The sequence below is a fragment of the Scardinius erythrophthalmus genome, assembly GCF_964197995.2.
Source record: "Scardinius erythrophthalmus genome assembly, chromosome: 17".
Classification (NCBI taxonomy): Eukaryota; Metazoa; Chordata; class Actinopteri; order Cypriniformes; family Leuciscidae; genus Scardinius; species Scardinius erythrophthalmus.
In genome coordinates, this window is record NC_138237.1 from 37,972,011 (window position 1) to 38,044,099 (window position 72,089).

The 72,089-nt window shown below is 38.7% G+C and overlaps 1 protein-coding gene across 1 annotated transcript; it reads right to left on the minus strand.

Moving 5' to 3' along the window:
- Positions 1–10,105: 10,105 nt before the first annotated feature.
- pdlim4 (PDZ and LIM domain 4) lies at positions 10,106–56,806 on the minus strand. Its single transcript, XM_081390899.1, has 7 exons — positions 56,627–56,806; positions 47,863–48,014; positions 31,639–31,720; positions 23,649–23,848; positions 19,910–20,073; positions 14,431–14,584; positions 10,106–12,191 (listed from the first exon to the last, which is right to left on the minus strand). The coding sequence occupies exons 1-7, from the start codon at positions 56,717–56,719 to the stop codon at positions 11,987–11,989; spliced, it is 1,050 nt and encodes a 349-aa protein (XP_081247025.1). The 5' UTR covers positions 56,720–56,806; the 3' UTR covers positions 10,106–11,986.
- Between the last annotated feature and the right edge of the window lie 15,283 nt (positions 56,807–72,089).

A 72,089-nucleotide genomic window follows, 5' to 3' on the forward strand; every position in this document is an offset into this window, starting at 1 on the left:
GAGCCGCCGAGTCGACGGCGCTCTAGCCTCAGTGATGGTATTTAAGACTCCCCCTGTGAGACCAACGGATATCCGTTGAGTGCCCACACATGAAGGGACCACAACTCCGGGTGTGGGTGCCAAATCGAGCCCAAGGCTTGCGAGAGGAGGTCTCTCCTCGCCGGCACTGGCCATGGAGCGATGTCTGCTAGCTGCATCAGAGCCGGAAACCACGCCTGGTTTTCCCAGAACGGTGCCACAAGCAGTATTGGGCATTTTGTTTCCCTGATCCGTTCCAGCACCTGTGGCAGGAGTGAGACGGGGGGAAACGCGTATAGCGGGTAGCGCGGCCACGTTCGGGACAGCGCGCTGCTGGTCTTTGAAAAGAACACGGGGCAGTGAGCGTTTTCGTGGGACGCGAATAGGTCCACCTCCACTCTGCCAAATCTCTCCCACAACAGCCGGACTGTTTGTGGGTGTAGAGACCACTCTCCTGGGGGAATGTTGTTCCTGGACAGTCTGTCCGGGCCCACATTCCGAAGTCCGGGCACATGCACTGCTCTCAGCGAACGTAAGTTGTGCTGAGCCCATATTAGGAGGCGTTTCGCCAGCCTGTACAGGGACGCTGATTTCAGACCGCCTTGGCGATTTATATAGGACACCACAGCCATATTGTCCGAACGGACTATGACATATTGGTCCATGATGTGGGGACAAAAACGCGTCAGCGCGTTGTTTACTGCCATCATTTCCAGGCAGTTTATGTGTTGGAGCTTTTCTCGTTCCGACCATAGGCCGAAGCACGGTCTGCCCTCGAGCAGCGCTCCCCATCCCGAGGTGGATGCGTCTGTCGACACCATCGTTACCTTCGAGGAAGTCCCCAGGCTTACACCTGACCGGTACCAGTCGTTCGCCAACCAAGGTACCAGGGCTGTGACATAGTCCTGATTGACCTTGAGGCGCAATCGACCGGTTACCCATGTTCCGCGTGGTACCCGCGCTTTCAACCAGAACTGCAGCGGGCGCATGCGGAGCAAGCCCAGCTGGAGAACTGATGATGCTGAGGCCATAAGACCCAGCATCCTTTGAAACTTCCTGAGCGGGGTTAAAGCGCCGCAGCGGAAAGACTTCGCCGCGCTCTGAACACTCAGCACGCGCTGCGGCGACAGCTGTGCTGTCATAGATAGTGAGTCCAGAACTACCCCCAGAAACGAAATCGTTTGACTGGGGATCAGTGAACTCTTCACCCAATTGACCGTGATACCAAGATTCTCGAGATGATCGAGTAAAATGGCTCTGTGCTCTATGAGCTGAGATCGTGATTGGGCTAGGATTAACCAGTCGTCCAAATAGTTCAGCACTCTCATGCCTCTGTTTCTGAGAGGGGCGAGCGCTGCGTCCATGCACTTCATAAACGTACGAGGTGCCAGGGACAAGCCGAAAGGCAGGACTGTATACTGGTATGTCTGACCCTCGAAGGCGAATCTCAAGTATCGCCTGTGGTGCGACGCTATTTGTATTTGAAAATCCGCGTCCTTCAGATCTATCGATATGAACCAGTCTTCTCGGCGAACCTGCGCGAGAATTTTGCTGGTCGAGAGCATTTTGAAACTGAGTTTCGCTAACACTCTGTTCAGCCGTCTTAGATCCAGAATGGGTCTGATACCACCGTCCTTTTTGGGGACTAGAAAGTATCTGCTGTACATCCCCTGTTCGCTTTGCGCACGGGGAACACGTTCTATCGCCCCTTTGCTTATCAGTTTTGATATTTCGGCGCGAAGTATGTGTGCTACTTTCAATGGCACCGAAGTTTCGACGCGCGCTGTAAAGCGTGGAGGGCGTCGAAAAAACTGTAGCGAGAAGCCTCTCTTTATAATGCCTAAGACCCAGTCCGAAACCCCTGGAAGCGCTGCCCATGCTTCTGCATGGTTGGCTAAGGGCCGGATACAGAGCTCGCTCTGTTTGCCGTGCGACAGAGGTGCTACGGGACTCGCAAACGTAGGCGATTCGCCTGTGGCATTTGAGGCAGGGGGCGCGCTTAATACAGCGGGCGGAACGCTCGCCCTCGACCCCGCAACAGTGTTTAGCTGAGTGAGGGAGGGCTGCGAGAGTCCCGTGGGACTCATGTGTGCAAGTATATGTGGGCTGAGAGCGGGCACATTTACTGATTTGGGCGCGCCGCCTGTGTGAGCAGCGCGCGCGCTCACAGGTCTCGCTTTTACGGAGAGCCTGTGATCTGATAGACATAGTGTTCGTGGGCACTGGGCAGTGGGCACTTTTACTATGTTGGAAGCGCAATCGACCGGAGTCGATTTTATTCGCGCAAGCCCAAAGTGTAGGGCTGTGCTTGTGTGTAACGATGGGCACGGGGGGGTGGGCATCGATACTACATTTATAGCACCATCGGCCGTGGCCGGGACACCAGAAATCACACTCATTTTGGGATATATCTGGGTAGCCGTGAAAACGGCTTTTGTGTGCAGGCAAGCGGGCAGAAGAACAGGCTTGCGCTTTGCAGATAGCACTGGAACAGCCGCGAATCTTGGGGCTGAAACAGCGAGGCGCTTGGGTGAGAGGCCGGCCGCAACGGGACTCACACACCTGCGCTTTCCTAGCGGTGCTAGGATTTCTTCGGAACCTCAGGTTTCACCACAATCCTCGGTCGCGGCCCGTGCGCAGGGCGCCGGGCGGCTGATCGAGAACGGGGCCTCGAGCTGCGCTGTTGCGGCTGCTGTGAAGATGAGGCCGAAGGCGGGGGCTGAGGCTGAGAGCTCCGCGGGGTCCGTTTTCCACGACTCGCCGCAGGTAGGAAGTGCTTGAAGGCTTGGGACGCTTTCTGGGCTTCGGTAAATCTCTCCACGAACTCGGAGAGAGAAGAACCAAAGAGGCCAGCGGAAGACAGCGGGGCGTCGAGAAACGCTGTGCGCTCGGAATCAGCCATCTCCGTGAGCGTTAGCCACAAGTGCCTTTCAGCGACAGTAGCGGAAGCCATGCACCGTCCCATTGCTTGCGCGGCAACCTTGGTAGCTCGGAGCGTAAGGTCCGAAGCACTCCTTAGATCCGCCAAACAGACAGCATCAGGTCCCATCTCATCCAACTTACGGAGGAGATCTCCCTGGAAGATCTGTAAGGTCGCCATGGTGTGTAACGCTGACGCTGCTTGCCCAGCAGAGGAGAAAATTCTCGCGAGCAGTGATGACGTCATGCGGCAGGCTTTCGAAGGCAACACCGGTTTAGTCCGCCGTCCAGCAGAGGGCGGGCAAAGATGTGTCGCTATCGCCTGTTCCACCGGCGGCAGAGAGAGGTAGCCTCGGTCTTTAGCATTATCCAGCGAGGAAAATGCAGGCGACACAGATGAGCGCGTCCGCGCAGAGTAGGGCGCGTTCCAGGCCTTCGCAACTTCTTCATGTAACTCAGGAAGAAAGGGAGCGGGCTTTGATTCCGGAGAAGAGCGCTCACCGGGGAGGAAGCTACCATCTAGCCGAGTGCGAGAGGGGGGCTCCAGTGCAGACCACTCGAGGCCGAGGCTTGCCGCGGCCAGCGCGAGTATCCGCATGAGCTCCGTCTCGATGCTGGCTCTCACCGAGGGCTTTTGGGCAGGAGGTGCGGGATCCTCAGAGACCGCCCAATCCTCGCTGTCCGAAGCCAGGAGAGAACAGGAATCCTTATCCCCCGACGCAGCCTCTGAAACGACCCCCTCAGATGAAGCGGCGGCAGACTGCGGGCGCTGAGCATCGGGGAGTGATTCGAGCGAGGCCGGTGAAGCTAGCGGGCGAACCGGCGAGCTTAGTCGGGCTGGAGCGGGTTCCGGGATCCGCTGCGAGCGCCGTTTCTTTCGGCGCGGCATCGCGGCGGTGAATGCAGGCTTCGCGAAGGATGCCAGGCGGGTCCTCAGAGCCACCATCGGCAAAAGCTCGCAGTGAGGGCAGCCGCCGTCAGCGAGCGCGAGCGCTGCATGGTCCTCACCGAGGCAGGAAACACAGATGAGGTGGTTGTCTCCCTCGGCGAGTGGGGCTCTGCACGAGCCGCAGGAAGGCATCTTGAAAAAGACGCCGCTCTTTTAGGGGTGAGTGTAACTGATACACCACACGCACACACAGAAAAACAGAGCAATAATAGAAAGGATATGATGCGTCGGAAAGCGCAGTAGGTACGGCTGTAGAAGGCGGCGTTGGCCAGCAGCTTCGAGTGCTCGTCCCGCTGAGATGCTTGCCTCGACGACGCTTGCTTCCGTGATCCAGCGATGCGTGCGCTCCGCTGAAGAGAACAAAATTGAGTGAATCAGCCTTTTCGAGCTCCTTTTATAGGGATAAGCCACGCCCGTTTCGGCGGGAAGTGGCGATGCAACATCTCATTGGCCTGATGTTGCAACATCTCATTGGCCTGATGTTGCATCAGCCTGCGCTCGATAGGCTTATGCAGTTGCCGCAGAGCAGCCAATGAGCAGACAAGCCGTCTTGCTTCAGCTGTCTGCTGCTGCCGCAACGCGTTTTACATATATGAAAATTAAGGATAATTTTTTGCTTCAGTGTTTTCGTGAAAAGAGACTTTTCCCATAGCGTTTTTAGCAAAACGCAGTACGAGAGAACTCTCGTAAGAGAACCAGGCCAACATGTTTCATTAAATAAATCAAATTTATCTATCTCGCAGTCACATGCTGTCCAATCCGTACTGAAATCTGCACCAAATTTAGTTAAATAAATTATAATAAATCTAAATACAAATTTCAAAATATTCCAAGAATTTAACATGAATTGTTAGTCAATGCAGCTACAAAAACAAAACCCTACACTGTCTCTTAGCACTCTTAGTCCCACCATTGGCAAAATATACAAGCAAAAGATTTCATTCAAAGATTTCAAACAAAAAATATATAACCAAAAATAAATATGTAAAACTTCTAACCCGCAAAACAAAAAGCAACGCCCAGTTCGACTCGGCAACCCCGGTGTCTGGTTATTCGGGCTATACATGAAAGAAATGAGCATGTTGTTCTGAGGCTCAGGGTTTCCCTCATGTTGCCTCTGATGACCTCTTTAACACACTCGTTTAGTAAGACGATGACATCATGTGAGCTGTTTTGAGAAGCCGCTGGATTCTGTGAAACCACTAATTATACGGTGGTTTGCTTAACTATGTGTTTGCCATTCTGTCACAGTCACACACAAACATAGAAAAGAAAGAAAAACGCTCTTAGGTGAATCGATGACTGTGCCTGTGTCTGTTTTAGAAGAGGTTCACACACTTTTTCACCAACGGACTTCAATGACTTTTAGACGTTTGTCGAAATTGTAATGATTATACATAAACAATAGAGATCAATTTCCAATTGGGTTCCTAGTCAAGTTTTCTATGACAGCGAGAACCCTGGATTACTAAAGGAATGCTCTAAAAAACTAGGTTAAAAACTACCCAATTTGGGCTGTTTTCAACCCAATGCTTGGACAGAACGCATGTTGGGTTAATTTTACCCAGATTTTTTTTTTTTAACTTAACCCATCATACTGGGTTGATTCAGTAGGCTACTAATACTAGCTTTTTCTTGCTTTTTTGTGCTTCATACATGAATTCTTTTCTACAGATTAATTTAAATCCTCTAAACCATTTTTTCAAATACTCGATACAACCACTGGCTTTCATGATTTCCTTTATTTTCAATCATATTTTTACACTAGCCTATAGTATATTTGATATCATTTTTAATACATATTGCCAACATTTAAGCGAGTTAAAAAAAATATTAGAAGTAAAAATTAAACAAACCTGCGTTTCATCGTAGCCGAAATATGCTGTGACTGACTGTCCATAAACAATCAGTGTACAGTTCTGAGAACACATTTTCACTTTCTAAGCATTTATATTTTGTATCTTTTTTAATATAATCATAAAATGCTATGCAAGGCATCAGGCGTTTCCATCACGCGAAAAGACGATGTTTCCACAAGATCCACTCGTTAGGAGCTTTGCATAAAATTAAACGATATACATAACAATAACGAATTTATAGATAAACTAAAATGTACACAAACCTGTAGGCTATATTACCGAAGACATGCACCAGTTTGACAGCGCTGCACTGCTCTCTCCTGAAGAGGGCGCAGAAAGCCCGCAATAAATAACTCAATCCTTGGGTTGTCACGTCTGACCCAGGATCTGGGTAACACAAAAACTACCCAAACACTGGGTTGTTACGTCTGACCCAGGATCTGGGTAACACAAAAACTACACAAACATTGGGTTGTTACGTCTGACCCAGGATCTGGGTAACACAAAAACTACTCAAACACTGGGTTGTTACATCTGACTCTGGATCTGGGTAACACAAAAACTACTCAAACACTGGGTTGTTACATCTGACTCAGGATCTGGGTAACACAAAAACTACTCAAACACTGGGTTGTTACATCTGACCCAGGATCTGGGCAACACAAAAACTACTCAAACACTGGGTTGTTACGTCTGACCCAGGATCCGGGTAACACAAAAACTACCCAAACACTGGGTTGTTACGTCTGACCCAAGATCTGGGTAACACAAAAACTACCCAAACATTGGGTTATTACGTCTGACCCAGGATCTGGGTAACACAAAACTACCCAAACACTGGGTTGTTACGTCTGACCCAGGATCTGGGTAACACAAAAACTACCCAAACACTGGGTTGTTACGTCTGACCCAAGATCTGGGTAACACAAAAACTACCCAAACATTGGGTTATTACGTCTGACCCAGGATCTGGGTAACACAAAACTACCCAAACACTTGGTTGTTACGTCTGACCCAGGATCTGGGTAACACAAAACTACCCAAACACTGGGTTGTTACGTCTGACCCAGGATCTGGGTAACACAAAAACTATCCAAACACTGGGTTGTTACATCTGACTCTGGATCTGGGTAACACAAAAACTATCCAAACACTGGGTTGTTACGCCTGACCCAGGATCTGGGTAACACAAAAACTACCCAAACACTGGGTTGTTATGTCTGACCCAGGATCTGGGCAACACAAAAACTACCCAAACACTGGGTTGTTACGTCTGACCCAGGATCCGGGTAACACAAAAACTACTCAAACACTGGGTTGTTACGTCTGACCCAGGATCCGGGTAACACAAAACTACCCAAACACTGGGTTGTTACGTCTGACCCAGGATCTGGGTAACACAAAAACTATCCAAACACTGGGTTGTTACATCTGACTCTGGATCTGGGTAACACAAAAACTATCCAAACACTGGGTTGTTACGCCTGACCCAGGATCTGGGTAACACAAAAACTACCCAAACACTGGGTTGTTATGTCTGACCCAGGATCTGGGCAACACAAAAACTACCCAAACACTGGGTTGTTACGTCTGACCCAGGATCTGGGTAACACAAAAACTACCCAAACACTGGGTTGTTATGTCTGACCCAGGATCTGGGCAACACAAAAACTACCCAAACACTGGGTTGTTACGCCTGACCCAGGATCTGGGTAACACAAAAACTACCCAAACACTGGGTTGTTATGTCTGACCCAGGATCTGGGCAACACAAAAACTACCCAAACACTGGGTTGTTACGTCTGACCCAGGATCTGGGTAACACAAAAACTACCCAAACACTGAAAAAATAACCCAAAAGGCTCAACCCAGGATTTGGGTAGAACAAAATAACCCAAGATTTTTTAGAGAGAAGGAAACACCCTTCATGCCAACATTCTGGTTTACTTTCTTGTCCTGAATAAAATACGACTGCAGTTACTTTTATATTCAGTCCCCGTACACGCCAGAACACATTATAATAAAATGTTCCAGTATATTTGCTTGTAATTCACCGTGTTCTTGACTCGTCGTTGGCCCAGGAATGAAGAGCCTGCTCCAGCTGGCCTTTAGGGGTTTTGAAGACACCTTCTGGTGGACTAATGATCGCTGATGGTTTTTATAAGACACAAAGCTGCTGGTTTATTTTTAGCTTTGTTGCAGAGGAAGATTCACAGATATCTGCTTCTATTTTTCTGCTGTTAATGGAAACCAGCGCTCTCCACATCTGCCTTCCAAACGCCTTGTCCAAACTTGGTCTTGTGAAGCGAGTGACTCAGCAGAGAGATCTGCTCCTGCACGCCTCTGTATCTTCACAATCTTTCAAACTATGACCCTGCTTGCAAGACACTGATGACTCCAGTGGATCAACCTCAATTTATGAAGCGTCTTGATCAATGCATGATAGATCATATCAGTTCAAAAGTTATTTGGCAATTATTCATTGCCAGAAACCCATCTGATATTTCCAATTTAATTATATTTTAAACCCATCAATCACTTAGTGATGAATAGGAAACATCTCAGTATGATGTACCAACACAATATTTTTAGCATGATCCAACTTGTGTTTGTGCAAAACTGATATAGACTCAGAGATATATAGCCACAATATTAACCACTGTGTATTTCAGGCAATGGCAACATCCCTCGCTGTGGTCCGAGATTGTGCGGGATAGAGGAGAAGTCAGAGAAGGAAAGGAATGTGAGGAGCAGGACCAGTTCTGGTTGTGATTAGGAGAGCGTGAGCGTGAGCCGAGCATCAGAACTGCAGTTTGACCTCGACAGCTGAAATCACAAACCCCGTCTCATTTACATGCACACTTCTCAGCTGGGGAAACTCCTACAAGAACACATGCTCATCTAAACCGTGGAAACTGAAGAGCTTTGAAGAAGCAAGCCAGATGCGGCGAAAGATTTTAATGTTGGTCACTTTTGTAGAGCGTGTCTGATGAGCAAAAGCTCACGGGCTTGTTGTGACAGAAGGAAAACAGCAAATGGTAATATGGCACCAGTATTGTACATGTGAATTTATGTAACAATCTCTCCAGCCCTGATCAAACTCCCCCGCCTGGAGCTTTCCAGAGATCCCGAAGACCTCGATGAGCTTGTTCAGGTGTGTTTGATTAAGGCTGGAAGGAAAATGGATCTACACTCATGGCAACCTCTTCAGATCTGCCAACCCTTGGTTTGTGATTCCCAACTTCCATGACTTTCTTACTTCTGTGGACCTGCTTTAGTCCAGGGATGCCCAATCCTGCTTCTGGAGGAAGAGCTCCAGTCCTAATCAAACACGACAATCAAAGGCTTTGTGATTGTAGAACAGCCTGAAATCAAAAGGAGTAGTTCACTTTAAAATGAAAATTAACACATGATTTACTCCCCCTCAAGCCATGCTAGCTGTGTATGACTTTCTTCTTTCAGACGAATACAATCAGAGTTATATGAAAAAGATATCCTGGCTCTTCCGAGCTTTATAATGGCAGTGAATTGCATCCAACAGTTTGAAGCTCATAAATGTGCATCTATGTGTCATAAACGAACTCCACAGGCTCCGGCGGGTTAATGAAGGCCTTCTGAAGCAAAACCATGAGTTTGTGTAAGAAAAATATTCATATTTAACACATTACAAAGTAAAATTCCAGCTTCCGGCCAAACGAACATACTCAGTCTCGTAAATATCAGGTAGCGTAAATATCAGCAGTTTGTCGCATTACTCGCATAAGTTGCGCTTTACACTTAAGTCGAATCTTATATAGCTAATCTATATAGCTAATTTTGCCCTTCATGACAACTGTGAGAGGGGTGAGGGGTCCATTTAAATGATATTAAGACAAAGTTCTGCCGCATTTTACAGTCTAAAAAAGAGAGGAGCTGTAATCTGTAAAATGTAATAGGACCCCTTGAAATTGTTGCTTTTTGGCAAATTGCATAGAAATCAATTGGGCCTGATTTGACCAATAAACAATAAATATAATCAAAAACTGTACAGTCTTTCTAAGACACATCAGTGTCAAAACTTTGCATGCACATCCTAAATGAGAAATTGTCTCAAAACTTCAAAAGTACTGATCCAAAACGGACCTCAACATAGTGGTTTCAGTTTTGGTCTGTTCCTTACACGTTATCATATGGCTTCAGGAGATCTGCAGTCATATGGACCACCTTTATAATACTTTCATGCTGCTTTTTGGAAGCTCAAATGCATCTGTGTAGCATGAGCATTATTCCTGTGTTTTCCACGGAAGAAAGAACGTCAAAAGGGTTTGGAATGAGAATTGAGTTCTTGGTGGAAAAAACAAACAATTTCTTTTCTGTTTTTGCTGTTATTATGTTTAAAGATGATCTGTTAGCATTCAAATTATTTACAGAAGACTCTTAATACAACAAAAAACCCACACACGTGCATATCATTCATTAGAAACTAGAAAAACAAACATTTCTCTATTTTTTTTTTCTTTCTTTCTTTTTTTTTTTTTTTTTACAGAATTTACAAAAGCGTCAGCAGATAAAGAAAAGACAAAAAAATAAAAGCATATCTACTTTACTATTCTGGTTTTGTTTTCTACGAAGAAGCCATCCAACACAATCAAACAAACAAAAAATCTAGTTTAAATCACATATACGCAAATATGCAAACGCAGTCACAAATGCTTGGCCAACACACTTCAGCTCTGCTTTTGTATGAAATGTGTTTACATAACAAACATCAGTACTCGAGTCACCTAGAAATGTCTATTACGCCACATGTTACGCCACATGTTTCCGGTGGCTAGCTTTAAACACACAAAACATGATGACTTTACTAAACAGGCGAAAGAAGATATTACATAAGGGGTGTGATGATTCAAGATCTGTTTTCAAAAACGGTTGCGTCACTTTGATGGTAGTTGATGTGAATTAGAAAACCATCCAACCAAGCTTTTTTCTGAGAACGCCATGCGAAGTTGCAATAGAAATTGTGTTTTGATACTTTTAGGAAAGCAATTACATGTCAAATCGTATTCACATACTTGCATATTAGGTCCTTGCACACCGAGTCCAAAATTGCCGTTAAAAATGAATACGACCTCACGTCGTGTCAATCACGTTCACACACTGCCTCGGTTACATTTTCTGTGTTTTTTGCATCCCTAGCGAGCATTTTGAGAGGTGTTTTGACAATTCAGAGCCACCGTACAAGCAAACGCCAAAATCCAGAACTGTTCAGGATCAATTGGTTCACGGTAATTGGTGGTTCTTCTTTTTAATATGTATATAAGCATCAAACTGAGCCACTGACATCCTGAGGTAAACTTTGAACTCTCCTTCCTCTCTACGCAATCTCAGGATTGGATGATGGACCCAATATTATTTTTCTCTTTTTCAATTTCAATTCAAATCACATTTATTTGTATAGCGCCTTTCACAATACACATCGTTTCAAAGCAGCTTTACAGAAAATGCATGAGTCCACACTACAATTTAGAGTAATCTGTTATCAGAGGAAACTTTATGTATTTCAGATTTTGTATTTTAAAGAACAGAATCATCCTCCCTGCTTGAAACTCCGAATTTTTTCACAACGGATTAATTAATACGTATCAAACTCAGTGTGCAAAGTTTCTGTGCGTGACGAATTTTTAGGATGACGAATGTGCAAAAATCGGACTCAGTGTGCAAGGGCCTTAAATCTGCTCAAAGGCGATCAAAATGATATTTTTCCATTCCTCCAGACTCATTTTCCTCAGATAAAGCTGGATGTGGTGGTGATGGAAGCTTGCTCATCGAGAAAAACACACACAGCTTGCCTTCTTAGCCAAAGAATAAACATACCGTCCCAAACTCTCTGAATAAATGAATACCATTTCCATTTTCCACATGGCTTGAGACATTCTTCGTGGCCTTTTTGAGCACCTCAAGTTCACCGCAGCGTTCAGAGAAATAAACCGCTGGTGTGCCACTGGAATCTAGGTGAACAGATGTTCGTCTGGGCCGTTCGGTTATCTTACACTTCAAACTTTCTTCTTAAAGCAAACCCAGAATTGCTCTGTCAGAGTGTTAGAAAGGCTGCGGGGAAAAGAGGATCTCAGTACGAGGTTAGCAAACTACAGAACGTGAGTCCAGGATAAAGTCGAGCAGGGACTGAAAAAAGAGAGTTTGTTATTCTCATTTCCACTTTGCCAAGCTGAATCCTCAACGAAACCTGTGTGTGTGTGTGGGCTTAGACCAGCTCCACTTTGGAGTTGGGATAGACGGCCACCACGTCATAGCCCTCGGGAGGCTGAACACGAGCCTTGGCGTGAGTCTCACAATACAGACTCTCATCGATGAAGAAATACCCTCTCTGCTTGAGGTTCAGCCCGCAGTCATCGCACATGAAGCAGTCGGGGTGATACAGCTTGTCTCTGGCCTTCACAATCGTTCCCCTGTGTTAAAACAGTTCGAAAACGTTATAAGACACTTGTTAAATGACGTTTATTGTTACTTTTATTGTCACTTAATCTGGTAATTGGGTCAATGGTCCAGGAGAAAGAAAAGGACAAATCTTTATACAAAAAAAAACAACTATTTGTATTTATGTTGGTTTTGAACAATATTTTATGCCATTTTCAACAAAAGGTTACATTTAAAGTCCCCCTGTAGTCAATTTTATCCCTTAAAACTCATCTTTGATGACCAAAACGACATATTTTTAAAAAAATTCAACTATGACAAATGATAAAGAATTACGAATGAAGTAATAATCACAACATTAATGTGTCTGAGATGTGCAAAACTGTCTTTTTTTACTCTCAACATGCATTGCTAATTACTCAAGCGTTACCTAGTCACTCCTTAGGAACTACTAGTGATCTGGACCATTATTTTAAAGTGAAAAACGATCCAACAAATTTTGTAAAAACGATCCTAATACTAAACTTTTAAAAGAGAAAAGGCTTTTATGATAAAAATGGTGGTCAACAATTGCTAAAGTAGGATTAGCAGGTAATGTTTAGTCAGTAAACGAGCAAACAATAAATCCCTTTCATAAATGGGCTGATTTTTTTTTTTGAAATGCCATGACCCAACCATGATATTTAAAAGAAAGCACAAATGTCTCTTATGCAGACCTGACGGCTGATTGGACAATCTCTTATCACTAATTCTTCTTATAATAAAATCTCTATGAACAAGGACATATTTGAAGGCTATAATATCTATAAACAGCATTCACAATGGGCGCATTGTTTCCTTCTTCAGTGGAACTGTTCTTATCATATGACATCACTGTTTACTCATTTTCCTGTGGGAAAGTGCCAACAGCAGAAGAGTGACTTACAGTATTATCATGATCAGGAACACCTGTGCCACATGCTCCGGCAGGTCTGGCTTCATTGAACAATCACGAACTCAATGAGTGTTGAAATCATTCACGACTTACAGGCTTATGTTTAAAGATGATAAAAGAAACATATACTGGCTTCTAAAGTCTATTCAATACTATCTAGTGTCTTGATGTTCATTTAGGGGCTTTCCTCAGCAAATATTGCTGTATATTTAAAGGGGTCCTTAATTATGATTTGACTTTTCTAGCTTTAGTTAGTGTGTAATGTTGCTGTTTGAGCATAAACAACAACTGCAAAATTATGACGCTCAAAGCTCAAAGCAAAGGGAGATATTTGCTTTTACAGAAATCACTTTTTAAGGACTACAACAAACGGACTACAACGAGCTTCTTCCCGGGTTGGTGACATCACTAACCCTAAAGTTCAGTAGCCCCACCCACTGATTTGAGCACGGCGAGTAGTAGGTAAATAACAGACGTGATGCTAACACTGGATGGAGCAACTAAGCGATAAAGATGCCTTTGAAGAGTGCAACATGTTGTGCAGCGCCACTGGATTTGCAGAGAGACTGACATTAAAAAACAATCCTGTGCTTTCTTCTATACTGGATCCGACAGGAACGGCGCAACACACTTATGCAAGTAAAAAAGGTTTTACTGTGTCACTATTGCTTTGCTACAGATCGTTTGTCTAACCGAAATCACCACTGACCAGCTCTGATATGTCATGATTCATGTAGGCCAACAGTCAGATGTTTTTGTCTGTTTTTTGTCAGTAAATCAAACAACCCGGCCCAGATCCGTGTGGAATCCACTTGCACCGGATGTGGGCCGGATCTGGGCCGACACTATGTTGCTGTCTGGGTCAGTGACTGAATTCTGGGCTCTCGCCAAAACTCCCGTTATAATCAACGAATCTCTTATTTCCATTGTGTTTGCACAGTTAGTTATGATGAGAGCATTTGTTAGTGTGCAGAAATCGAGTTACAATGACGAGATCCCTTTCATGAATATGATGCTATAATCAACACTTTTCACGATTTGTAAACCTTGAGAACTCTAATTGTAAAAACGTGCTAAAAGTTCCACATTTACTGCTTATTTAATATGCAAAGCTGTCAGCCAATCACAGCAGTGGGCGTTTACACTGAAGCCTCACAGAGACACGCCCCTTAAAACAGAGCGTTTAAACCAAAGGGCTAAAATCAGGGTAGGAAAAATGCCTTTTATTTCTAAATTTTGACAATTTTTGCTGTAAAAATCATCCTAACATAATAAATGCACCCCAGTAAACATTATAAAAGTTCATGCCGCCGTAAGCAGCGACACATGGCACTCACACAATGCCGTTCCCGCAGCGTGTGCACTGAGGCAGCTTCTGTAGGCCGGCCATGGGCGCCAGAGGAGCCGTGATGGGGCTGCCCAGCTTCGGCACGGGGGACTTCACCGGGGAACGCAAGCCTCGCACCCCGTGCCTGTCCACCGGCGAGACCCCTGGAGAGAAAACAAACTGCAGTCAAGGGCACAGAATATGATACCGTGATCAACTATTGAACTGAGATGAGATCTTACCCATACACAAAAGAAATATATTTGAAATATATTTTCAGAATATATTTCAGAATATATGCAAATATTTGAAATTGGCCCAATAAATATATTTCACACTTAACATCATATATTTTTGTTATATTTCAGAATATATTTCAAAATGATAAATATAAGTGAACAACAATGCAAATATATTTTAATGTATTCGGAAAATATGCCACATGTATTTTTGACACTTTAAAATATATTTCAATATATATTTTTTTCTGTATGGGTAGAATGGAAAGCAAGTGTTCTTCTTTTGAAAGAGACCTTTCAGAATGGAGCATTCGTGTTATTTACAAGAACCAAGCTTTGCAACAAAAGCCCCAGATTGAAGCGCATGAAGTAACCAAAGTTTTTCGCGTGACCTTTCAACGTGATTACGTAATGTGTGGCGCATCACAGCTTGGTGTAAGACCATAATTTGTGGTTAAAAGTATATAAATGTTTATTTTGTTATAAAATGTCCGCTGGTTTGTCTGGTTAAGACTCTTATTCCTCGGCTGGATCGTGTCGAGACTTTGAAGCTGCACTGAAACTCACATCTGGACCTTCGACCCGTTGGACCCCATTGAAGACACTATATGGAGGAACATCCTGGAGTGTTTTCCTCAAAAACCTTCATTGCTTTTTCACTGAAGAAAGAAAGACATGAACATCTTGGATGACGTGGGGGAGAGTAAATCATCAGGAAATGTTCATTCTGAAGTGAGCTACTCCTTTAACACGGATGAAAACGAGGCTGTGATGGATAGACTTGCAGTCTTTACAATGGCACACACCGTATAAAGGTCCTAGATCACGCAATTTTTACAACATACAACTTTTCAAACCGTTTTATGGAGTTTTTGTCAAAAAACTGAACAATTGGTATGTTGTCAAACAACAGTACAATCCATTGAATGCACTGAACTTCAATCCCTCACAGCCGGGCTGTCGAACTCAGGCTATGTTCAGACTGATTTTATCCAGATTCATATTTGAAAGTCTAGACAGCAAAAAAAAAAAAAAAAAAAAATTGATTGAAACCACATTAAGAGTTGGTTTCTGTTCTGAAATGCAATTCCAATCAGATTTTGATAGATGCATCTCAATTTGTCGGATTTCAAATTGTCTTTTGCATCACTCTTAAAGCAACACACAATGATAACGTCAAAACCAGAGGCAGAAATGCCAGAAGTATTCATACGATATTCAAGCGGTTTGTCCCAAGATCCTCCGTCACTGAGTTTTTCATGTGCGATGTAAGAGTGGGTAGGCCTACGTCCGCACCAAAGCAACCCATGCAGAAAGGTTGGTTATGTATGGACACGCACATTGTATTTGTTCACTTGCAATGAATAGTGCGGACAGTCTGCCAGAAAAGATCTGATTTGAGAAAACATCTGATCGGCCTGCAGTCTGAACAGTTCCTGAGGGCCTTCCAACAGAGTTTACCTCCAACCCTAATGAAACACACCTGAACCAACTAATCAAAGGTCTCCAGGATCACCGGAAACATAGCTGCATTTCTGGACACGCTTATTGGCTCATTAGGTGTGTGTGTGTGTGTGTGTGTGTGTGTGTGTGACGTGTGTGTGTGTGTGTGCTACTTCGGATGTGCGTCTTGCGTCATCAACCCACGACTCGACCGGTTACCGGCTAAAAATAACTATTTGTTCAAGAATCGAGCATAACTATATTCAACGTGTTTATAATTAAAGGGGTCATGAACTGGCTTTTTTCATTTTTTTATATTGTTGTTTGAGGTCAACTTATGATGTTCCCTTGGTTTTTGCATTCGAAAACATCAAAATGAATAAGTAATAGGCTATTTTCTCCCCTGGTTTTGAGCCTAGCTCCTGAAACGCTCAGTTTTTATGAGCGTGCCGCATTGAAGACTTGGAAGTAAACGCCCACTGCTATGAGTTTTGCATATTATAATGAGTTTCATGTAATGCGCGAATCGGTGGGCGGGGCTAAACCGGCAGTGTTGAAGTAGGCGTTGATCTTCTTCTGCGGAGGCGGGGTTTGATACCCTGTGACGTCACAGATCCCCACTTTGAAAAACCTGTCGTTCGCTGAGCCTGGTGTCAATAACAGCTTTTATTGGACTAACAAGGAAGTTTTCAGTTCTGAAACTTACAGGATATTCTTATAGTATGATGACCTCTTATATGTCAAATGCTCAAGGAAAATTTAATTTCTCAGTTCATCACCCCTTTAAACATTGTTTTTGATTGATCAATTGATCAATGATTGAAGAGTTTATGCTGAAATCATTGATGTTTTACAAGAGAAATCACAGACAATTTTGTGATTCGGTTTACGACATTTCTCATTCATTTTTATGGTATCCACAAAGCATGACTGAATGTTGTATAATTCAATGACGTCAATGATGTGATGTGATTATCAAGGCACACATTATCCAGTTTAACCGCTGAATGGTGACATCTCAGGGTACTTAACATTTCAAAACTTTGAAACAATTTGTACTGTATCTTAATTTCAAAAGTCCAGGATAAGTCGTAGTGTTATGCACATTTTACTACCAAGTTGCTTGCAATGCTCAAAATAAAATCTGTAACACAAAAAAAGCCTTCCTGCAGCTCAAACAGAAGAGCACATAGCGCTTGCAACGCCGGTGTCATGGGCTCCATTCCCAGGGAAAGCAAGAACTGATAAAAGGTATACTTTGAATGCTATTTAAAGTTGCTTTGGGATATGCCGGGACAAAATGCATGTCTTCCGGGGAAGAAAAATGAACACACAGAATGGGGGATTAGATACATGATCATGAAATCCACTTTCCCACAGTGTTTATTCCCCTGGCTGTGACTTTCTATTAATTCTGAAGACCTTGATGATCTTGTTCAGGTGTGTTTGACCAGGGTTAGAGCATTGATCTCGAGAAGCAGACTTGACCACTCCTGGCCTAAATAATGTTTCATAATTTTTTTAATTTTGGCTTCCTATTACTGGACTCCCAAAGTTAACTGTTGTTCTTCTTTTCTCCAAAACTTGGTCTTTCCACCTGCATTAAATTATGCTGTTCCACTAATTCACTCACAAACCTATTCATCAGAGTTAAATTCATTCTTTGACTCTTTCCCTGCCACTGACAGAGTTTTCCGTCATTTATGAGACAACGCTTTATTTAGGGCGTGTTTTCACTGTTATGCGGTAGGGGGCGCTATTACTCATCTTCTGAAAGAGTACTGAATCTCCTGATCAAAACACAAGCGAAAAAGCAGAAGAAACAAGCGATCTCATTTGTAAGCAGATGCACATGTAAAATAACGTGATCATCAACATTAACCAGCATATAAATCAAAACGGCGTAATGTTACTGAATGAAATGTTGACCCAGGACGAGCTTTAGGACTGTGAAGCTTTGAGGTGTTGATGGACTCGATCCACTTCATCTGTGTTTTGATGACGTTCTGAATCCCATCCAGACGTAGTCTTTGACAAAATTTAATTTTTTTCCAATTTAATCTTTTTACTCAAAATTTTGCTTTTTTTAAATAAAACTTACATTCAAGTGTTCATAAAAAAGAATGCATTAAGCTAGTTGTTGTTTAAAAGCAGAGGGTCTGTTCTTTTGATGTATTGCATCCTCAGATATTCATACAACAAAATATTCTTGGGGCCATGAAACCTTTGTGAAAATGAAGAAAAAAAAAAATGCTGATGCTGGCTGGAATTGTTTTTCCAAAAATGCTGGCATGGAAAGAGTTAAAAATTCTCATTTTGTGTCAAAGAGCAGCAGAGTACACACTGTATTGACAGAATTGTAAGTTTTAAACTGCTATGAACAGCTACTTCTGACTTTCCAAGAGGCCTTGTTTAGCCCAAAACAAACCAATCTCTCAGAATAAGCGCTTAGCAGCTGTGCCTGGAACAAGAGATGGCCAGAATTAATGTCCTTCACACTTCAATCCCAGGTCAGACACTATTCTCCATGCAGACGTAGCTGAAAATTCCGTGTGTGTGTGTGTGTGTGTGTTAGCTTCAGGGCATGGTTGGGACAGAGCCATATGGCCAAGTGTGGAGCACAGCTGCCAAGGCCTCCTCCTATCTTCTCCGTTTCAGGCTGAACGAGGAAACATCCGGATAAAAAAATATGCGTAACTGTCTAAATGGTGCCCGCCTCAGTCATCTGACTGTTGTTGTGCCAAAGTGAGATCATTAACTCTGCGTTATTCCCAAGAACTGCTGGGACAGGTTACTACTCCAAACCTGTCAACGAATACCACTAATTACACACTTAAACACTTGATCCCTGATCCCTGTGGCTCCATGGGATCTAATTCAGTGTGCGAGAGATGGCGAAGGCGTAAGTACAGCATGGTCTAGAAGCTTCTCCATGGGATCTGGCTTAGACATTTCTGGGCTTATATGACACAAAGCACAACATTTATGGGAGCTTTTAGCCTCCAAGAGACAAGAGAGCAATCTGGCCCCAAAAAAATCCAGAATCCAAGGAATTCAATAGCCAGACAATTTTCAAAATAGTGTAGCATTTCTAGTGACAAGTAAATAGCAATGTATTGTAATAAAACTGCATCATTCTTATGTTATTGTTTCCAGTGAACATACTGAGGCGATAATCATTGTATTATCGGTTTGATCACACACAAAATTACAATATAGGACATTATCGATAATTAACAATTCCAACAGTGGTTTTCCAAAGTTACAGCCACAAAGTTCACTGGACACAATTTTGACATCGATACCATGGGGGAAAACTGTCATATAGATGTTTTTAATATTATCTCATAATTTGGCATCAGGAATATTAGGCTGCTTTCACTTTAAGACAGAATGCACAGATCCAATACACTGTTACACGTGTTTTCTTTCTCATCTGTTTACGTTCAATTAAAACATAACTGACTGCGTTTACGTGAATACTTGCCATTTTGACATTATTTTGTGTGTATTTGACTGTTTAAGGGACATTTTTTTAGTACTCAGAGGCGGCTTTATGTGCCGCTCTTTGGGTTTGAGCTCAAAATCTGCGGGAATGAGTAAAATCATGCGCAATACGTTTTTTTGACAACACGACATTGCACTTATTATCTCAGATGCCTTTTTAAAAACTACAATTAAAAAATGCATATATTATATATACAATTCAACCTGCCAAAGTGGCGAGTAGGAGTAACTGGGTTACACGCCACTGCTGAAATACACCCTGATTCTGAGAGAGAAGTAAATACTGTATGTAAAACTGACCCCCATCCTCAGCTTCCAGGATTCCCTGCAGGTATTTAAAGGAGCCAGATTGTTTGGGAGCGGACACAGGTTCCTCGTGGTCCTGAAGCATCCTGTAGACGTCTGACTGTGGGTCGAAACCATTGCGGTTGCCTGATGAATTCACTGGTGGTTCAGGGCTGAAGCTGAAAGGAAAACACATCCAGATCTCAAACATAAACATCTGCTATTGCCATGTGTTTTCATACTGAACTCAGAGACGGGCATAAATACATGGAAATGTATTTAAAATACAAATACAAAATACTGTGTGGAAAAATGTATTTAAATACAAATACAGTATTTTGTATTTTGAAAATACACAAAATACATGTGAAATTGGCCATCCAGTGCAGGGATAGGTCACAGTGAATGAAGAAACTACACAGGCCTACTGACTTTACATTCATCTCTCTCTCTTTCTTTCTTTCTTTCTTTCTTTCTTTCTTTCTTTCTTTCTTTCTTTCTTTCTTTCTTTCTTTCTTTCTTTCTTTCTTTCTTTCTTTCTTTCTTTCTTTCTTTCTTTCTGGCAATTACAAATAAACTTATGCAAAATAGAAGCCATTTATATACTTATTTCTGGTTACAATGTAGTCTATTACTTGTGGTGAACACTATTAAAAAATTCATACTGTATGTAAAACTGTGGGAACCTTTTCTGCTATCTAGCAAAGAATATGGATGGGCGATATGACCAAAATCTCAATTTTACTTCACAGTAACAATATCATGGTTTCACAAATCAGTTTTGATTCCACAGCATAAACTGATTTTCAAACTCTTTTGAGTTTTTTTTTTTTTTTTTTTTTTTTGGTAGTCCAATGCTTTTTAAGTAATTTTATGTTTATTTTATGTAAAGTTTATTTGTTTCTATAAGTTTATTAAAATTAGAAAGTGTATCTAAAATTTTAAATTAGAATTAATTTAGATTCATTTGACACTATTTACCCATTTTTTATTATTATTTTTTATGTACAATAAAAGTAAAAGCTGAAGATGTTTGTGGTGTATCATTCATCAGTGTTTGTTTTTCCACTCCAACGTTCCAGTAATTCCTGGCCACTAAAAGCTGCACGGATAAATTTGCTTACCCCACAAATAGGCCTATCTATGTAAACCATTTAGAAAAAGTTCCATCAATTCACACTTTATATCATCGTATTTTAAATACATGTATCTGAAAAACTGCTTATCCCTGACTGAACTAAACACTTTCTCAAGTTATTTATAAAAGCTTCAGTACATCTCTAAAGGAATGGAAGCCAAAGAAATTGGCTTAAAATTCAAATACAACACATTTGTTACAAATATTCAGATACACACATACACTACCAGTCAAAAGTTTGGGCACAGTAAAGCTGAATCTTGTAATAAACGTGCAGTTGTTAATGTTGGAAATCATTTATTACTTAGAATTCTTTTATCACAGTTTAACAGCAAATGTGTGCAATAATTATATATATATGTCGTTGCTGTCTTTGCAATATCTCCAAAAATGTTGCAAATGTATTGTCCTTTTCAGACACCTGGTAGAGTTCTGTGAAAGTGATACTGTTCCCCAAGCGGCTTTCTGTGCGCGCGCTCCGAGAAGGAGTGAAACACGGATAAGTAAAGTGAACTTTGAGCTTCGGGTTTGCACCTTAAGGGTTAAAAACTGTATTTCAAGTATTCATTCAAGTATTTGCCTAAAAACCCTTGGTTGTGTTAAGTGAAGATAAACAGTTGGGAAATAAGTGTATCAGTATATTGGATACGTGCATTCAGCTCTTAAAGTGACAGCAGCCTAATATTCCTGATGCCGTCTGTGTTATAAATGTTAATCAAACAAGAAAAGACAAAGAGAAAATAACTCACTGCTCTTTAGTAGGTTTAATCTATATTTAATATAGATACAGTGAAAACTATGCAGTGTTGTTTTACATTTGATTACTTTCTGTTGATAAAGATTGCTCTGTTTTTTAATTTGTATAATTTATTTCACAGGAATGTTATATTTCTTAAGCTTTAAGCTGTTCCTAATCACCTCTAAATGAGTGAATGGAATATGTTGCACATGTTGCTTGCCAATAAATGAAGAGTTGTCAATTCATGATACTTTCTCATCTCTTATTTTATTCATACTTAAATACAGTGTTGTTAAGAATAGTGTGCCTATTATTTATTTCAGTATCGGTGACAGATATCGGCCAATACTCCTTACAGTGATCGCAATCGTGATCGGCCCCAAAAATCCCCATTAATAATAATAAAGAATGAGTAGACGTTTCCAAACAAGTTTGACTGTTGTTATGAGTTCAGATCTTTGAAGGAACTGATTCCCCCCAAGTACACAGAAGATACTTTGATGGTTTTCCTTGTTGGAAGTTTCCATGAGAGTGATCAGTGTTATGACAACTCCAGGAATCCAGGAATTCATAAACAGCGGATTTGTCATATTCAGAGTAAACACGCAACCAAACGGTTCTCGATCATCCTTATCTCACATCCAAATACACTAGTGCTTCAGAAAAATTCAAGGATGTTTTGCAAATATCAGTGTGGCAGATGTTCCCTGAAAACTGTTCACTTTTTCCAGTCCTGTGCTTCGCTGAACTCATGAACTCATTTTTACATAACAATATGCCTGAAGAGCTGTAGCATATTTCAGTCTGAAATGTTTATTGTTGTGTGCAAGTGCTCTGAGTGAAGACAGGACCTGCACTGTAGATGTCCAACATGGGAAAGATCCCCAAGATCACTTCCTTGATAAATCACTATGTTTCTCACAGCCTTGTGAGGATCATAAATATGTGTTTCTGGCACCACTGCAAGACCGGTGTGGTTTGTGTTGGCTAGAGTTTAGCTGTGTACAGTTAACATGAATTTAGAACTGACCCTATTTACCTTGCGTTCCTGGTCTAACTGTTTTTCCAAAGAAAAATGCATTGGGCCCAATCATACACCCAGTGCAATGCAGCGCCAGGCGCGACACAAGTGTGTTTTGCTAGTTTCAGCCCGACGCAGTTTTCATTTTCACGTTGTTTAAATAGCAAATGCATTTGTGCCCATCTGTTCACCCATGGGCTGCTGGTCTGAAAACAAGGTGTGTGTTCTGGCGCATTGTTGGAGCGTTGCTATTTTGAGGAACTGAAATAGACTGAGCCACTGACCAACTGAAACCTGGTCTAAAGTTTTTTTATTATTTAAAGAGCGCGTTAGTGATGTGAGCCTATAGGCGAGTCCAACACGTGTACACTCTGCTTATTACACACACTCTGCTTATTACACACACAGGGATGCGAAGCAGCACACAAACATGCCAAATATTACAAATAAAAGATAAAACGTAGATGGTCTTCTTGCACTCTTTAACCTCGCGCACGAGCAGATCCGTTTCCTCGCTAGAGAAGTCCGCTTGCAAACTCCTCCATGTAAATAGCGAATCCGCCATGACGCGAGCACAACTGGCTTTTAAAGGCAATGGGAGATGAGACTCTGGTTTTTTTTTTTTGCACGTTACGCCCAAAACACACCCATTACTCAATAAGAGAATAGGGACAACACTTTTAGATCATGCGCCGGGAGCACCGACCATTTTCCTCATCGTTAAACTAGCAAAAGGGGGTTCGGACACGGCCTAAGTGCACTTGCGCCGTGCGCTTTAGACCATGAGCTTAGATCCTTAAAATAGGGCCCATTATGCTATTCCTGTGCATGTGTGAAAAACTGTAAAATGTCCCACCTGTGAGGAGAGCCCAGGCTGAGGCCTGACATCTGCTTGGGAAGAGCTCCATTGCCGTTGTTGTGTGAATACAGTCCGGCTGGATTGTTGTACGTAGGTCTTGAGTTGCCGTTATTGTAGGACACACCGCCTGTGATGGGACTCTTGGGTGAGGGACTCTTCGGAGTGGGACTATAGCCGCTGCTGATTGGTCGAAAGGTCTGTAAAAAAAGAAGAAAAACATTTTTTTGTTGATTGTAAGCTAGGGGTGTAACGATACCCTCATATCATGATTCGATACATATCGGGATACGATATTATTACAATACTCCAAGACATATGATATACGGTTAACAAAAAATTAACTGTTGATTAAACAGTTAGGCCTATCACATTGTGTGTGTAAATGAATAGTCTTGGACTTGGTGCTGAAACCCAAAGCACAGGACAATAGAGACACCAGAATAACAATATTCATGATTCTGAAGCTGAAAATACTGAATTATTGTAGACGAATATTCTCTGTCACTGACTAGATATATTTATAATAATGTAGGACACTTTTTACTGGTAACATCAGACATTTGGCATTATCAGGACACACACATATTCCCCCATTGCATTATTATACATCATATTCAACATTATATATAGCAGTTTAATGTACTGACTCTAAAACTCTGTAAACACACAGTAAATTTTGTTTTGGGTGAATTATACACAATACATTTTGTGTCACACACTATCCACGATACATATTGTTGCATTTTTGTATTGCGATATACAGTGTTCCCACTCTAAACCAAATGTCAAATTCCCTGACTTTTCCCTGACTTTCACTGACTAAAAAGATGAATTTCCATGACCTATAATGAACGGCAAAACAGGCTGCTGTTTTGCGGAGCACTGAGCTGTTCTGTTTTGTAGAAAGCCTTTCTTTAAAGTGAATTTCGTTTTCTATAAATTGTATCTTAATTTTAATATATTTTTCATCAACCAATTGCCTGTATTTAATAAATGAGAAGCAAATATATAGCAGACAATCAAATCAAAGTCCGTATTATTATTTTTGCATAGGTGCGATAAAAAAATCATTATAGAAAAATTACATTTTGATAAATGGAAACTAAAATTTAAAGCAACAAACTAAATTCCCTGATATTCCATGACTTGGACAAAAAAATATATAAAATTCCCTGACTTTCAATGTCTGGAATAGACCTTTTCAAATTCCATGACATTCCAGAAATTCCATGACCCGTGGGAACCCTGGATATATTGTGGCACGATATATTGTTACACCCTTATTGTAATACCATCCAAATCTCTTCACAAAAAAAATATTCGGAGCAAATTATTCACTGTTTCAACTAAGAGCTAATATATTCTGAATGGTGATGACTGTATGATTGGAACAATACTTGACAGGTTTACAGATCTGACAAGCACTCAATAAACAGCTTACTCAGAAAATATGCAAATATTTACTGTTGCAGACAAATTCCCATCATACATATTTGCCTCTGGTCAGCGCAGCTTTTGATCATAAGTTAACAGCCATTTTATGACATCCGCAGTCATTTAAGGCAACTTATTTGTGTTATCCTTTTTTATTGTTGTTTTGTTAAACGGTTTGTCTAATGTATCGTATTTGGGTTAGGGTTAGGGTAACTGGTAAGGGTTAGTCTAATTCTGAGAAAAGAAGAAACTTAATTTAATATTAATGGCTGCCAAATTTAAAACTCTGCATGTCAGAAATTACTCGCAATAAATCTACATTAAGTTCAAACAAAAGTTCATTAAACAACAAATTACGGTGAAAATTCTGAAGGAATGGTAGCAAATTAGTCAAAACTTTGCAAATGTGCTGTTCAATCTATTATTATACACAACAACTGATCACAAAAAATTAGTGAAAGTGAATGCCCCCGTGTTTTATAATAAGCAATGCCAGGCAAATGTCAACAACTTTTCCATTTAAATATTAGGACACCATTTTGGATGTAGTTTTGATATCATAGTCAAAATTTGCAATAATTAAGTCTCTTCTGCTCACCAAGGCTGCATTCATCCAATCAAAAATACAGTAAAAACTGTAATATTGTGAAATATTATTACAATTTAAAATAACTTTTCTATTTGATTATATTTTAAAATGTAATTTATTCCTGAGATCAAAGCTGAATTTTCAGCTCCATTACTCTTCAGTGTCACATGATCCTTCAGAAACCATTCTAATATGATGATTTGCTGTTTAAGAAACATTTATTCTCGGAAGTTGATACCACAATGTGTGGCTTATCTTTCTTCCAAGAAAAAATAACAGCATATTGGTTTGGAACGACCCGAGGCAGAATAAATAATGGCAGTATTTTCATAGATAGCGGAGGAATACATGTTCACATCAGCGCTCTGTACTTCAGTCCCACAGCAGGAGGCAGGAGGATTCGCCTGCAAATCATGAGGGCTCTGTTTTCTGTTGTTTTTAGCCTTATGACCATGAAAAATATCTCATATCAATCTTTATTACAGTTCAAAATGGGCAGCAAGACAAGCGTTTTATTGCATTTCTCATCTTTGAGTGGACAGAAGCCGGCTGTTCTCCTAGTTTTCTCATTTAAAACAACGTGCAAGATAATGGGTTTGAAAGGTTCATATCATTTATCTCTTTTTTTCTCTTGAGCTCTACACATAATGTTAAAAACAGAATTCTTTGCACTAGTATCTTTGTAAATGCCCTCATTGAAAATGAAATTATATACAGACCATGAACTGTAGTTTCTGTAATATATACAGGGAAAACTGTAACTGTATACTATATACGTGGGGAAAAATCTATCCTTACATTTCATGCAATTTTACAGTAAAAAACAGTTAAATGTACCATTTTTAGAAATAAAAAAGAACAAATCATCTTATAATTTGCAGTGAAAAGCAGACATTCCCCAGAATAGCTTGTGTGACACTTCACAGTTAATTTTAATAAATCTGTTTCTTCTTAGCTTTTTTATCAGTAATGCACATTATGTACATCGTATGTTGTTAAATTGTGTTTTTGCATTATTTTATTGTCATGTGTGTTACCATGATGGTGTTTTGTGCTATTTTGTGGATCTTCTATATATTATTTACCTCCGCTTTGATTTAACCACTAGCTGATTACTACTGAAACTAATAGAAACATTAGTTATGGTTATCTAAAGCATATAATAATGATAATATTTAGAAATAACGTCTGTTCTGACCTTTGCTGGAAAGGAAACGTAGATGCATGCTCCTTTAGTTCACATGTCTGCCACAAATGGGTGTAACTGCAATAAAAATGGCAGATTTACTAGTCTACACATCTGGTGTATAGCTTATAAAAGTGCCAGTTTTGTAGTCTAACATCGAAAACCATTCATTTGTACCTCTCTACCTTTTTTAACATAAATTTTCACTACATAAGCTTAGATTTTTGTTATTTAATAAATCTGGATAAGGCTAATGTCTCATTAAATTGAATTATTTACCCTATTCTGCAGTACAGAGAATCTAGAGGATCACTGAAACAGCAGCCGTGGTTGAAACAGACGCTCTTTTACACGCTACGTTTATCATACTTCTCATACCAGGGGAAATATTACAGGACACCCTTATCAGCCGACTATACAACACAGTTTGAAAACAGTTTGGCTCTTAAGAAGTTCTGAATGGGTGAGAATGCTCACGAAACCTATTAGCAGGCATGAAAAGAATTACAAATGAGAGATATGAATATGAAAAAAAAACATGTATTATTAAAGAAATAAGAATGTGTATTTTGCTATTAAGCACATTTTAGCTGATTTTTTTATCCATTTAATTCACTTAATGCAAATTATTGTAATGCAAAAAAAGATCAATTGTTAAAATTGTAACGTATTTATTAGGGATGCACGATATTTCTGCAACCATATCGGTATCAGCCAAAATATGAGAATTTTCAAATCATTATCGGCCCGATAAAAAAATTTGGCCGATATATTAAAGCCGATAAATAATGTATTATTTCCTCCGGCTGAGACACTTCAGATGCGCACTGTTCAACATGATGGCTTTGAATTGCTTGAAATTTGATTGGAATCACTTTTAAAAAAGGAAAATACGGTTGCGTCATATCGGCTACATAAACTTGAGAACATCATAATTGTGTGCTTGGGACATTGATTTTAATGGTGAGACTTTTGTTTTTGCAATCAGACTCTTAAAATATATATCAAAATTTGGATTTAGATTTATCAGCCAATATATCGGTTATCGGCTTTCAAATATAAAGAATTATCGGTTATCGGTATCGGCCAAAGTTTTCATATCGGTGCATCCCTATTATTTATACATACATCATGGTAGTGCTTGTTATTTATACTGCATTTAATTAATGCTTACTTAATGCAACAGATGCCAGTGAAAAGCAAACGTGAAAATGGAACGTGGGTGACACAATTAAACCCTTCAGACCTTGTGTCCATTTATATGGATATCACATGTTTTTTGTGTGTGTAAACCAATACAATCAATTTTAAGTTTTAATAATATGAGAAATGCCTGGTCACTCATTGGCCCCTGATCACCCAAAGATATGACCCCTAACTTTTATTAATATGAGTTTATGTCTTCATAAGTATCATGTAGGTAAAAAATCAGGTCCGAAGGGGTTCAACACAAAACACAACCAATAAGAACAGTTTTCTCATTGCATTCCAAAAGTAAACGTTGCTGGTTAAAGCTAGTTTCCCATAATCGCCAGTGAGGGCCCAAAATAAACACAAAAAGACCAGGGAGATATTTATGAGGAGTGTTTGTGTCTGCTCATAAATCCTGACAATCATCAGATTTCACTGACCTGTTTTACAGTGATATCCCAGCATGCCCTTTGGTTCTGGGTGATTGCCCACAGAGCCAGAACATTCAGAACCAACCAAACAAGGCGGTTTGCTACTGCTAGCAATGAACTGTGTAAATCAAAGCTGACCTCAAACCTACTTTTATTAATTAAGGCTTGCTTTGGGAAAAATGACCTGTGATTTATGAAGGTTGATATCGACCTGAGCACTGCAAGGGAAGTTGAAGGGAGGACCTGATGGAAACCATATGGCCACTGTTGACAGACTTAAACAACCCACTCCCAGCATCAGCCCCGTAACATCACTCTCCGAACACGTCATATAGAGATATTCATTCAAAAATAACACAATTTAGGATTTATTCATGCAAGACTTAAAAATGCACCAAACAATGTGAGATTTTTTAGATATTTGGTAACATAAAACACAACAAACTCTAGCTTCTTAGATTCAGGAAGACTTCAGTACTGATGAGATATACATACAGTTCTGGTAAAAAGTTTGGAATAAATACATTCTTGAAATAAGTCTTGTATGTTCACCAAGCTTGAATTATTCTAACAATTTAAAAGAACTTTTAAAAAGAACAGTTTCCATAACAATATTAAATATTACGTTTTCAACATTGATAATAATAAGAACCATTATTGATAATTGAGCACCAGTGATAATTGATAATAATTAGGGATGCACCGATATGAATATTTTGGGCCGATGCCGATAACCAATAATTCTTTATATTTGAAAGCCGATTACTGATATATTGGCCAATAAATTAGATTTTTATATAATTTTTGAGAGGCTGATTACAAAAACAAAAGTATTTCCATTAAAAGCCATGTCTCACGCACACTATATAATGTTCTCATGATAATTTTATGTAGCCGATATCCTTTTTAAAGTGATTCCAATCATATTTCAAGCCATTCAAAACCATCATGTTGAACAGTGCGCATCTGAAGTGTCACAGCTGGAAGAAATAATCCATTATTTATCAGCTTTAATATATCGTCCGATAACATAACAAATTTACATATATCGGTCGATACCGATATGGTGGTTGATATATTGTACATCCCTAATAATAATTGAGCATTTGAGCAAATCAGAATATTAGAATGATTTCTGAAGGATCATGTGACACTGAAGACTGGAGTAACAATGATGCAATAACTGGTAACCTAAATAAATAAATAAATAAATAAATAAATGACTATGACTATAAAAGAGGGCCTAAAAAGCCTAGTGGATCATATGTGACCAACTTTAAGGAATGGGCAATTTTGTTCCATTCATAAAAGAAATGCTGTCTCATATTACAACTGGTGACAAGACTTCCGAGCAATGAAACAATACCTCAGTTATGCTCCGACCTACACAGTCTGGGATAAAATACAGCCTCTGAAAAATTCTTTGGCTCGACCACATGCTTGGCTGTGTCTCCTTCCATTGGAAATGACGTGACTTGTTCTATCGCTATTCTTACAGATTTTCAACATTCATACTTTCCAGTGGCCATGGCAAAAGCCACAATGACTTACATCTCAGCATGAGGCACACATCTGCTCTGGAAATCACTGAAACACTTTATAGACGTTATGACATACAGTCACCAAATGTGAATGTGACTTTACTGAAGATTTGTGCAATGCCCATCTGATTCCAGTGTCAGGGCCAAGAACGATTTGAAACCATCTGTCTCATTTGCCACAAAATGGCTGACACGGGCTATTTTTCATTACACGAGTGAATACAAAGAAAACATTAGCGTCATGTTGAAAATGTATTTTAGGATGGAAGAATTCAAAGGCAATATTGTGGATTATTACATTTAATTTCCATAGAGCACCAGCCAAAAAGTCATCTTTCTGATGTGAAAATATCATGCCTTCACTGTCTATGTAATACACTGTTATAATGTGACATTACCCGTTTTAAAAATTAATGGTGATAATAATATTCTCCTCTTCTGATATAATATTTAAGGAGTGACATTATCCATTTTTGACACACTGCAGCAGAGGTTGGTCTTTATTAGTTCCCTTTTGAGGGACCTCTATGCTGCAACGTGGTGTTAAGGCTATCGAAACGCTTCTAGAAGAACCAGTGTCTGAAGCATGTGTGCAAACGCACCAATTCTATTGGCTGAGGTAGTCATGTGACGTGTACCAGCATGACTATAAAAGAGCACCTATGTTAAACTTCATCAGCTACTTCGACTTCAAGAAGTACTATATAGTGTAAACTTGTGAGTCTTACTGACGATATTAACATATCTTAAGGGTCAAATAAACATGTCCACCTTTCATTTCAAAAGTAAAACTATAATAGGTGAACTAAAATTAGTTAATGCATTAAAGTCCCTGTGGTGAAAATCATGCTTTTAAATGTTGTTTATGTGTCTATGTGGTGTTTTTAATATGTTTTAAGACACCATTAAGTCGACACCATTGCTGAGTATTTCCTCCTTAAAACTGCAGTGAACCAAAGACAGTCTCAAAAACACGCTTTGAAATCGCTGGTGTTTCTGACGTCACAAACTACCTTGTAACCAATCAGATCAACGTGTGATCGTCAACCAGTGGATCTCTGAGCTGAGTGAGTGAGTGGAGGCGGGGCTCATTTACATATTCATAGAACTGCGAATACTAAATGAGGCAAGGGTGTCGAGTTACAGTCAAGATATTTTAAGGCATGAAGAAAAAAATTCAAGAAAAAAACATTTAAATATGTCATTTTGGTGATCAAAGATTAGTTTTAAGGGATCAAATTATTGACTACAGGGGGACTTTAACTAAAATTAACAAACAAGAAATTCATTGTTTCAGTATTTATTCATCTTTGTCATAGTTCGTTCAATCAGAAGGGAAAAAATAAATATATTTGACTTCAACTAGTCCTCAAATTTTGCAAAGGCTTTTGTAATATAATTTTTTGTTTTGCATTTAAAGACAATTACGCATTGTGTAGTTGTTTATATTTCTATGAAGCAAACAGTTGTTGCTAGGCAATGAAACAGATCACAACATGCTCACAGCATTTTGTGAATTTCTCTGGATAAGTTTCTGCTTAATCCCTTCAATTAAAATGTAAATGAAGCTGTCTGGAATAGTATCCTATGGGAAAATCAAATATGAGGGTTATACCTGTGACTCAGACTCCAGTATTCCGGTGTATGGACTTGTCTTGGTTTCTTCTATTCCAGTTGGAGACCAAACCTTTCCAGATCTAAAGAACAAAACCAAAGGTTAGGTGAATGAAGGCAAATATCGACATACATCAGTGAAAACAGTCGCTTCTCTTTATCAATAACTGATAACAATATTGACTGACATCAATGATCTATTCACACTCGTAGTTGGCATTTAGAATGTGTTTTCATCCAAGTCCTGTCACTTTACAATATTCAAGTAGAAGTGCACCCAAGCATGCATTTCATCCCACTCAGATGATTTTCTTCAGTTGTTTTGATGTGGTATGAAATCTATACTTCGCCAGTCAAAATGTCTTCAACAACTGGATAACAAAGTCCAGATGTTCTTTAATAAAGTTGAACCGAAAGCAAAATCCATTTTGCCCAAGTAATGGCCTGGTTTCACAGACAGGGCTTAGATTAAGCCAGGATTAGGCCTTAGTTCAATTATGGCATTTAAGTAGCTTTTATAAATGTGCCTTAGAAAAAACAACATTGCTGGTGTGCATCTTCAGACAAAACAATGGCACTGATGTATTTTAAGATGTATGTATGCTTTCAGTTAAAACAGCTCAGACATGTATTTTAGTCTGGGACTAGCTCAAACCTTGTCTGTGAAACTGGGGGATACTGTATGTTTTATAAAGCCTTTTAGAGAATAAATGTATATGCAAATGACAAAAAAATCTACATTTATAAGCTAACAGGAGAGAGTTCCTGAGGTAGGTGATGGATCTCACAAAAACTTTCCAGATATGTCCATGTCATGATATTTCATCTCAAAATTAAAAGAAAATTTGTAAAGTACCATTTTAACTGTGAGCCATGGTAGTATTGGTTGTATTGCTTTCATTTGTTCTGATTCTAATTAACCAATATATATATATATAAACACTATGTCCAGTTGGGAAGATTGTCATTTGAACGAGAATGAGATTTTTTACTCATAGTAAAGAGAATATGAGGGTTACAGTAAATGTGCTTACTAATAAAATAATTGAATAAAATATTGTCACAATGCAAGAAAACAACAACAACAACAACTACAACATAATGGTCAAGTTAAATTGTAAAACTAAAGATATTGAGCTTCTTTTGACCAAAAGGCAGAACAAAGACATTGGTTTTCCTTTGCCCCCACTCCACTTCCACCTACATGCACACAGCTATACACAGATCTGAGCAACAAAGAGAGCTCTGTGGGCCCTCCCATAGTGGAAACCTCATCACGGGAGCATGAATGCAACCCCTTCTGAGTTGGCTTGGATGTGGCAAAGTGAGGCAATGACTTAGAAATGAATGTCAGAGTGACTTAGGACCATCTGGATGTGACTGATTAAAGAATGTTTTCCATATACCCACTCGAATGAAGAGACCCTTTCAGCGGACAGGAGGCTTGTAAATGGCTGTAGTGGGAACATGTAGTTATTGTTGCATGTAGGGCTGCGTAGTATAATAGACATGTGTGGGAACAGGAGAGCTTTTTGTCACATTTGGGTGGGAGTAGTTTAAATTAGTGTCACCTGAGCTACCGTTTGCACACCAATCTTCTGCAATCTTTCATTTAATTTCAATATGGATGGCATCCGAAAAAAAAAGAACATTATAAAATGAATTAATTCATTAACCATTTTAATATTAGTGTCAGATAAGAGTAAGATACTTAGATTTCTTTGCTAATTTATGCATGTTTATTATAAACAGCCGCTGCTATGAACTCGGATAGTTTACTTAAATAAGGTTTTTATAATAAATTACAATTATATCAAAAAATAATAAATTAAAAGACATATACGTGATGCACGCAAGCACAGCAGAAGACCTTCTGTAACACCCGAATCGATACATGAAGTCACAGATGTCGAGCGATAAGAATTGTAACTCAAACATCATTTAGAAAACTAGTCCCCATACAAATAGGGCTTAAGATTAGTTTGGAGTCTATTTTAACAACTTGCACTGGCACAGATCATTTACTTGTGATTAATACCTTTAGGTTTGTGTCCATCGATTTCCAAATAAAAAGATGAAATAATAAAATGAGATATAAAATATTTTTCATTTGTAAAAGTATTTATTTCACTGGGGAGGGAAAAGCTAAGTAAAACATTTTTTTTTTTTGTTTTTTTTTTTTAATTCTAGCAAAAATAGCAATATTATTATATATACCATAATTGTGCTATAGAATTACTTTCCGTGATTGGGTCATAGCAGCCACAGTGTTTAAACTCAGCGAAGACTAATGTGTCACATTAAGTTTAAGGCCTTCTACATTTGGAAACATTACAAACGTCACATAAGAAGACACAGACAAATAAACAGTCATACTCTTACTCCATCAACAACGTGAAGTATTGTGTGTTGGGAATGAGAGGAAAATGAGCGAGGCAGATGTAGTGGGCAGTGATGACGCACAATGTACCGTTTTGTTTCCAGTCTTTCTCCATTATAATCCGTCAAGCAATTTTGAAGTCAGAATGTGGCACATAATTATGCATTGTGAGTCTGTTCAAAATCTGGCTTTTATCAGTACGACTATGAGACACAAACACTTAAATGACCTCCTCATGGGGACACGTGGGCTTTTTCTCAGCGTGATCTCATGAGTATCTGTGTGTGAGACTTTTTATGTATGAATTAAGTGTGGTTATACCACACGTGCTTCTACTTGTGCTTTCATAAAAAAATAAAACGTAAATGTAAATTATATACATATGAACAACATTATAGATATAGACAGACATGTATATGAATCCTCATTTATAAATATTGAATTCATGGAATTAATCGGTTGATTCTATTGTATTTATTGATCACTGAGATGTTTTCAATCACATCGTTTTAATGCAGAAGACTCATTCACTTAAAACGATAACATGTCAGTCTGTTCTTTCAACCTGTTTCAAAATATAATCATTGAACTATTACTTAAGTACAATTTATTTTGCTTGCCGTGGGATACAAAACAAGTGCTGTGTGTCTAAATAAATTAGAGGTAAGAATGGGTTTAGTGGCTCAAAAATATATCTATTATATTGAAACTAAAAGTATGTGTCTTACATAAAATGTTTTCCCCTCTGGTTGGGATTTCTTCAATGAGTAACTGAGTTTCAATATAGTGAAAGATTTACTTTGGCTTTGCTACATTTGTTGCATTTCCAATTTTATTTTAGAAAGGTGACTAATACCCAGATGTTTCCAGAAAACACAGCAATGAACTGCTCAAATAGAGTTTCAAAATGTGTCATGTCAAATTCCATAACACTCTTACGGTAAGATCAGTGAGTATTTGGTACTTACGCTCGCTTGTATTGTGTATGTACTTGTATCTGAAGTTGTTGGGCCTCATTCATTAAAACAGGAGTAGAATTTCTGTAAAAATGTTTCTTACGCAAATTATTGCATGATAAATAGTTAGCCGTGTGTTTTACAAAGATGCTCATTCTGCCCTGATGCATGTAATAATTGCGTTTATTTATTTATTGGATAGAAAAATGTTTCCTTTTATCTCCGTTTAATGCATCACGGTCAACTATAAGTAAGCCATTTATAGGCTGACCTCCTGTCTGCATGATGCCATCTTTGCGTGAAGCACTGGAGACAAACTCTGGGACACAGGATTAGGTGTTCATGTTGACAAAACCAAACCAATCCAATCAGGCTTTGTTGGTAACATGACACTGATCATCAGCTTTCTCTGTCAACTCAGGTTTTGATCCTGAGCTCATGAATAACTATGGAGCGAGTGCACACGAAAGTGTGAACAGCCAATCGCATGCGTGAAATATAGTGAAACACACTCCAGTCCAGAAGAGGGCGCGCGGTAATGCAACACTGTTTGCTAACCGTCACAACAGGTAAAAGAGTAAAAAAAACTAGGCTGCGTTCCACTCCACTTTTACGCCCTGTTCCAAATGGCGCACTTCATGAGGACTTTCGGTCTCGTGGGCTTAAATTGGGCGTGCTCGCTGAGTCTACGAGTCCGTAGGCCGTCCCATTCAGCATTTTACCGCTCTGAAGTGTGCTCAGCAGCGCCCCCTTTGTACCCTTGAAGCGGTCTTCCACATGGATGCGGGCGCCACACACTTTAACTACCCAGGAATCCTTGCGAAAGGCCAATCAGACAACGGATGGGAGGAGATTTCACTCACTGATAATTGTTGACATGGCTGAGAAGAAAATATTAGGTTTTTTATGTCCTAGATGTACATATTACCAGTTGTTACCTACAGTTTATACAAACATTATGGTCATCGACCAGTGGTTGATGTCTCAAACATAATAATAGCGCGTTGAATAATACGATCGCATTATGATTCATTAAATAAATAGAACCGAATGTCAGGGCTTTACTGAGTCATATGTAAACATAGTATGAAAATTGAAACCTGTAAATTCATCTGAAACTCATGCACATTTTCATTATGTGTTAAAATTTTAATTAGTTCAAATGGAACATTATGTATTATTATGTACAACTGTATACATCATTTAAATTAGCATGATGTATCTATTGTCTAATGCCCAGGTGGCATGCATAATATTAAAATACAGAACTGTAAAATTAGGCTGTGTAGTTGACATGGAGATGAGACGTCGGAGCGCAAAAATTTGATTTCTCCTGTCCAACAACAACCAGACCGTTATTTCCGGCGTAACGATCGAGTCTGTCCCAAAAATACCTCTCAATGCGCCCTCGTGGACTCACGCCAAGGGCCCTACAGGTCTGCACTACATGACGTCACCAAAGTGTGGACTCTGAGGAAGTCCACAAGTCCGGAGAGTGCCATTTGGGACAGGGCCTTGCGAACTTCCCTAAGCACTTCCCCTCGGGGGAATCCCTGCCGCCATTTTGAAGTGCGTTCTGCTTCGTGAAGTGGATGAGGGAAGTTTATATGGACAGACCCTCGTTCCCTCGAGATTTTGACCGAGGGAGCGAGTCTACTTCATATGTACACTTCAGGCACCTATACACTCACCTAAAGGATTATTAGGAACACCATACTAATACTGTGTTTGACCCCCTTTCGCCTTCAGAACTGCCTTAATTCTAAGTGGCATTGATTCAACAAGGTGCTGAAAGCATTCTTTAGAAATGTTGGCCCATATTGATAGGATAGCATCTTGCAGTTGATGGAGATTTGTGGGATGCACATCCAGGGCACGAAGCTCCCGTTCCACCACATCCCAAAGATGCTCTATTGGGTTGAGATCTGGTGACTGTGGGGGCCATTTTAGTACAGTGAACTCATTGTCATGTTCAAGAAACCAATTTGAAATGATTCGAGCTTTGTGACATGGTGCATTATCCTGCTGGAAGTAGCCATCAGAGGATGGGTACATGGTGGTCATAAAGGGATGGACATGGTCAGAAACAATGCTCAGGTAGGCCGTGGCATTTAAACGATGCCCAATTGGCACTAAGGGGCCTAAAGTGTGCCAAGAAAACATCCCCCACACCATTACACCACCACCACCAGCCTCCACAGTGGTAACAAGGCATGATGGATCCATGTTCTCATTCTGTTTACGCCAAATTCTGACTCTACCATCTGAATGTCTCAACAGAAATCGAGACTCATCAGACCAGGCAACATTTTTCCAGTCTTCAACTGTCCAATTTTGGTGAGCTTGTGCAAATTGTAGCCTCTTTGTAGTGGTGATGAGTGGTACCCAGTGGGGTCTTCTGCTGTTGTAGCCCATCTGCCTCAAGGTTGTGCGTGTTGTGGCTTCACAAATGCTTTGCTGCATACCTCGGTTGTAACGAGTGGTTATTTCAGTCAAAGTTGCTCTTCTATCAGCTTGAATCAGTCGGCCCATTCTCCTCTGACCTCTAGCATCAACAAGGCATTTTCGCCCACAGGACTGCCGCATACTGGATGTTTTTCCCTTTTCACACCATTCTTTGTAAACCCTAGAAATGGTTGTGTGTGAAAATCCCAGTAACTGAGCAGATTGTGAAATACTCAGACCGGCCCGTCTGGCACCAACAACCATGCCACGCTCAAAATTGCTTAAATCACCTTTCTTTTCCATTCTGACATTCAGTTTGGAAGAGTTCAGTTCAGGAGATTGTCTTGACCAGGACCACACCCCTAAATGCATTGAAGCAACTGCCATGTGATTGGTTGATTAGATAATTGCATTAATGAGAAATTGAACAGGTGTTCCTAATAATCCTTTAGGTGAGTGTATGTCCCACAATGCAGTACGATTGTGACGTCACCACAAATCTCGTCTAATCACCACCACAACAAACAACTCTATGATATATTAATTATACATTTTTTTATTTTATTTTTTAAAGAAATTAAATAATAAATCATCTCCATAGCTGATTCCAAGTGATCAAGGGCTTAGGACGTTCCAGTTCAGCCCACCGCAGTTTCCGCCAGTAGTGGGCACTCGTGCAACAAAAACAATGACGTACATCCGAGTGAACGAGACGGAGGGAAGTTAGCGAGTGAAGGGCATGACAATTTTGGACTGGAACGCAGCCCAAGAGTTCAGATTCAGCACACAAGAGCTTGCTAGTAGCTTGTTGTTATGTGTAAGCGGGGACAAAGAGAGGCGTGAATCCAGCTGCAGCAGTATTTATTGAAAATGAAAACAAAGATAATCCAACTAGAGGGTCAAAACCAGGAGCAGGAACATGAAACATAATAAAAGAGCAGGAATGCAACAGCTTCACACAACGTGCAAAGACAACAACCAACGAACTAAGACTGAAACACTTGTACACTTATACGCTGAGTTTCGATTCATTTTTGTGACAAGCTCCACAAACTTTACAAACTTTTTTGTATTGTAAAAAGCGCTATATAAATAAGCTGACTTGACTTGACTTTACAGAAGGGAAACCGGGACAGGTTTGTTTTCTTTATTTTACAAAAGCACAATGTTTTGTTCTCGTTGAGTCATAAATAAAAATAGACTTGAGATGTAGATGCCACTTTTTCTCCTTCTTGCTCAAAATTCAGTCAAATTTATTCTTCCCCAGAATAAAGCGTGCTACAGAGCAGGTTAGCCATGGAGAGTGAGTTATACCGCATTTATGGTGCCTAAAACCCGGGGTTGGCACAAACTAACCAGCTAAACCGGCTTCATGGTACAGACCCCAGCCATGTTTAATCAGGAATGGAAAAGTATGATATAAGTATGCTTTAGTATGATATATAACGCACCAAAACAGACAATAACCAACAAGCTCAAGAAGCAAACACAGGGCTATATATACACACAAGACTCCAAACACAAAGTAACCATTATCAGTAGCCATGGTAACAAACAAGGATTAATCAAAAACCAAGGAAACCAATGAGACAGGAGCTAAAGCCCTATTCGGACGGGACTAGTTTAACATGGAGAGGAGGGGTAAAGTAATAATTACCAGAGCTTCTCTGTGATTTTAGTCCCGTCCGCATGTGCATCTCAGTGATCAATACGGACAATGGCAGTAAAGATTACGGCGACTTTTACCGTCAGTAAAAAGGTCCGGAAAAATTCCCTCAGGTGATACTGATCCCGTGGGAATAGACCAGCTGTAAATATGAACGTAAATATTTTGTCATTTCCTGTTTAAAAGTAGTTTTCCGCGGTTTTTCAAGTATGGAGACGCTTAAAAAAGCATTCAGTCACATTCTAGTCGCTGGGACGGGTCTGTGGCAAAACTCAAGTGTTTCACACACACCATTCAGATCAGAGAGCCATATAGATTAAGGGCCCACAACTTAAACGATTTCAAGTATTTAGTTGTTTATTTGTACATAATTTGAGCTTCCAGCTCATAAAACCCCGAAAACAGGATTTAAAAAAATTAGAATATTACATGAAATCACACAGTAATTACACAGTGATACCATGGTCTTTGAAGCAGGTTTTGGTTCTTTTGGCAGTGTGGGCAGGTGCAAATCCTGCTGGAAAATGAAGTCAGCATCTCCATAAAGCTTGTCTGCTGAAGGAAGCATGAAGTGCTCTGAACATGTCCTGCGTTGAGGACAGCACAGCGGACCAACACCAGCCGATGACATGGCTCCCCAAACCAACACAGACTGTGGAAACTTCACACTGGACTTCAAGCATCTCGGACTGTGTGCCTCTCCATTCTTCCTCCAGACTCTGGGACCTTGGTTTCCAAATGAGATGCAAAATTTGCTCTCATCAGAAAAGAGGACTTTGGTCCACTGTGCTTTATTAAATCCAGAGTCAACGCAGCCGTCTACCAGGACATGTTCAGAGCACTTCATGCTTCCTTCATTTTCCAGCAGGATTTGCACCTGCCCACACTGCCAAAAGAACCAAAACCTGGTTCAATGACCATGGTATCACTGTGTAATTACTGTGTGATTTCATGTAATATTCACATTTTTTTAAATCCTGTTTTCGTGGGTTTTATGAGCTGGAAGCCCAAATTATGTACAAATAAACAACTAAATACTTGAAATCGTTTAAGTTGTGGGCCCTGAATCTATAATCTATGGAAGTTTAACGTTTTGAATTATGGAAAAAATAAACTTTTCCATGATATTCTAATTTTTTGGAAAGGGTCTGTAGGTTATTTGCGCATGTGATATCAGGAAGCAGTGTAATACACACAGGAAAACAGGAGTGACGGCGATGCACAAATCGAGTTACTCTCCCACTTCTGCTAGTTTTATTGAGATCTCTTATCCCGTGGGAATTGGCCATTAACTATTACAGATGTCCTGTGGTAAAATCACATTACTCCATCTACCCTTGTAAAGTTAATCCCGTCCGAAAAGGGCTTAAAACCCAGAAACAACCTGAAAAACAGAACAGAAACCTTTAAGCTGCTTGAAGAAAGAAGATTTTCTCCCCTTCGCATAACATCCCAACATATTAACTCAACCAACAGCGTGACTTTGCTCAGGTTGCCCTGTTTATTGAACCAATAGCAGACAACATGCTTGAAAACTGACACTTTTTAACTACTAGATTTTTATCCCACGCAAAAAAAACCCACAGGTATGACGAGTGCTCAGCTAACCTCTCTTCAATTACATCATCACCAATCCCTTCAAAATTCCCTTTTCAACTGTCAAGAAATGGCAAACGTAGTTTTCCCCTCCCTTTGTTTCTTCCTCTAAGCTTTCAAATCCACACACAATTCCTCATTCATGCGTCATTGTCCACTAAGCACTTAGCCCTGCCCCGTTTTCTCCCTCCTTTAATACCTCTTTTTTATTCTCTCTGCTCCCCTGCACTTTCCTGACCCAGGTCTTATGACTCAACTTGCTTGGCCCAGCACGCTCTTTCCGACAGCTTCATGACTTGTGGAAACAAATCTTTGTCATCCGCACTCTCCGCCTTTTCCAGACTGCAACTTTCCTCAAAGAGAAAGGAGGAGGCTAGGGAGATACGGAGAGATTCCCAGCAGCTGTTCTCTGCCTTCACAGTGGCTAGAGGATATGCCTGGGTGGATTTCTATGACATGTTTCATTAGACCTCTTTGTCCAGTGCTGACTCAGAAGTCAACCGGGGACACATCCGGTATGTTCAGGAACCAGACATGGCATCACTGAATGTAGAAGCCAGAAATACAAGGATATTCCAATGCTACATTTTTCCAAACGTCAGGTTAACTATAGCCCCAATATAGTCCGGCTATGAGTGACCCACTTCTAGCCAGAATAACCTTGAATTTGGTTACATGCATTTTTTGCCCAAATAACTTGCGAGATGTTTGATATTCCATCATGTAAGCAAAGTAAATAGTGACTACAAGGTGTTTGTTTTCATTTCTTCACTCATTTCATTTCTTTGTTATCTAATTGATGACTAGTCTATTCTTGGGCGATGGTTTAGACGTCTATTACATTTTCACTGACAACCCAAATGTTGCCTTGTTTTAGCCTAGACGTCTAGGCTGTGTTTGGACGGCTATTAAACGCCTTTTAAATGTAAAATTGCTTGCTGGGATACCAATGCTACATTTTTCTAAATTACATAATCATTTGTTAACAAACAAGTATTCATTACTTCAATAAGCTCATAGTTTCTGCCTTAAATAAGTGTACCCTTTAAGCCCACTTTCAACTCTGAAGTCAAATTAAGAAAAGAGAAAATAATATTTTATGCTGCTCATTATTTTAACCAATCAAGTGATTTGTTACTTACCTGGCATTTTTTATTGCATACCAATCACATTTGGCGGTGTTGAATTATGAGTTAGCCTCACCCATGCGCATGCTGTCTCAGGGGACTCACACAAACACCCCCCAAAACTCTGGTGTTTCGGGACCCTTCAGAAATCAACACATTTCTGCAATTTTCAGCCATTTCTTTGGTAACTACATTGATATTATGTCAAATAAGAGCTAAATGTATTGTTCTTGGTGTATGAACAAATAGTACTTTATCATTTTATATCATTTTCCTTTGAAAGATTAGTTTTATTAGCTTGCGTTCAAAGCCAATCTCTAGGTCAAACCATTAGCCTTACAGAAAGGCTAGACTGCCAAAGAATTTTCAATAATTTTACATTAATTTACAAATAAATACATCATAAATTGTTTTGAAGAGAAGATTATTTTCATGAATTAACTTTTTTTTTAAGATGGGCTTAAATGGTACAGCGCCACAAAACGCATGCAAACTATAGCCAACACAAGCTAACCTTGAATGAAAAAAACTGGGCACAATGAAAATTACTATGATACTTAGTCCACAGAATATTTCATCTCCATGCATGTATTTGTAAACATATCTTACATTTTTAAAGGAAAACATTGTAATTTTTCACCATTACTCACTGTGGAACCATTTAAGCCCACCTTATGTGTTTCAATGAGGAATGCCTCTAATTGTAACTTTGATACATTTTCTGAAAGTGTTTAATGATAACATTTCTTTGTGTGCTTTTACCTTACTAACCTATTAACCTTACCTTACTTACTACCTTAATTTACAACTATATTTAGATACGCCTACAAATTACACACATTCATTCAAATGAGATAGAGCCCGTTTTGTCCTAAAGTCCTTTATGTATAACCGGGCATAATTCGGGAGCAAAGCCGAGTTAAGGCTTGAGATTCCAGGCATGGAGAGGTCCCAGAGGGACCGTATATTCCCCACAGTCCTGAGCTCCTGGGACCGCCCGGCTCCGAGATACCGCCACTTCCTGTCCAGCTTTTGACCGAGCAAAACTCAGAACAAAAGCTGAGTTGGGGCTCCGGACTCCAAGCATGGAGGGGTCACCCAGTGGGCTTTCACCTTTGACCAGGCATCAATTAGGGAGCCAAGCCGACTTAAGGCTCCAGACTCCCGGTGCGGGGGGCCCGGTACATGGGTGATATGGGTGTAACGGTACATGTATCACGGTATGGGCGTCACTGTTCATACAGTCTGTCAGTCACAGGCGATATACACTCCAGTCCAGAAGGGGGCGTGTGGTAATGCAATGCTGTTTGCTAACCACAACAACAGGAAAAAGAGCAGAAGAAGAAAAAAAAGAGACGATCTACGCATCAGCCCAAAACAAGAGTTCAGATGCACACAAGAGCTTGTTAGCAGCATATGCTAAGTTTAGATGAATTTTTGTGACAAGCTCCACAAACTTCACGGAAGGGAAACCGGGATGGCAAGAAAGCAGCATCCTGTTAGTTTTCTTCATTTTACAGATTTTGTGTGGTGGAAGTCTCACTACAGTCTTTTACAGTCCTAATTCCGGCTTTCCCTTTTTTTTATGTCGAATACAGACTACTGCCACCTGCTGGTATAGACGGTTATTTTCTCAGAACATTTGTGCTAGTTGGCCGTTGGCTGTAGTTTTTGTTCAAGCACAACTTTTTGGCCCAGACGCAGGCGAAATGGCTTGGTGTGTCACAGCCTTCATGAAGGTAGGACAAATGGCATGTCCCTAGCCACCAATAGGCTTTAGTCTACATTACAGCCATGAACTTTGATCTGCTTGCAATTGCTTTGGATGCATTTGTAATCTAAAGCAGTGATTCCCAACCCTGGTCCTGGAGGACTCCCAGAACTAGTTTTAGATGCCTTCCTAATCAAAAACACCCAATTCAACTCATCAGCTAATAAAGACTCCAAGACCTCAGATAGGTGTGGGTGAACGTGACTTCACCAAGTACAACATGTTCCTGGATCAAAAATGTAGGCTTACGGCCAGGGTGAGGTGCTTCTAAATCAGTGCTATTCACATATCATTCCCCTCTGATATTAGGGGACTGATGGGTGGGGTTAGGTTTAGGGGTGGGGCTAGGTTTAGGACAAAATATTTGGACATGAATGTTGTTCCAGGATCAACAAAATATGTCTTCCTTGTTGACAAATTCACGTTGACCAGATAAGAGAGGCATAAAAATGTGCCATGTTGGGGACCAGGGTTGGGAACCACTGCTCTAAAGAAAGCAAGTTTTTGCAATTAATATTTTTGGTCCATTTTCCTGAAGAGAAAGACTGAAATTCAGAAAGAAATGTCATAATAATAACCCATGACCAATGGGGTTATGGGGGCAAATCAACCTGGTGGTGTCTTTTTGGGCCAGATGTTCGAAAATATGATGTTTAAAATGTTTAAAGTCTCCCTGTGGTGAAAATCAAGCTTTTAATGTTGTTTATATGTCTATGAAGTGTTTTTAATATGCTTTAAGACTAACCATGTGTCAAACCATGAGACAAACCAAGTCGACACCATTGCTGAGTATTTTCTCCTTAAAACTGCAGTGAACCAAAGACAGTCTTAAAAACGTGGTTTAAAATCGCTGGTGTTTAGCTGGTGTAAATAACAATAAATGAACAAAAAAATAATAATGTCTGCACACTGAAATTACAGCTCGAAAAATGTGTTTCTAAACAGTGCAGCGTTTCGACCAGTCAGGTCTTCATCAGGCACAATTTTTGCTGTCATTTCTGTGTGCAGAGCAGACATTATTTTAATTTGCTTTGCAAGTAATGTTTCTATCACATGTTGTTGAATCTAAACTGACGATTTTTTAGTTATTAAAGTAGCAAAGAAGCAGCACTTTTTTTGGTTAAACCAATTAATATTCATAATTTGTCATGCATTTTTTTCAGTTCATCATCTCTAATCTCTAATCTGAAACAGGAGCTAATAACATATACATTGCTTTATTTTTTAAATGCTAAATAAACAAGATAAACAGTGTGAACAAGAAACTCAGTGGTTGGGTTTTTAGTCATTTGTTTTCACATCTCTACGGTCTCAAGGAGAATATGATTCAGTGTGATCCTGGGTGTCGTGTCCCATGTAATTGCATTTCCATCCGAGCACACGGAAAACAGAAGCTGCAGCCTGTGATCCGCTCGAGCACATCATGCACACTGGAACGAAGCGGTACTTATCAGGCCAGCAAGAGCGCAGACAAATACAAATGAGTCATTGGCATATGCTAAAGGTCACATACCAATAGATACAGGGGGCCATACTTTTGCATTTACAACGGTGTCACATGACCTTCACAGAGCTATCTATGCAAGCCATGAAAAAAGACTAATGTTGACAAAACGTGGAATTCTGTTTTCTCTCTAAGACTGTTTAGAGTTCAATTTCCAAATGGAAACCTAGATCAATAATAATTAGTGGTGTTTGGCAAGGCAAGCATACAACTGCTCATGCTAGTGGTTAAGGAACTGAATAAATACCCAACTAGAGCGATGAAATATAATGTTTTTTGCGACGCTGATGTGAATGATCCTGCATCGATGCATACAAATAATAAGACATTAGCAAACACCTAGCAATCCTAGTGTTGAGCTGGAAGGTTTTGCACAGGCAAACAACTAGCCTAGTTGTCTAGTAAATCTAGTTAAAGTTACTCTAGTAATGAAAATTTGCTGGTGTAAAAAACAAGTTTTGAAATGTAATCGGAGGAAAACGTTCCCAGTCCAATGCTCAGTATAAACAACCCAGAGTATCCTTAAATAAATTTACTACTCCTATGTGAATGTACCACTTAATGTCGAAAGATGATAAATGAGCAGGTCTTCCAAGAGGTCAGGGCTTTTCCAAATAACACGCGCTGCTTGCTCAGAGAACACACACCAAATATGGCAAGATGTAGCATATGATGCCTCTCGGTGAATCTCACACTCTCACACTAAAATTTTGTGTGTGTGAAAAGGATAGTCTTCTATCAGATTGTCATTTCGATGGTATAGCCTGGGATGGTGACAGCTTAACGTTTGGGGGGAAATTATGCTCAAAGTTTTCTATGCTTGAGCACAGTTTGTTTCTGTTCTGTCAACACAGAATTGACTAAAAATAAAGTCTCTTTCAAGAAAAGTCTGTTCCATCCGAGACCAAGTCCAATCTACTTAAATAGGGGAATCCTGAAATTTCAAAAACTTGCTGAACTCACAATTAAATTAGAAACAAAATCTGACATGAACTGAATTATAAATGTAGTTACTTGTTCTCGAATAGCGTTAAAATAGATTAATTATCAGGCTTCAATGCGCATGTGCAGTCCTAAGCGCACGTCTCAAAACACTGACTGTTTCTATAGACCGTATGTTGCACCTTTTTAGCGCTGCGCTTTTGTTGTTTCTTCTGATTTATATATTTTATTGATTTATGAATGAACTAGGGATGCACAATATATCGGCCACCATATTGGTATCGGTTGATATATGTTAGTTTTTACTGTTATCGTTATCGGCCCAATAAGAAAATGTGGCTGATATATTAAAGCCGATAAATAATGGATTATTTCCTTCAGCTGAGACACTTCAGATGCGCACTGTTCAACATGATGGCTTTGAATTTTCTGAAATATGATTGGAATCACTTCAAGGAGGAAAATACAGTTCAGCGCAAAATCTGTCATATCGGCTACATAAAATAATAATGAGAACATCGTTATAATTGTGTGTTTGGGACATGGATTTAATGGTGAGATGTTTGTTTTTGTAATCAGGCTCTCAAAATTATATACTAAATATATGGATTTAGATTTATCAGCCAATATATCGGTTATCGGCTTTCAAATATAAAGAGTTATCGGTTATCGGCCAAAGTTTGCATTTCGGTGCATCCCTAGAATGAATCGCTCGGTTTTTTAAAGGGGGGGGTGAAATGCTCATTTTCACTCAATCTCCTGCTAATCTTGAGTACCTATAGAGTAGTATTGCATCCTTCATATCTCCAAAAAGTCTTTAGTTTTATTATATTTATTAAAGAAAGATAGACTGTACCGAGTCTTTCTGGAAAAAACGAGCGGCTGGAGGCGGGCCGTGTGGGCGGAGCTAAAGCTGTGCTAACGCGCTGAGCTAGTAACAAAACACAGACAATAGAAGCCGTTTTACTCACCAAACTTATCATTGTGACTGCTCGATCCTTAAGCATATAGACGATCTGCAAATCCGTCGATCTGGGCTTTGTTTATAAAACAATCATCGTCGAAATGCAGGGAACAAACAGTCTACACAACTCCGTTTATGCTCTGGAAAAACAAACTCCATCCACTGGTGCCTTAACGCCGGGTTCTTTGGGAATCTGTGCAGGGTTGTCTTGCCCTGGCAACCAAAAACACACTTCTTTGGTGACATTGGCTTCCCAAAAGCCGGGCAGGGCGCTTTGATGGCGAACTGCTTTCGCTCTCTTGCTCTGGTCTACAAGTGCGCGCGCGCCCGCGATCTTACCGGAGAAGTGCCCTTAGGACCCATATAAGGAAATTCCGTTACATCTGACGTCACACATACCCATACTCGAAAAAAACTTTCCGAAACTTGTGACAAACCGGAAGGACAATTTTTGGCACAGAAATACTCCTTCAAACGTACAATTTAATTTTTGAAACTTTGTCCATGTTTAGCATGGGAATCCAACTCTTTAACAGTGTAAAAAACTCAGTATGCATGAAATAGCATTTCACCCCCCCTTTAAATCTTCTCGGTCTACTGACATTTGTTCTGACATCCGATTCAAACATTACAATGCTCATGATAACTTTCGTTAACTTTACATTAAGTAAATCCACTTCAAAAGCTAATTACTCCTGGACAGCACTGCCATAGAAATATACAGAGCGACCGCAAAAACGGAAGTTAAAAGACAATATTCTAAAGATGGCGGCGCCCTCGTTTCTCTGGTGCATAAGGTCTATATCTTCGTGAAAACAAGCAGCACCTGGATGTGAGGATAGTAAGGCAGATATACAGGTTTATAAGGCAGTACCTGCTGATGGCCAACACAAGCTGATCTGTGCAGGCCTTAATGCGGTTCTGAGCCTCCATGTGTGTCATGGTCTCTGTGCTTTCTCCATTGATGGTTAAGATGGTGTCTCCAGGGCACAAGTCGCTCAGCGCTGCTTTACTCGCAGGTGTTATCTAACAAAAGACAAACAGAAGAAAGGTTAAGGAAGTACCACACCCAGGACAAACACTGCAGTGCCTGCAGCCAAGGGTACCATTACTGACTCACTGGAAACCATCAATAAAACAAAGCCTACAACTACACCAATGACAGATGATCAATTACTCAGCTGACTAGTGTGAGATGTGCTGACTATTCAATGTGAGGCATCCATGCTTATGAGGCAATTCCATAGTTACTGTAAGACCTTGTCTGTCAACATTCAGTTGCATAATGCTTAGCATAAATCTCACAAAGAAATGTCTGATTCATTTCACCCCAAAATTTAAAAGGAAAAAATAAATTATATTTTGCTTAAAGAAACATTTCCCCCTAAATTCTCATTGAACACTGTCTTTGTTACGAATATGAAGAAGAGTTCAAAAAGGTTTCAATGAACAAAGGGTCTTTTAATGACAACAAACTCAGGTAATCCACGAAGATGAAGGCAAAGTAACAGCATGTCTACACACTACAACCGACAACTGAAGGGTGAAACAGAGCAGGGGCCATTTACACGACAGCGTTTTCAACTGAAAACATAAAACTTTGTAATGCGTTTTGGCCGTTCATTTAGGCTATGTTTACACTGAAACGATCTGAAGAGAAAACGCAAAAGTGGCGTTGCGTTATCACTTTTTATTCTGCGTTTAGACGAGCGTTATGGGGGGAAAAACTGTGTGCATATCGTGATGCAAAAGTGTGTGAAATTCGATGTAGTATGCACTCCAGGCGGCTAGGTGGCAATGTGAAGCACTGCCACACAACAACACCAAGTTCGCGCGCCTGCGTACAACCTTCCTTCTACTACAGACTTTTGCGTTTATACCCTTTAGACGGGAACGCGACAGTGGAGCGTTTTTAAGATTTCCACTCTGGAGGGTGGTTTCACTTTTTTGCGTTTTTAAGCCCCAAAAACGCTGTCGCCGTCTAAACGAAAGGCACATCTGATCAAATGTTTTACGTTTTCACCCACAAGCGTTCTCGAGTAAACAGGGCCTTACACGACAACAGTGTTTTGGGGGCCTGAAAACGCTAATGTTTGAAAACGGGTTTCAAAATGCAAGTTTTTGAAAATGGTCTTCGTGTAAACAACAAAAATGTGCATCTGTGAAAGCACAACGGGAAAAACTACTCGGTTTTAAGCATATCGTTGTCGTGTAAACCTACCCTGAAATACACAGTGATTATGAGATGATAACAAACAGGTGTAATGATTAGGCTACATGAGTGTCAATGGCAACTGATGACAGTCTGGCGGGAAACTAAGGGTACGTTTATACGACAGCGATATGCTTAAAGTTTTTCCTTTGAGTTTTCCGCGTACAGATGCCACCATTATCATCGCAAAAACGAATAAAAAAAGCTGTATTCTGCTGCCATGCCAGTAGATGGCGATGAAACACTTTAGACTGAACACATAATACACATGTGCATGACGTCATTGTCTTCACAGATTCACGTTTTTGTTGTTTAAACAGAGACTGTTTTCAAAAACTTTCACTTTGCACCAAAACGGCGTTGTCGTGTAAATGAACGGCCTAAACGCATACAAAGTTTTACAGTTTTAGTTGAAAGCGGTGTCATGTAAATAGCCCCAATACAAACAAACACATCTGAGACTGAACATAACAAACCAAAAGTCCATGAAAACAGAAACTAACTGAACATAACTGTAACAGTCTTATTACTGTAATGCAAGAAAAAAACTAATTCTCATCACTACAACTTAGTACAGAACAGAACAACCTGTGTTTTTTTATTTTTATTAAAATCAGCATTAATAAAATTTAATCAAACCATGATCTTGGTGAAATATTAGGTGAATAGCGCTTACAGGGTTAATGCTCTATTGAGTTTAAAAATAACTTACCACTATAGGATATAATATGCGAAATATAGCAAATGTATTGCGATGTCTATATTGTAATGGCTTGTGATAACTGAATGATTTTAATGCAATAACTCAGTGTCTACACCAGACAAGAGCGGCACAACGCGATGTGACAAAACACAATAGAACCAAAGATGTTATCCACACTGGAAATAGAAAATCCCTCACTGATCCTGACTGAATCATTTCTGTAGCTTTAATAAGAGTTAATGTATTTTTAATTAATCGAGTGAAGACTAAACAGTGTTTGATTTTTACATATGATTATTAATAATTACTTAAGTGCTACTTATAAATAAACCTAATGTAGGCCTACCTAAAAAACTTAAAGCCTGTATATTTCATTTGTATCTTTGTTTTATTGTATTTGTCCTATTGTTCGCAATTTAAAAATTCTTATTTTTAATAACAAACAGAAAGAACAATAGCAAAAAGATTCATCCACCCTTAGTTTGAGGTGTTTTCCTGGATGTTCCTGATGTTAAGTTTCCAGGTTGATATAATTACAGTACATATTACTTCAGGGGTTTACACTGACGTTGAAATGACACTTACTTTTTATGTAATGGTACAGTAAAACACTGCTGTTCACTTTCAGAAGAGGTTAGGATGCTTTCTACTCACAGAAAGAACATGAAACATGTAGGCCCTATGTTGGTTATATCATTTCCAGTGTTTATATATTTACACACTGAAGCATTATCATATCACATTCTTTAACGAGTTGTTGCGTATAGCATGTTTACCACCTACACTAAACCCTACCCTAAACATAACCGATAGTGTTAACAAAAGCAAACATGAGATAAAAAGATATTTGCTAAAGCAACCATGCCATTTGAACTCGATTCTAGAAGTCTGTGAGCTATGCTGTTGGTGTTTTACTACCTCTAGAGTTGAGGTATAGGTACATTTGTGTAGTTTTTGTGTAGTTTTTTTCTTTTTGTGCTTGAATGGACACATCGACTCGTCCATCTCGGCAAGTGTCCCCGTAACACAGTTGCTTACGTTTTAAGTGAACGTAAAAAGTTGAGAAAGAAAATGGATGCGTATCATTATATTGGATCCGTGCATTAGGTCTTAAAGTGACAGCAGCCTAATATACCCACGGCTGTCTGTGTCATCAATGCTTATCAAACAACAAAATACACTGAGAAAATCACTTTAGTATCTTTAACAAAGATTAATTATATTTCATTTATACAGTAAAGACTATGCAGTGCTATTTTAAATCTGATTATTCAATTTCTGTATGTGAATACTGTTAGACTAGCCTGGAAAACATAAAGCACTGTTTATTTAATTTGCGTCTTTGTTCTATTGTATTTATCTATGCTTGTAATTAGTTTTTTTATTTTCTATGCAGATTCACTCCCCTACAAAATCACCTCAATCAATCTAGAGCTTAAATTAATTACAAATAGGCCAAGTATTTTGATTTTAAAATTAGGTGATTTTCAATGAATCTGGTAAAATTGTTTTCAAATCACAATATTGCAGAAAAAAAATATTGCAATGTCAGTTTTTTCCAATATCGTGCAGCCCTAGTAGAGTCACGCTTTTCCAATGAGTCTAGCCTTTACAGTAACGAAAGAGATTCTTCTACTAACAATGAGGAACAAAATAGTAGACTCATTAAAAGAATATCATCATTTCTTTTTCTTTTTTTTGATTTTATGGCGAAATATTGATCTGGTCGTGGATTTAATGACAAGCAGTTTTCATGAGAAGCAAGATTTTTTTAATGTACTGAACAGTAATTTGTTCAATTACAGTAAACAATGGCTGAATTCCTTCAAAAAAGCATGTTCTCTACACATGACATCAATAACATTTATCATATAATATCATATCTCATTCTCTGACACAGCCAGTACTCTCTGGCTTTGAGATCTAAGAAACTGAAATGCAAATAGCCAATAACCATTTTATGTTAGGGTCAATATTGTAAATCTACTAACACTGTTCATCTCTTAAAAAAAAAAAAAGTGTTTCACAATAAAACTTCCTGAGAGATCTTAGAAATCAAGTGGATTGATAAATGGATGGATGTAGAAATCAGACATCAAAACATTTTAATACAGTAGTAAACTCTTTTGTAGAGATTTTAATGCTTCTGCATAGTAAAAGTAATTACATTTAAGCACTATATCCACCACTACATACCATAGTTAACTATATAGATACAATTAACTTGAAGTAATCATAGACGTCTAAAAACACCAGTTTAGATGTTAAGACAGGAAATTGCCTGAAATTGTCGGTAAGTACAGAACACTTGTCTTAAGAATAGGGAGCAAGGGCTGTTGTTATTACAGTGGGATGTAGCCCACATCCAAGTCATTACCTAAATGACTCATTCACTTGCCTATAATAAGCCAAGCACATATGTACAACCCTAAATATTTAGCAAAAAGAAGCTCTTGACCTACTAATAAGGCTAATCCGTCCCATTTAACAGGCCTCATTGCATGTATGAAGTTATAGTAGTAATACTAAGACACATGTCGCTTTATCTTGAAACATCTTGGTTTAACCTGCTGAGCCACAAAGAACAAGTTATGTAATGTGACCCCACTGTTTTGGCCAAAAAGAAAAAAAGAAAAGCAAAGGCTAAAAACATTGTACATAGCCTACATTATCAAAACTTGTACATGTAGAGAGAATGATGAGGAGAAAGGATCACTATAGTCTAAATATGAGCTTTATATGCATTACAACTGTTGATGATTACAATGGGAATTCAATCAAACCCCACATACACTAGGAAGCTGCTGATTCATAATGGTTTACTGTGTTTTGGAAAACATTGGACATAAAGAGTAAAAAAAAATGTTGCTTTCAATGTGAACCAGCCTTCAATATACAACTGCTTAACTTTTGGCACTTCTGTTTACTATACCTTTGGAATAAAAATACAAAAAAGTAGAGGAAAATCAATGATTACTCTCAAAGTATACAGAAGTTGTTCAGGATCACTTCACATTACAGTGGACATCAAGTACCAACAAACTAAGTAACAAAATTGCTTCCCACGCAACATTGAATCGATGGGTTCATGCTCTCATTGTGGCCGGCACCAACTCTGTTTATCCTTGCTGCAACTCAACCCGTGTTTATTGTAAACTGGGACATATTTTGGTTTAACTTGTGTAGTTTTGGTAATTGTTTTTCAAGAATGGGGGAACAACATGTCCATAGTGATCTCTACCAATTTGCATTGAAATAGCATAGAGTTTGATTGATTTTTTGCATTGTTGTTTTCCCCTCCTACTCTCTGTGACCCTGTCAGAACAGAGCAACCCATTTTTTCCAATTACAGCCAAGAACCCACCATTCGAGACCACCCATTGAAAGTAGACACTCAAGTTTAGCAGTGTAGCTTGGCACCATGCCCATGACGCTGTGAACTTTGATGAATCCTGTGCCTCAGAATCTCCTAGTGGCTACTTAATCTCTTTTTGAATAATGTCACATGGCTTCCTGGAATGTGTGTGTGTGTGTGTTATAAATGTGGAGCTGAGCAAAAGTGGACAATGAGTTTCAGCCTGCCAGCATTACTGCATGCCCTTACAGAGCGAAAACAAGAGGAAGGCCCTGGATGCGATAAATTAGCCCTGTGAAATCCCAGAGGGAGCCAGTCAGACATTGAAGATTAGCAGAGTAAATGTGTTTATAAGACGGCGTACGTTCGTCTATCTGGTTCAGCTTCTTTAAAGTTTACCGTAGGAATGAAAAAGAGATTCCCATTTTCTCAGTAATTTTGTCGCGAGGACATTGCACTGTTCTGAGTTCCTGTAAATGGATAGCCACATTTGTCAGTTAGGACAAGTGCTAACAATTTGTTGTGTATTGCACTTGGCAATGATTCAATGAACTTTTACCTCAGCACTTTCACATTCACCAGGAAAACCCCAAATGTTCAACAGAAACACAGAAGCAAAAGCATTTTACAACAAACCAATGGTCCAAGGTTGTGGATATCCCAAGTAACTGCATACTTTCATCTCCATATTACTAATTTATCTCCCATATTGTCTGAATGTCCACATTCATTTGACTAAAACTGCATCTTGGATTGTGTTTAAACTAGGGGTGTAAAAATATATTGTGTCATAATATATCGCAATACAAAAATGCAACAATATGCATCATGGATAGTGACAATATTGTGGATAGTTCACTTAACATAAAAATTACTGTGTGAGAAAAAAATCAAGTTTTCAATGTTTTAGTGTCATTTATAACTACTATATAATGTTGAGTATAATAATGCAATGGGGTAATATGTGTGTGTCCTCCTGATAATGCCAAATGTCTGATGTTACCAGTAAAAAGTGTCCTGCATTATTTTAAATATATCTAGACAGTTACAGAGAATATTCGTCTACAATAATTCAGTATTTTCAGCTTCAGAATCATGAATATTGTTATTCTGGTGTCTCTATTGTCCTGTGCTTTGGGTTTCAGCACCAAATCCAAGACTATTCATTTACACTCACAATGTAATACCAACTTTTTTTTCCATTTGGAGGTTTTCCATTGGCAATAGGCAACTAAACATCTGCAACCTTAACAGACACTTTCCCTAACAAAACCTGAGGTTTAATCTCAGCATTTACTGGGAACTGGATCCACAGAGCCAGATGGAAGCCTTCATAGGACGTAAATGCAAGATATCCGAAGCCAAGCCTTCCAGCGGTAGCTTCGCTTCACCAGATCCATCCTCAGTCCTGTGGTGCTGATGAGCCTCTCAACAGCTTTCAGCATCAAGCTGCTATCTTTACACGGTGCAGATGTTTCTTCAGCACCAAAACGCAAGGTTATTTTCTCGACTCAAACGCTGGGTTGAGCCTGTAGGGTGGGGGGGTGGGGGGGGTGGGGGGGTGGGGGGTGGGTGTTACCCAGCGGTCGAGAGACCATTGCATCCTCTTCAGGAGAGAACGGTTCTCAGGTGTTGCCGAATAGGTGCATTTCTTCTGTGAAATGCAGGTTTGTTTTACGTTTTATGTCATGTGTAAAATAGTTACTGTGCAAAGCAACATAAAGGGTAAGTCACATGTCGCTTGATGGAAACACCTGACTCCTTTGTCAAATCTAAATACTATAAGGATGTTAAAAAATGTTCTCAGAACTGTGAACTGTTTGTTTATGGGCAGGTTATGGAGTCAGTCATTAGCAAATATTTGTTCTTGTTTTTAAGCATGAGCTCGATTCATTTTGATCAGTTTTACATAAAACAAGTGTGCAGTGTGATCAGAAGATACAGTAATATTATAGTGGATTTTTGTTATTGTAAAATGAATTAAAAAGTAATGGATATCGAAATCTTTTTAAGGTTGTATTTTCAAACTCTGAAGTGTTGCTCGTGTTTCTCCCTAGACATATTGATGTATTGTTTTCTCCTTTTAATTTATTCAGTAAATTGTCTTTATTTGGTCTTAAAAAGGTCTTGAAAAAGTCTTACATTTCCAAAGGATTTTTCAAAAGGAGGATTTAAGTTAATCTGTAAGTAGGCCTACCAATTCAATTATTAAGTAAAATAAGATAGCATTGTTGTAAAAAAATGAATTAATAAAATCAAGTCATTATTCTTGGTTAAATAAACAACCCAATTGTCTGGGTATAAGATTAGCCCAACATGTGTTCTGTCCTATATTTACCCAGCTGTTGGGCTAAAAACAACCCATATTTTTATTTTATTTTTAACCCAGTGTTTTGTTTTTGTATAGGCTATTGTAAGGGAATAGATAGTACTTTCAAAACTGAGTTTTTAGCCGTTCCAATAAACAACCAGAAAACTGTACCGGCATCACCTTCATTCATCCACTGGACAGTGGAAGGTTGGTTGGACTAGACTAAACATCCATGACCACAGATAAAGCCCTGACTGGCTGTAAATATTAATCGGTGACAACCAGCTGCCATTTTTCTAAATGTAAGTGTAAGGCAGTCGAATAAGATTTCTTCTGACATAGGCATTTACTGGCCACAAATGTGCAGTAAATGACAGGGTTTGTCGAGCATGATTCAGCTTTTCATTCATTTGAGAAGCATCGAAGTCAATGCCCAAAGGAAAGTGATATTAACACAGAAGATTACTTTAATATCTCAAATGTTTCTCTTAGACATTAGTTAGATTACATGGAGACTATCCTCAAGTCTCCAGCATATTAAAAATAATAATCATTTTAATAAAAAAAATAATAAAAAAAGCCAAGATACCAAAGTCTACAAAGTGAGAGGTCTCAATATGAGCTCAAACATTTATCCTTTAAAATTGTTCAAAGGCCAACTTAATTTTTACAGCTATATGCTCAAATAAGTGTCAACTATTGTCTCATTTTTTCCTGTTAACGTTATTTCTCCAAAGAAATTTTAGGAGATAACGTTGATATTTAAACGGGACAGAAACAAGAACTCTATTAAGTTTAACTTAATGAGAATAATGGCTTAAGTGAAATTGAAATATCTTCGTTACAGAGTGGGAGATAAACTACTGTATAAGCGAGGCGAACCGACGCGACAAACAAGAAAAACTAAGTTCATCGAGTTCATTTAGAGAAGTAAAGCCACATTTAGAGAAGTAAACCCAAATGTCCACGTTACAACAATGAAATAGCACGCCGGTTGTAAAGGGGTCGCGCATCGACACAGTCCATCATTAAAAGAGAAGAATGAGAAAAGACGTACTCTGGAGATGGTGAGCGGTGTGCTGAAGTCCCGTCCACCCACCAGACGAAAACCCCACGGCGAGGGACCGGCGAGAGTCACAGTGTGAGACATATTTGATTCAGACAGTATCCAGTATCCACAGCAGGAAAACTGCAGTCCTCATTCACTCTTTAATAAACCAGTGCTTGACTGAGGAGTGAGGAGGAGCAACTGAACTCTCACACAGGGGCTCCGGGGAGGAAGGGCCAGCGTCGCCATGACAACCATACACAAACTCAACGCTCCCACAACTTTGCTGATCGCAGAGCCGTTAAATGTGAATATGTTTTCAACGGCTCTGGCTGATTGTAGCCAAGTTTTATCTACATAAATGTCGATTTATTAAAGTTTCTTTATGTTTTGCGGCAAATTTACGGCAAAACTCTCTAAATTACGGGCAGTATATGGATTAACACCCAGTGTAATGTATTTTGTTATAATTTGCTTTTCATATTTTTGTACTTTTTATTTATATTTATTTTATTTGTATACGATATGCTGCTTGGTCTTATTGTTAATGTGTTTAACAATGATAATATGTTAATGCCTGTTTGTTATTTGAAATGATTTAATAATAAAATAAAATAAAACATTCCCACAACTTTCCCTAATGTTCTTTAAAAGTTATTCACTGACCTCAAGGAAGTACTGTTTAGGCCTATAAGACAAGTGGAAATGTCAGCAGTGTTCATATGAATGAATCATGGCATATTCATGACTAAATGGGGGGAAAAAGAAAAAAGAAAAGAAATGTCTCAATATGTCTCACAATAAAGCAACCAACGCCTATGGGTAATCCTCGCCTTGATGGTTTGAACATTTAAAACACCAGTAAAAGGGTAAAGTCCCCAATGATAATCAAGTTTTTAATGTTGTTTAAATATGTCTATGTGGTGTTTTTAATATGCTTTAAGACAAACAATGTGCAAATTCATGATTCAAAGCTAAGTATTTTCTCCTTAAAACTGCAGTGAACTAAAAACACGGTTTGAAATCGCTGGTGTTTCTGACGTCATAAACTACCTTGTAACCAATCAGATCAACGTCTGATCGTCAATGAGTGGGTTTCTGAGCTGAGTGAGTGAGTGGAGGCGGGGCTTATTTGTATATTCATAGAACCGCGAGGCAAGGGTGTCGAGTTCCATTCAAGCTATTTTAAAGCATGAATAAATTTATTTCCAAGGGAAAAAAAACGTTTAAAAATGTCATTTTGGTGATCAAAGATGAGTTTTAAGGGATAAAATGATCGACTACAGGGAGACTTTAAATTCACCACTGTTTGTTTCTCAGTAATCAATTTTCTTTGACATCAGCTCTTTAGAACATTGTTTTTCCAAACAACAGTCCAAGAATTCTAAATTAATCATTTGCTTCACAGTATGAGAATCAGCGGGATGGTAATATAGATTTCCTAACCAATTCCTGAAGTCAGTGAACATATTGGAAACAGTTAGACTCATGTTGTTAGCATAACCATGTAATATTAGTAGCAGATGTATTTACTGGTGACGCAATGTCCAACTTCAGGGTACAGTATGTGCGTTAACACGTTTAGGGAGCCGTATGGAATAAGAAAACATCAAATGAGGGGCAATTCAAAGGCTTTTTCATGAATAACACAAATTTGTGTTTGACAGATGTTCCTGTTTAATACTTAATAGTGTGGTGTGTCAAAAAAGAGTTGATGTTGATGTCACATATGCATAGCAAGTGAATAATACGCTCCGACATACAGCCTTAGGCATTTCATTTGTTGATTCTTTGCTTCCTCATTTCCACATCATGTTTACTGAATTTTAAACTTCCATTGACATCAGTGGACTGAATCCGGGCTCTATTTTGACAGCTTTGCGTTATTGTCACCCTGTATTCAATTATAGCCTTCAGCATGAAAGACAGTGGTATAAGTACAAAGTGCCTTCTGTCATGGCAAACTATGTGAAAAGAAATACACTTAAGTAGCCTACATCATAACAGGGTTAGAATTGTTCCGTTATTCCAAATATTATGATGATCCACAAATAAATATAATGAGATCCACAAATATATGTTAGGAGTTCCACAAAAATGACTTAAATTCACAAATAAATAAAATAAAATGTGCAAATAAAAAAATAATTATTCACAAATATCTTTTATGTCACAAACACAACTCTGCCTGGCATTCACTTGTGAATCGCTTCCTGTACATTCGTGGACGGCTGCACGCATTTGTGGATCGTTTCTTGTGCATTTGTGGATTTTTAAACATTTCGAGCCTCGAGACGTGCACACGAATCCACAGATAAGTGGACTTCATCCACCATCTACTCAAGCCAATCAGGAAAAAAGTCAGAATTGCAAGATGTAAACTCAGAGTTGCGCGGAAAAAAGTCAGAATTTCAAGATATATACTCAGAATTGCGCGGAAAAAAGTCAGAATTGCAAAATATAAACTCAGAGTTGCACGGAATAAAGTCAGAATTGCGAGATGTAAACTCAGAGTTGCGCGGAAAAAAGTCAAATTGCGAGATGTTAACTCAGAATTGTGAGGAAAAAAAGTCAGAATTGCAAGATATAAAATCAGAATTGCGAGGAAAAAAGTCAGAATTGCAAGATATAAACTCAGAATTGCGTGGAAAAAAGTCAGAATTGCAAGATATAAACTCAGAATTGCAAGGAAAAAAGTCAGAATTGCAAGATGTAAACTCAGAGTTGCGAGGAAAAAAGTCAGAATTGCGCAATGTAAACTCAGAATTGTGAGGAAAAAGTCAGAATTGCAAGATATAAACTCAGAGTTGCGAGGAAAAAAGTCAGAATTGCAAGATATAAACTCAGTTGCAAGGAAAAAAGTCAGAATTGCGCGATGTAAACTCAGAATTGTGAGGAAAAAAGTCAGAATTGCAAGATATAAACTCAGAGTTGCGAGGAAAAAAGTCAGAATTGCAAGATATAAACTCAGAGTTGCGAGGAAAAAAGTCAGAATTGCAAAATATAAACTCAGAGTTGCGCGGAAAAAAGTCAAATTGCGAAATGTTAACTCAGAATTGTGAGGAAAAAAAGTCAGAATTGCAAGATATAAACTCAGAGTTGCGAGGAAAAAAGTCAGAATTGCAAGATATAAACTGAGTTGCGAGGAAAAAAGTCAGAATTGCAAGATATAAAATCAGAATTGCGAGGAAAAAAGTCAGAATTGCAAGATATAAACTCAGAATTGCGTGGAAAAAAGTCAGAATTGCAAGATATAAACTCAGAATTGCAAGGAAAAAAGTCAGAATTGCAAGATATAAACTCAGAGTTGCGAGGAAAAAAGTCAGAATTGCAAGATATAAACTCAGAGTTGCAAGGAAAAAAGTCAGAATTGCGCGATGTAAACTCAGAATTGTGAGGAAAAAAGTCAGAATTGCAAGATGTAAACTCAGAGTTGTGAGGAAAAAAGTCAGAATTGCGCGATGTAAACTCAGAATTGTGAGGAAAAAAGTCAGAATTGCGCGATGTAAACTCAGAGTTGTGAGGAAAAAAGTCAGAATTGCAAGATATAAACTCAGAATTGCGTGGAAAAAAGTGAGAATTGCAAGATGTAAACTCAGAGTTGTGAGGAAAAAAGTCAGAATTGCAAGATATAAACTCAGAGTTGCGTGGAAAAAAGTCAGAATTGCAAGATATAAACTCAGAGTTGTGAGGAAAAAAGTCAGAATTGCAAGATATAAACTCAGAATTGCGTGGAAAAAAGTGAGAATTGCAAGATATAAACTCAGAATTGTGAGGAAAAAAGTCAGAATTGCAAGATATAAACTCAGAGTTACGAGGAAAAAAGTCAGAATTGCGCGATGTAAACTCAGAATTGTGAGGAAAAAAGTCAGAATTGCAAGATATAAAGTCAGAATTGCAAGGAAAAAAGTCAGAATTGCAAGATATAAACTCAGAGTTACGAGGAAAAAAGTCAGAATTGCGTGATGTAAACTCAGAATTGTGAGGAAAAAAGTCCGAATTGCAAGATGTAAACTCAGAATTGTGAGGAAAAAAGTCAGAATTGCAAGATGTAAACTCAGAATTGTGAGGAAAAAAGTCAGAATTGCAAGATATAAACTCAGAGTTACAAGGAAAAAAGTCAGAATTGCAAGATATAAACTCAGAATTGCGAGGAAAAAAGTCAGAATTGTGCGATGTAAACTCAGAGTTACAAGGAAAAAAGTCAGAATTGCAAGATATAAACTCAGAGTTACGAGGAAAAAAGTCAGAATTGCGCGATGTAAACTCAGAGTTACAAGGAAAAAAGTCAGAATTGCAAGATATAAACTCAGAGTTACGAGGAAAAAAGTCAGAATTGTGCGATGTAAACTCATAATTGTGAGGAAAAAACTCATAATTGCGCGATGTAAACTTAGAATTGTGAGGAAAAAAGTCAGAATTGCAAGATATAAACTCAGAGTTGCGTGGAAAAAAGTCAGAATTGCAAGATATAAACTCAGAGTTGCGTGGAAAAAAGTCAGAATTGCAAGATATAAACTCAGAGTTGCGAGGAAAAAAGTCAGAATTGCGCGATGTAAACTCAGAGTTGCGTGGAAAAAAGTCAGAATTGCAAGATATAAACTCAGAATTGCGTGGAAAAAAGTGAGAATTGCAAGATATAAACTCAGAATTACAAGGAAAAAAGTCCGAATTGCAAGATATAAACTCAGAGTTACGAGGAAAAAAGTCAGAATTGCGCGATGTAAACTCAGAATTGTGAGGAAAAAAGTCAGAATTGCAAGATATAAACTCAGAGTTGCGAGGAAAAAAGTCAGAATTGCGAGATGTAAACTCAGAGTTGCAAGGAAAAAAGTCAGAATTGCAAGATATAAACTCAGAGTTGCGAGGAAAAAAGTCAGAATTGCGAGATGTAAACTCGCAATTGTGAGATAAAAAGTCACAATCATCTTTTAAAATGTTTTATTCCGGAAACAAGCTTCCATAGAATACAGTTCCTTTGAGGGGTGCAAAATAAATATGTTCCTGCCATGACTGTCAAGCTAAACGTGATTGGTTGAAGAGAGAACATACGATTGGTCAGCGCAAATGTGGCCGTTATCTGATTGGCTTGAGTAGAGCGGGAGAAGTTTGCCAGATGGTAAATGGCGAGAGGTCTTAGACATGGTGAACTCCTGAGAACCTCAGATGAACCTCCTGATGTCTTGTGCCATCAGTGGCCACCAGAATCCATTTTGTGTGTCTGCTGAAAAAACCCCATTGGGTTTATACAATAGTCCCGGCTTTATAAACAAAGTGGATTGGGCCGATCCACGTATCTGCTCGATACGTGAGTAACATTGCAACAAGCTGTTGAATATTGTTGTTGAATCACAGCGGATTCATCCATACTTGCTCAAGCTGTCTGATGCGCCAGCCTGTGTTGCATAGCAGATGTGTTGTTTTGGGGGCGGAGCAATGAAGGGAGGGGTGTGGTCATTTGAGTGTCATCAAATTTCAACAGTGTTTCAGAAATCGCTTACAACACCTTTTAAAAAAAACCTAGTCATGAAATTGTACCCTTAAGTGTACACTTATTTCAGTAATATTATATTATTTGCAAGTAAAAATTTTAACGAGTGAATATTTTGTACAATTAAAGGAGAACTCCGGTCAATTTTAACATTGAGCTCATTTTTTTGTACATTTGGAGTGCTGTCAATACAGAGAACAACGACAAAAATCGGTGTTGCCTACACCGAGTTATTCTATTTTTAAAATTTGCGCAAATACCTGTGTTTACATCCTGTTTTCGGTTGAAGTCCAAAGTAGTCGATTGCCGAGTTCACGCGCATAGGTTTAGTTACCTATGATCACGCGCGTGAACTCGGCAATCGATTACTATGGACTTCAGCCGAAAACAGGATGTAAACACAGGTATTTGCGCTGGCTTAAATAACATCATTTTTATACATATCTTTCACATCTACTGCAGTCAGATTCACTCGTGTTCACTCTGAAGGAATCACTCGCATTTTCTGTGCACTTGTAATGACACATCAAGGATGTTAAGAGGCAAAAAGCAGGTTTAGTACTTGCCCCATTGAAGTCAACAGGGTGCAAATTTTAAAAATAGAATAACTCGGTGTAGGCAACACCGATTTTTGTCGTTGTTCTCTGTATTGACAGCACTCCAAATGTACAAAAAAATGAGCTCAATGTTAAAATTGACCGGAGTTCTCCTTTAAGTGCACTTCTTTTTCACAAGGGAATGCCAAGGTAGCTTGTTAAAACATGTTACTCTATCTCATAAACTGGTATTAATCTAGTTACTTACACACAAAACATTACTATGTTTTATTAGAACTCCACGTAAAGCCTTTCTAAAATAAATACAGCACAACAATGCATGCTTGACTGTGTGTTGGTAATCTGCTTTAACCCTTATTAAAAGTACCTGCACTTCTTGAGTTCTGCTGTGTTTTGCCTGTTTGTGACTTGACAGAAGACTAGACCGCTGATATGGTTTGATTATATCAAAAAATTTGACATGCCAAAGTCCAAGTAAGGCTCACACATGGGAGCTGATGGTCTGTGAGATGATGGCATGTACGTTTCTTTTGAATCATAGACAAATGCATACAAACATATGGGAAACAGAGAATCTGGCATAGGAAAAGAGGGTATCAGATCAAAGGTTGGAGATTAAGAACAATCGTAAAATGCTTACAAAGCCTTACTCTTTTGTCAGGTCACCTGACAGAACGAGGTCTCTATTTATTAACACAGAATCTGCTCTGAACACTTCAGAAGACTCTCCACTAAAAAAATGCTGGTTTGTTTTAACCCAAATTTAGGTCAAATATGGACGAGCCCAACCGTTGAGTTAAGAAATGTGATTAAAAAATGTAACCCAACGGCTGGGTTTGTTTGTCCATATTTGACCCAAATTTGGGTTGAAACAACCCAGCATTTGAATTCCTGATTGAGTTTCTTCAGCAACCAATGAGAGCATTCCCTCACCTTTGAGATTCTCTTGTGTCCATTTATGACAGCAATAAAAGAAAAATCATAAATACAAAGAAATTGTGTAGCTTCTTACCAAACATATCTGAAATTATACACTCAAAAAAAAATGCTGGGTTAAAAACAACCCAATTTGGGTTATTTGGCAACCCAGTGCTGGGTCAAAATTGGACAAACCCAGCATTGGGTTGTTTTTACCCAGCTGGTTGGGTTAAATGTTGACTCAACATGCTGAGTTGTTTTCATTAAACTCAACTATTGATTAAAAATCACTATATTGCTGGCTTAAAATAAACCCAGAATACGTCGAAAATTAAAATCGCACACATAATTACTATAGTAACAACACAGGGCAACACTAATAAACAAAAGCTGAACATTTATTAATAAGCAACAACACCCAGGAATGCACAAAAATATAGGCAAGAGTTAAAACAACATTTACATGTGTATGAATAAAAAAGTGCAGTAAAGAATGACAACTCAACAATTATACAACTTGTACAGTTAAATGAAATTGCTTTTTAAAAGTTAAATATTTAATAACTTACGTTTGAAACCAAATTTGTAACCAGATTTACCCAGCCACTAACCCAACGGCTGGATAACAAAAAAATTCACAACTATGGAAAAAATAACCCAACAAAATGACCCAACAGGCTCAACCTAGCATTTGGGTATAAACAACCCAGTGTTTTTTTTTTTTTTAGAGTGTAGGCTTGAGAAAATCTGTATTAGTTATTACTACAAAAATCATGTCATGATCATTATTATTCCACTCCCAAACTTGGACATTTAACTGGAGTCATTCAGCCATTACGGGCTTATAACTGGTCTAAGGGCAAAGTCCAGTCAACACAAGGCCAAGCTTGTTAATCGCTTAGTGAATTTCTAACATCAGCCTGTTTTCCATCAAGTGTGAGAACACTAGCAACAAAATGAACACAAAACACTCTTTTATATAGTCTTTTCACATAAATAAACAATGCTGTGCTTAGTTCATGCTTAGCCTATGCGAGGCAATATGATGAAAGACACAGAAAAGCATTCAGGGAATAAACAAAGCAAAAACTTGCCAAACTGAACAGAAGATATAAATGTTTGAATTTAATTGAATCAAACATGTGTTTTCTCATGTCACGGTTCTCTGGAATACTTCTTATATTATGGCACTGTATCAGTCGTGATCACGATGGCTAACTGTACATATATAATTTCTGACATATCACACTAATGCTAACAACTAACTGTTTCACGTTGATGGCTTGCTGAGTCAGTGTGTAGTAAGCAGGATTCATAAACTGCACCCTGATCGCCCTCTCGGGATTTGATTTGTGGTGCTATTGTGTCACTGCGTCAACAGATAAGAGTCATAAAATATACAAGAAAGGAATCTAAGATTTGTGTACTGTTGTACACACACTATAAAGCGATCCATCGTCCTCACCAAGGCCATTGTGTGGCCCGTGTCAAGAGTTGTGTTTGTTTTCTGGCATTTGTGTTGTGTCCACTGGCCCGTTCTTCGGCTTGTTTGGCCAGGATTAGCTTGAGGCATCTTGTTAGAGCAATCCCCAATGCTAACTGAAGAGTTAAGGGGAAAACAAACATCACGTCTCATTTTAAGTTAAGCTTTAGTTGGCTCACTGACCCTTCAATGCACATTGCACAGGGAATCAGCTCTAAAGCCACTCTTATATTGCAGAAAACAAACTGATTGGTTTCTATGTGCTCTGGGAGATTTTTCAACTTCAAACCGGACCCAGCTTAATGCTGATGAGTCTGGCAATGTGAAACTAATATTATTCAGGTCCAATATGGGCCAAATATAGTCTAAACTGAAAAGGTTTCTTGCTTCTTCTTACAAAATGTTTATTTGTGCAGTTTGCTGCTTTAAACACTGGCCTTCTCCTGGAAATCCCCAGGGAATAAGAGACTGCTGCTGTAAAGAAGTAACCAGTATTTTCCCTTTATAATGACTTCCAGGCGATCCACACGCTGTTCCTCCAGACACTTCTCCCCGAAGCTCACAAATGTCCTGAGTTCAACTTTTACGTCAATTCAGATACGCCATTATGCCATCAATAATAATCAGTGCTTATTACATCTGAGAATATTTTTACAGCTCCCACACAGAGAGGATCAGATGTTCTGCTCTGTTTTGAAACAGCTGAAAAGTTTCTTGTTTGTAGCATGCTAAGACTGGATAAATCTGTTATGCAGGCCGAGATGTATACAGCACAGGGATACTGGGCTTAAAAGAGTATGTTTATATCAGAATAAGTGCATTAGGGGTGTGTATTTGACTCTGAAGAGTCGCATGTCTGCACACACTGACTCCTGATGACTTCAACACATGCAGGACGCCTCCAGAGTTCACAGCAAGAATACTGTGCTAACTCAGTAGTTAAGGGAGAAACAAACATCAGGTCTCGTTTTAAGTTGAGCTTTTACATAAACAGTTTGTTCACTGACCATTCAATGCACATTGCACAGGGAATCAGCTCTAAAGCCACTCTTATATTGCATAAAACTGACTGGTTTTATGCGGTCTGAGAGATCTGAGTTAGTTAGAATAGATTTACTGTAAAAAATGATGCATGTTCATTTATTATTGTGAAAATCTGATTTACTTGTGCGTATTTAGGATGCATCTAATGCATAGGAGTCTGGCATTTCTTCCACAAAAACAAAATGCATTACTTGAGATGGTGGAAATTATGATTGTACTTTCTGAAAAGAATGACAGAAATAATCAGTAGACATATTACATGATGAAACTTTTAAGTCAGGATCTAATCTTTACTTTAATTAATAATGTATTTAGAAATCTGGCCTGTACTCATCATGTAATAACAAAGCATAATGTAATAAGTATTGTATTATTAATGTAATAAAATGTTCACAATGTAATAATTTTCTTAAAAGGTAATACAATATTGAGATCATGTGTGATAACGTTTTTTTCAATGTAATATTTTTTCATGTAATTTAATAGGTTATAAGACAGATGTATTACTTTATGAACACACTGTAGCAACTTATAATGTAATCTTAGTTCATAAGGTTACACCAGCACATAATGTATTAGTCAAACAATATAATAATTTTCTTTCAATATAACAAATTTGAGCACAAAATGTAATTCGGCTACATTGTGAAAGTAACATTTGTGATTATGACGTGCTCCATTTTGAATGGCTTTGAATCGCAGAAACACATTTTAAGTTAAGTGCACTAAATAAACAAAATATAAAAGATTCTGCTTTCTAATTATTAAGCATACATTAAAAAAAGGGGAGATATAGTCATTTAAAAACTTGCTTATGTTCTACAAAAATGTATAATTTATTTATAATTTTAGTGATATAAATCTCTATAGAGCCGCTTTTCATTTTCTAGATAACTAATAAACTAAAGACATTGGCTAAATTTGTCATGGGATTGCAGAGAGATGAACCCAATCGCAGACGGTATGCAATACACACAGATTTATTAAGACAAAACAGGGAAAACAAAACCCACGAGGGGGCAAAACAAGACAGGAATGACTAACTAGACTAGACTAAGACTGACAGAAAACAGAACAATAAACTAACAGCTAAGACAGGATCAAATACTTCACAAGACTTCTCAACAGGTTACTCACAAATGAATCGACATAAAGATTGGCAATGAACCGGCACAGGACAGCAAACACAAGGGGATTAAATAGGGAGCAAACTAATCAGGAACAGGTGACACAGGTAAAGCAATAATCTAATGATAACGAGATGAGATAACAGGGGGGCGGGGTTACATGACGAGACAACGCAAGCACACAGCCAAACAAATGGCCATGTGCTTACACACAAAACATGGGCCTGTCATGATCCTGCCTCAAGACCAGGGAAAATCAGAGACAAGGCGGCAGAATCATGACAAAATTAAGTAAACTATTTTAGGTAAATGTCACGCTATGGCAAGTTCTTCACTATGCTTTTTCTTCAGGTTTTTGTTTGTTTGTGATACTTTTAGGTTTTTGTTTTAGGTTTTTTTTTTGTTTACAACGTAGACTATACTTTGTACACTGTTTGTCATTTTGTCACTGTATGTATACTTTTTATGTAATCAAATTGAAAAAAACTTTTAACTAAAGCCTACAAGTGTATTTGGCTCATGTATATTTAAGTACCATACAGTAATAATAGTAAAATAAACAAATAATAATGCTATAGTGGTAATAATAATATCCCCTAAAATAATAATAGTAATAATTGCATGAATATTTAATTCTGGTGCATTCATGGGTAGTTTAAGACTGGATTAAGATTGTTAAAAAACACTGTACATTATGTTTAATAAACAATAATAATAAGCTATTATGATAATATGGTGAGTTTTTAATGTAGCTAATTTGTGGAGCTCAAGATTTTAATTACATTTTGAGAAAATGATTTCATCATGAACATTTTATTATGACAGTTATGATGGTACGAGTTGCTACAAGGCCTGCGATCTCTGTGTTTGGCCGACTGTGGCAGACGGAAGGGAACAAAGCGACGAGATCTTTATCATCATGTTGTCTGTTCAACGGTGCGTGACCTTACGACCCTGTGCTTGTGCACGACTAACAAGCCGTAAACCCTGGAGAATCACATCCATCTGGAAGCATTCGTACATCTGGAAAAACTTTCCTCTGGACAAATGAATGCAGACGAGACAGTGATTGTCCAGCAGAATGAGGCTCTCACAGAAACAGCATGCTAATAATTGTCATATACGTCATCTTGTGCTCTCTCTTTTGTGTGTGTGATGTCTGTTATTGTGTTATGATATGTTGATCATTTTAACATGTTATGTGTTGTCTTGTGTTATGTACACATCTACAGTGGAAACAAATGTCCTCTCGAAAACAAATCAAACTATATCTTCTTCTGTCTCGCATTGTGATAAACCAATCCCAACATTTTGATAAGCATTTTAAATCCACAAATAAATAACTCACTTAAAAATGTTGGGTTAAAAATAACCCAACGAATAACCCAACTGTGGATTGGTATAGCACCTTCCCAACTGTGGGTTATTTTAACCCAGTGCATAAGGCTATTTAACCCAACAGTCAGGTTATTTCTAGAAATTACCAAACGATTTTAAAAATGACCCAATATTTTTGGAAAATAACCCAACATATTGACCCAATGTGTGTAACCCAACGGTTGGGTTACACAAATAACCCAATGTTTTTTACTGTGAATATAACGCTGAAGTGTGTAATCTTCTAAATTCAGAGACAACTATAAATCAATTGCATTATGTATTATGAAAAGCACAAATTTGAATTGCAATAATCACCTTTTGTTGTTCAGTAATTACAATGGCCTAATCATTATATCTGCAACTGTGCCATTTTAATTCACCCATTAAAAAGATTCTAGTATTAGTTTTGGATTCTATGACTTTTCATGATATGAAAAAAAAAAAAAAAAAAAAAAAGGATGAACAATACCCAATAAAAAACTGAGATGTATAAAAACAATGATGATGATAATAATAATAATGCATCTGGATCTTCCAAAGATGTTTTCATTAATAATTATAATTCTAAATAAAGCCTGTTACTGAATAATTGAGCATTTTTCAATGTTAGCACGTTTCAGTGTGATCTTGTGTGTTTAGCTCCGGTCAGGGTAAATCAGTTTGTAGTCAATGAAGATGCAAATTTTCCCTGTGAGCCAATCAAACATAATTTTGCTGTATATGTCAAGGCGTAACTCTTATATGCTCTCTGTGTCTTGTCTAGACTTTTATTTTGAAGGTTGTGTTCCCGTTTCCTGATCCAGTTTTGTAGGCCTTTTGTAGTTTTCTAGTTGATTTCTGCTTGATCGTCTCCTTAGACGTGCCTCATAATCTTCAGCCTGTTTGCCATTAGTCAGCTGAGACACAATACTGAAGTTGACTCGGATGAAAACGAGGCTGTGAGAGATATGAGATCATGAATTTTTCACAATGCGCAATTGTGTTTTTTGTCTACTGAACGTTTTTTTTTATTTAAAAAAAAGATGTTTTGTAAGTTGAACAATATATGTTTTTTAACTACAATCCAATCCACTGAATGCACTGTACCGACTTCTATCCCTCAGCCTCGTCTTCATTCCTGTCAGAAATTAAATATGGTGCTACCATGGTTAAGGCCCATTGAAATTTTTTTTGGATTGATCTATTTTTGATAGTTTACACACCAAAGAAAATGCTTTTCTCGTTAATTTCTAATGATATCAGCAAACAATAACTGACCATCACAACTCTCACAGCAATACAGTGATGTCAAGGCTATAATGTGATTGGTTATCAAGGCACACATGATTTACAAATCGCTGATATTCATTGGAAAGAGGCGTGGTTAAATCCAAATAAATTTTGTATGCTGAATAAAGTTAAAGAGGTACATTTTAAAATACTTCACAAAATCTACCCATGTAAAGCTTTGTTATCAAAATTCATGGACACTGACAACAAATGTATTTTTTTATACTGTACACGAGGAAGTCGTTTTACAACTGTGATTTATCTTTAAAATTTTGGTCTGATGTTAGTTCTTTTCTTTTTGCCCCAAGAAAGGTGAATTATAAATGATCTCTAAAAGATGTTATATGTTCTTTCACACACAGAAGCAAAATGTTTGAATATGTGGTGAACTTCTACATCTTGCATGGTAAATATTACATCCATAAACAAAAATTTGCAAAATGCATACCTAAATGTAATTTATTCCTAATCGAGATGGAATCGCTAAAGAAGTTGTTAAAGTTAATTAAAAATAAAAAAAATTAAATTTTGTTAAACTTTATGGAGAAATTCTTTATATTGTAATGTCCCCACTATGTTTACTAAATTCTATGAATCTTGAATGTCTCAATGGGAAAAAGGAGGAAATATTTAGCTTTTTAAATTTATTTATTTATTTATTTATAATTTTTTTATGACTTGTTAATTTGTTTAAAGATGTGATATTTGTCTTGTTAAGCATTGTTGTTGTATGCTGGTATGCTGGAATCAATGTTTTTGAGTAATTTGTTTCAATAAAAAAACACATGATTCAATTGAACTGTTATGCATTCTCCAGTGGTAGAGCCAAGGACTGACTAAAGTCGACATGAGGGCTTGGTGAAGTGGGTCAAAAGGAAATTTGCTTCATTTCTACAGTTTCATGAACACTTAGAATGTAATTTTGCATCTGGAGTCAGTTGCATAAAAACTTACACTTAAACTACAAGTTTGACAAAGAAAAAGGCTGATTATGTTTATGCAACAGAATATATAATAGTTTTCATGGGTCCATTTTTATTTAATGCTGACTTTCATGGATGGACATAGTGTTATCTGAATTCAGCATGACATCTAGTGGTCATGTGAAGTAATGTTATGAGAAAAGAAAAGTACGAATATAAACCTGACCTCGGTATTCATATATAACAAGTTCAGATGATCTCAAATGAGCAAGTCCGTTCTAAGTAACAATTGAGCCTTTCAAGGTAGTCTTATACTAAGTATTCTTGTTAAAATAACACTGTTTGTGTCTCCTATTTCAGTGGTTCTCAACTGGTTTGGTCATGGGACCCACATTTTCCATGGTCATTAACCCATTATTAATATTATAATTTTTTTTTTTTTGGATTTCACCTAATTCCTATATAGCCTATAAAAATATAATAAATTATAATAAAATGTATTTCACAAAAAGTGCTTGACACATAAAGTGTCGCACTTCACTTAAAGCTGCAGTCCGTAACTTTTAGTGCCCTAGTGGTTAATAAACAGAATTGCATGCGTCTTGCGGAAGAACATTGTAGCCAGAGCTACTTCTCTCTGTTTATGTCTATGACGAGTCACGCAGGTACTGGATACTCCGCAGCGGTGCGACCCGACCGGTCTAAAATAGTCCCAGTATAAACACTTATTATAGGCGTACTGTAGTGATTCAGGATAAGACAAAACCAAGGTTTGGAAAATGGATTCACGATGTACTCGTTTATTATGTAAACTTTGTCAATTTTGAGCACAAAAAAGCTACGCACTGCAGCTTTAACATACACATAAATTGTAAGAATATGACTTTTTAAGTTTTCAGAATTTGAAAAAAATACAGGGAGTATAGAAATTGGATTCTGGATTGAAATTGGATTGAAATTCTGCAATCAATTGCCCCAAATAGGCAGTTTTTGCCTTTATACTACTATCACGTCCCACTAGGCCACTGGTGTTGGTGGTAGATTGTTAGAGTGACACGACACCCAATGGATAAATATAACTGCGTTAAAATGGCTCCTACAACTACTCTTGGCTGGCACGGCAGAGTCTAAAGCCATCATGGACGCTGCACCTGAAGCTACTTATGCCGAGTTCACACTGCACGATTTTCAAAGTAGTCGGGTCACTGTTCTTTTCACACTGCGTGGGGTATCTGGGGTAACATTCAGTCAATGCTGTGTTCACACTGCACGATGGATTA

What these genes read in the sequence shown, in the direction of transcription:
- pdlim4 (XM_081390899.1), bottom strand. Translation starts at nt 56,719, where the DNA reads ATGTCTCACACTGTGACTCTCGCCGGTCCCTCGCCGTGGGGTTTTCGT. An exon ending in TACTGGAGTCTGAGTCACAG is followed by an intron (nt 23,849 to 31,638) that starts GTATAACCCTCA and finishes CTTTTTTTACAG; the next exon opens with ACCTTTCGACCAATCAGCAG. An exon ending in CGCTGCGGGAACGGCATTGT is followed by an intron (nt 12,192 to 14,430) that starts GTGAGTGCCATG and finishes GTTTTAACACAG; the next exon opens with GGGAACGATTGTGAAGGCCA.